The 70,821-nt window shown below is 43.8% G+C and overlaps 6 protein-coding genes and 1 pseudogene across 7 annotated transcripts; 2 read left to right on the forward strand and 5 right to left on the reverse strand.

Moving 5' to 3' along the window:
- Positions 1–4,730: 4,730 nt before the first annotated feature.
- Positions 4,731–19,746, reverse strand: ergic3 (ERGIC and golgi 3). 2 transcript variants are annotated; one of them, XM_076745287.1, is made up of 14 exons: positions 19,562–19,746; positions 18,071–18,141; positions 17,051–17,138; positions 16,846–16,965; positions 16,520–16,616; positions 16,193–16,358; positions 15,610–15,667; positions 12,794–12,808; positions 11,751–11,782; positions 11,339–11,435; positions 8,841–8,905; positions 8,583–8,719; positions 8,232–8,287; positions 4,731–8,101 (listed from the first exon to the last, which is right to left on the reverse strand). In XM_076745287.1, the coding sequence occupies exons 1-14, from the start codon at positions 19,647–19,649 to the stop codon at positions 8,022–8,024; spliced, it is 1,170 nt and encodes a 389-aa protein (XP_076601402.1). In that variant the 5' UTR covers positions 19,650–19,746; the 3' UTR covers positions 4,731–8,021. The 2 variants fall into 2 exon arrangements, with proteins under 2 accessions (XP_076601402.1, XP_076601410.1); XM_076745295.1 differs by lacking the exon at positions 12,794–12,808.
- Positions 9,174–10,601, forward strand: romo1 (reactive oxygen species modulator 1). The gene is made up of 3 exons (XM_076745308.1): positions 9,174–9,303; positions 9,953–10,083; positions 10,350–10,601. Exons 2-3 carry the CDS (start codon positions 9,953–9,955, stop codon positions 10,456–10,458), a joined length of 240 nt encoding a protein of 79 aa, XP_076601423.1. The 5' UTR covers positions 9,174–9,303; the 3' UTR covers positions 10,459–10,601.
- Positions 19,747–20,602: 856 nt separating the features above from the next.
- On the reverse strand, positions 20,603–22,344 carry hesx1 (HESX homeobox 1). Its single transcript, XM_076747930.1, has 4 exons — positions 22,224–22,344; positions 21,561–21,730; positions 21,292–21,393; positions 20,603–20,809 (listed from the first exon to the last, which is right to left on the reverse strand). The coding sequence occupies exons 1-4, from the start codon at positions 22,342–22,344 to the stop codon at positions 20,603–20,605; spliced, it is 600 nt and encodes a 199-aa protein (XP_076604045.1).
- Positions 22,345–25,035: 2,691 nt separating this feature from the next.
- Positions 25,036–26,339, forward strand: LOC143331236 (E3 ubiquitin-protein ligase TRIM35-like; annotated as a pseudogene).
- A 654-nt stretch (positions 26,340–26,993) lies between these two features.
- Positions 26,994–32,387, reverse strand: cyc1 (cytochrome c-1). The gene is made up of 7 exons (XM_076745341.1): positions 32,256–32,387; positions 30,326–30,516; positions 29,781–29,907; positions 29,303–29,460; positions 29,053–29,213; positions 28,148–28,248; positions 26,994–27,652 (listed from the first exon to the last, which is right to left on the reverse strand). The coding sequence occupies exons 1-7, from the start codon at positions 32,334–32,336 to the stop codon at positions 27,548–27,550; spliced, it is 924 nt and encodes a 307-aa protein (XP_076601456.1). The 5' UTR covers positions 32,337–32,387; the 3' UTR covers positions 26,994–27,547.
- A 14,057-nt stretch (positions 32,388–46,444) lies between these two features.
- LOC143331039 (nuclear factor 7, ovary-like) lies at positions 46,445–48,810 on the reverse strand. Its single transcript, XM_076747820.1, has 2 exons — positions 48,742–48,810; positions 46,445–48,627 (listed from the first exon to the last, which is right to left on the reverse strand). The coding sequence occupies exon 2, from the start codon at positions 48,618–48,620 to the stop codon at positions 47,217–47,219; it is 1,404 nt and encodes a 467-aa protein (XP_076603935.1). The 5' UTR covers positions 48,621–48,627; positions 48,742–48,810; the 3' UTR covers positions 46,445–47,216.
- Positions 48,811–50,452: 1,642 nt separating this feature from the next.
- On the reverse strand, positions 50,453–51,886 carry LOC143331383 (E3 ubiquitin-protein ligase TRIM35-like). The gene has a single exon (XM_076748190.1). It carries the CDS (start codon positions 51,878–51,880, stop codon positions 50,453–50,455), a length of 1,428 nt encoding a protein of 475 aa, XP_076604305.1. The 5' UTR covers positions 51,881–51,886.
- Positions 51,887–70,821: the final 18,935 nt, after the last annotated feature.

A 70,821-nucleotide genomic window follows, 5' to 3' on the forward strand; every position in this document is an offset into this window, starting at 1 on the left:
AATAGCCCAAAATGTCAAAACTAACTGAACAATGTTTTCATCTGTGGTGATGATTAAAACTTGGTGAGCAGATCTCGATCCAACGCGTCATCCAAATCCTTCTTTTTTATCTCCTTGTTCACACTCATAGAAACTAGATAAATGTCAGTGTGTTGCTTTAGAAGGAGCCTCAGTCGGTGGGTTAATCATGGTCACTCACTGCTTTTTTTACACTTGGACGGGACAGAAAAGCTCCCTGTAAGCACAGAGCTGCTCATTTTCACCTTAAAACTTCTTTTTTTCAGTGTCTGTGTTACATCAAACCGCTCATATAGTCATTTAAATCCATAGAAAGAACTATTATCTGCATCCTGGACGTCCAAAAAATGTTCACTTTCCAACCAAATGCAGCCCAGTTTTCACCTCGATGTCTGCGAATCACCAAACTGGTGCTTATTTTCGAGCAGCTCACCACCTCCTGAGCCAGCAGACACACCCAGAGTTCAGATAGGGAAGATGAGGAAGAGCTGATTACAGGCAGACCAGGAGCGAGATTACGTTCCAGTGAGTTCAGGCTTTATGTAAGTTCAGTTTGTGAGTAATGAATCCAGCGCTGCTCGCCGCTCTGCTCTCGGTTCTGATTCACAAACCAACACATCTGGTCAGCAGAACCACTGACTACGCCTTTTCCTTTTTCTAGCAGCAAGCCAGAGAAAGTGTGTGTGTGTGTGTGTGTGTGTGTGTGTGTGTGTGTGTGTGAGGGGTCCACTGTATGTGTAAATCCCAAAGCTAACATCCGTAGCTGGTAGATCCCAGCTGATAAAGCAGCGGCTCGCACTGATGGCATCATAATCCAGAGACAGGAAGTTGGTGGATGAGTATGTGAAAACAGTGCCAACACACACACACACACACACACACACACACACAGCTGACATAGAGGGAAAGTATGTAAACCCTTTAAAGCTCAGGAAAAGGTCTGTCTCTTTTTTTCTTTAGAGGGTGAATCAAACATTTTTTTTGTATGATAAAATATTAATTATGTCTCCATGAATCCTTTTTTTTTTTTTTTTTGAGAATTACAATGAAGCAGATATCTGGGGTAATGGGAAAGGCTTGATCCACCACTTTGGCTCAGACGTTCATGGTCCCCTGAGGATGAACCCCGGTGATTTTGTGATTTCAATGACATTTTGTCGACTTTAATGCCGACGCAGACGAGAACCTGAGGAGTGAAGACCACAGACGAACCTGTGAGTCGCTTCATGAAGACGGATGATCGAGGCTGAGGAAGCTGAAAGAAGGAAAATCTGAATTCAGCCTGCTGACACGTGGGAGTCGCTCCACAGTAACGCTGAACCTTATCTCGTTTGTTTATACACTGCTGCCAGTAAGTACATGAGCCTGCTGGAAGCCAGAGGGATGCTTCATTTCATAGGAAATGAAGACATGGCGTCACTAATTGGCAGCGAGGATGGGAATGGGAGGACACAGTGCACTCTGGGACATCAGCGTTCCTGCCGTGCACGTGTTTGAACATAATCTCAATATAAAGCTCCTCTTTCTAATATAGGAGGTCTATGGGGAATGACTCGCTTTTGCAGCCAGCCTCGAGTGGACATTCGAGGAACTGCAGTTTCTGCGTTGGCTTCCTTTTCCGTCCTCGGAGGTCTCTGCTTGTTCCTGCTGATATAAACGTAATCCACGATGGATCAGCGAGAATCGGACTCGGCTTCACTTTAACGAGCCAACAGGTTTCTTCATCACTGCCTCTGAATCGGCCGACAGAAACCTGGCAGAGGAGTTTGGTTTTAATTGTTTCCAGCCTCCTTCGTTTCGTTCTGACTGCAGCTGACTGCAACACACGACTGCCATTAACACAACCACAAAACACCCCCAACACACACACACACACACACACACACACACACACACACACACACACACACACACACTTTGTCTGACCCTCTGCTCATCACTCTGTGGTGTGGGTGTGTGTGTGTCTGGCAATGAGGTCCACATATTCTCGAGAATTTCATCAGATGAGATGGCGACGTCAGGGTCACAGCCAATCAGAGGCAGAGGTGGGGGCGGGCCTTCGTTGAATACAGGTGGGGAAAAAAAAACAATGCAGGGAATCTGAATAACGGGCCGTCAGTCCAGCGGCATGACGCTGTGTTTGTGAGGTCTCCTGTGTGTGAATGCTCAGCCATATAAGGGTGTGTGTTTCTGCTGCAGTGTGTGTGTGTTGTTGGATTAAAAGGGACTTTCTGTTGTGATAATTTGGTCTCAGTCATGACACCAAACAGACAGTGAATCAGGAGGGAGATGATTACTCTGTCCTGGTCTTCAGTGCAGGTCCTCAGAGGAGCTCAGAGGTTCGGGAAGCTGGGAGCGAAGGTGTGCTTGGTTTGGTTGTCTTGCTCGCCGCCTTTCTTCTTCAATTCTCCTCCCACATAGTTTGTAACTCAGATAAAGAGATCATTGATTTTGATTTGTTCGTCTTCTGTAAGATGAAAAAGAGCCTGGTGATATCGTTTCATCTTGGCTGAGGCTGGATCACCTCCATATGTGGTCTGGCTGATCCGAACACATTTACGGCTCCATTAACGTGATCCAGATACGACATCCTGACCCAGACCACGTGTGAGAATCAGGTGGAAATGAGGTCTGTTTGAACCTGAACCCGCACTCCCCACATTCCTCCACTGGTGACCACATGAAAACCTGAACGCCTCTTACTCGCCTCACATTATCCACCGCGGCCTCCGGGGCGGCCGTGACAGCTATCGGGACCACTCTGGGCTCTAAATGCAGCGATGAGTTGAAGCTGAACCACAGGAACACAAAGAGGTTAGAAAGTTCACCTCCAGGCGTTTCGTTTTAAATCGAACGAGGAGCAAACCTCACACATCTTCTTCAACCTCAAACCTCAAGTCAGAGTCTTCTCTTGACCATAACCACAACCCTCCAAATACACCAGGATCCTGAGCCTCAAATTAAATCTCAACCCTAACTCTAGACCCGACACATTTCAAACCGGCAACCCCAGAAATAAAGACGGAAACTCTGACCTCAAGTCTAACCCTAACTCCAGACCTTAACCCTGACCCAAACCCCATTACGCTCTTTGAATCTCCAAATTACAACCTAAACCGTAACGTAGCCCCTGAACTATACGGTTGGCTTTACATCCAGTCTTAAGCAAGGCACCGAACCCCCACCACAACACCAGGAAAGCTGCACTGGCTCGACCCCGATCTCTTTAAATAACAGCCCTAAAGGTCAGACTGAAGCTGATCTATGAACTCTAAAAGCAGCCTGATTGTATTATGATGTCCAGAACACGATCGTATATAAAACCTGATGAATGAGACTGCTCGGTGGGAACACATGCAGTGCTGGAAAGTAACTAAGCACATTTACTCAAGTACTGTGCTTTAGGACAACTTTGACGTACTTTACTTGAGTATTTCTATTTCAAACTACTTAAATTTCATTATGTTTCAGAGGAAAATACTCTACATTTACATCCCATCTGCATCTGTTTTGTTTATCTGACAGCTGATCAATAGTTTACATCTAAAGCAAATGATCAGCAGTGGGTTAAAACAGAATGAAAAAAATCAATAACGCTGATCCAGTTAGCCTAACACAACAATAAAAGATCATACAACTCTGACACACGACGAGTATTTCTACATATTTTCATCCCTTTGTACCTACAAATAAAGTGACGAATGCAGGATTTTTACTGGTAATGAAGCACACTGGTGTATCGCTGCTTTTACTGAATTAAAACATCTTATTTCCACAAACACATGAACGAGTGACGCAGTTATCAGCAGGTCAGTTAGAAAAATCTGTGACTGTCTGCGCCTGAGCTGACCCCTCATCAGGTCACGACCCAACAACTGAGAACCTCCATCCTGAACCCCATCATGTCTGTCTGCTCCTGTGAGGACTCAACATGACACACACACACACACACACACACACACACACACACACACACACACACACACACACACACACAGACATGCAGCACTACGCCCCAGACAGATAATTATATTTCCAGTATCAAACTATTCTCTGAGGACTATAATGCTCGACTGCTCAGCCTTATGTGACTCTGACACACACACACACACACACACACATTCACGCACACACCCACAGGAAGTTACTCAAGCCGGCTGTAATTTCATTCAGATGCTCTGTTCTCTTTGTGTGTGTGTGTGTGTGTGTGTGTGTGTGTGTGTGTGTGTGTGTGTGTGTGTGAGGACAATGGGAAACACTTTGGAGTACACGGTCGCCATCTGGTGGCTGGCAGAGGTAACTGCCGCTCGCTGAGGAAGAAAGCTGGAGTTTCTTGTGGAAGAGGTGAATTTATATGGAAGAGAAACTTTGATTTTCAGGAATTTCACAGTTACAAAACATAACAGTGAAGAAATACATGTTTTTAGGATGAATGAATGAACGATGGGCGAAGCAGCAGAAAGAGTCTGCAGCTCTGAGGCTAACGTGCTGCTAACACGGGGGCTAACCTCCATATTTCACATCATGTCGTGCTCCCTGACATGTGAGACTGATCCCGTTTCCTGGTTATGAAGAGCTGGACTGAAAGCATCAGGATGACTGACGGTGACGTAACTCTGGCTGACTGAATGTAATCAACCAATCTGGTTTAACGTGACGCCATCAGACACTTTCAGATTAAAAGCACAGTGAGGGCCAGGCGGACGCTTGAAGCTGGTGTATTTAACATTTATTTTCTGTCATTTTAAAAACTGTTTGAGGACAATCAAAATATAAATACATTTCTCTCTCACACTCATCCACACACGCGCTGCAAATGGCATCAGAACACACTCACATACATACATACACGCACACACACACAACCCCTGCCCCTGATTCAGATGTTAAAAGGTGCAACGATGGACCGTCGACGGACACATCAGGAGCCTTCATGATCAAACTGCATCATCCAGATGGACACAGACGGAGGAGAAACACTGGACAGCTGACGGTCATCAGCGTGTCTCTTTTCAGCTGTAATACTCTGAACTGCAGGGTCTGGCGTCCTCACGTGTCTTCAGTTTTTGACCTGTGACGTGTCTGAATAGAGGGACATCGTCACTGGGACAAAGTCTTCCAGCGGCAGGAAGCGAAGCGTCGTTCTAGCTCGTTCCGGACAGACAGAAACAGAAGAACAGGAGGCGCCTGTTTTTTTCTAAACACAGCTTTTAAAAACTCCTGTCATCTATTTGGATAGTTCAAGTTATCCTGTCATGTGGTAAAGCAGAGACGGCAGGATGACGCCCTGGTGTGGCCTTCAAGGACACCAAACATCTGATATTTGATGACAAACTATGCTGTTGTTAAAAATCCAACTCAAAGCCAACATGGACATCCTGTGGAGGAAAAGTGTCCATGAGGCGCTTCGACACGTTCAAGAAACCACAACTTTGACCAGAAATGATGTTTTGATTGACACTTGAAATGAGCACTGCTGCTTCGGTCTGACGTTACAGAGCAGCAAAGTCTGGAAACTGAATCCTTAAAGCTCAAAACTCAGAAACGTGACAGACGACGCCTCACAGAACACCAAAGACTCTCCATCTTCTCAGGAAGAACAAGCACAGACCGACCGTCTGCTGTCATACTGAAGCGACACCTGACACCTGTGACTGCTGCTGTCAAGACCTATTTTGATCAAATCTGAATATTTTGGGTTACTGACATGTTGACGGTGGACTTTGGGACCTTGTGAGGGGCTTTTTTTTTCAATATTAACTGACATTTCTGAGACCAAACGATCGAGCGATCAAAGAATAGATTAATGCATCATGAGAAGAACCTGCAGCTCCATTTGTTCCCCAGCAGACTGATTAAAAGCACCTGCAGCCTTCGACACTGATGCTGTGGCGTGCAGGTGAGAGGAGCTTCTGACGTCCAGTGAGACTCCTGCATTTTGCATTTCCAATCCTCCTTGAATGCACCAATAATTCCAGTTTTGCAATAAAATCTGTAACATCACATAAACTACGCTTGATCTGTAGCTAACAGGCCAAAACAGGTGAAACATGAGCGCAGTCAGAGTCAGAAAACGTCCTTTTAACCCACAGTCTCACCCCGGCTGAGTCTGTTTCTGTCTGTCTCACACTCTGGACGGTCGAAATCGGCTGAAAATCAACACAGAGGTGAAGATCAAACCGGCAGAAACATCTGGCTCTCATATGGTGACTCAACACGTGAGCGGAGCCGACAGTCAGCATCGAGCCGGCGTTTACGCGCAGTCTTCTGGCGGTCTGGAGCTTCCTGCTGCCTCCCTGTCGGCCCTGTCATTAACTCCCGGGCCACTGGAGGAGGATCAGCATCTGAAGAGACTGGCTGCATTATCCTGCTTTAACATTCCCGACTCCCACAGACCCAAAGAGGGAAAAAAAGCCCACATAAGCGTATCGTTTGACGGCGTCTAAAAGGGCAGATTGTGTTCTGTTCCCCCACAGAACTAAAGAAAGAAACAAGCAGAACAGAAGCAGCCCTTTCCCCTATATTTAAAAAAATCGACTTAATCTGACACCGCAGGGATTCACATGGTGTTTAGTCACTTCCCTCCTTCCTCTGAGGCAGTGGTGGATGTGTCTGTACAGTATTTACACTCCTGCATACGTAACAAAAAGAGGTAAAATCATAAAAAGTCAGAGGGTCATTTTGTCGGTTCGGGAGGCAACGGCGCCTGAATTCAGGCGGCAATCAACTGAAACATTAAGAGTCAGGAAACTGAGGATGGACGCAGAGGAGGAGGAGGAGGAGGAAGAAAGGCAGAGTGAAAACCGTGTCATGAAATCACAGGAAGCTGCAGCGGGAGCTTCATCTTCATATTCCAACAAATGAGCTTGTCGTCTTTGTGCCTCAGCTGCCTCTTGAAGTCTGGGTCTGGATTATCCGTGCACGCTGCAGGCCTTCCGTGATTCTCAACCTCTGATCTGCCGTTTAATCTCATTCCTTTAAAGCCACTATGTGTCAGATTTGAGCACATTTGTGTTGACCAGCTGGATAACGCTGAGAGCAACGCAGGCTGCACCAACCTCCACCTTTTTTCTCCTTTTTTTATGTTTATTTTTTGACAAACGTACAAAAATCCGACACATAGCGGCTTCAAATCGAGCCGGGACAGACGTCTGCCTGCGTAGTGTGCTTAGATCAGCCTGTTTCAAGTATCTTTAAGGGAACACGTCGCCCAAAATGTTTTTCAGTACCGGGTGGATCCTTCCTCTCATTCATGGAGGGCAGAGCTTCAGTGGAAGAACATCAGAAGTCCGTCAAAGACTCAAAACGTTGCTGCTCTTTGAGGTGAAAAGACCAAAACCAACAGCGTGCTGCTGCTCCGAGTCCACTGGGTCCTGCTGGAGACACTCAGGATGTTTTTCCAAAGACCCATAAACAAAACAATGATTTTGCTGAAATTACTCAATAACTTTCCTGTAATCTTGAGAAAACATCATCTGTGTCCCATCAGGCTTTCAGTGGTTCTGCTGAAAGAGATCATCCAGCATGGGGTGAGCACATGATAAGAAAACTACAGATTCTGGGCGACGTGTTCCTTTAAAAAGCCTCCCCGCCGTCTCATCCTCACCACAGGTGCTCTGACCAGCGTTCAGAAGTTCCCTTTCTCCTCGAAGAAGCTTCTAGAGGCCGGGTCTGAACCGGGGAGGCGTCCTCCTCTCTGCTCGAGTTCAATCTCAAAATCAAAAACCTGAATCTGACTCCTGTTGGCATCGAATTTAACGGCGGAGAGCGAAGTTCCTGTCCGGTTCCTCTCCACGTCAGAAAAAGAGAAAGAGGAATTAAAAATGTGGCTGATTTCAAACCTCTCTGTCTCGCTCAGTGCGACAGAAAGACTGAAGGAAAACAAACTGTTTGCTTCTGTTGCCAAACTTCTCCCCCCGTCTGTCTGTCTGTCCCTCTTCTCTCTGTCTCCGGGTCCGTGTCTTGGTCTGTGTTGCACCGTTGGAGGCCAGCGGGGGGCGCTGTTAGGACGCCTTGCCCAGCTCTATCTTCTTCTGGATGACCCGAGCCGAGTGGTAGATGAGCGAGTCGATCAGACCGGCCACTGCAGGAGTCCAACAGACAGGAAGCGAGAGAGGAAGAGTCAGATTTCATCCAAATCGTTCAGACTTCAGCTCATGTTCACATTTTATTCTGCTGTACATCATCAGGTAACACAAATGAGAGGGGCTCACCTGTGAATACACCTCCGATAATGGCACAAACTCCTGTTAAGAAGTGTGTGAACGATCTGAACAGAGAGAGACAGAGATGAATTCAGGAATACGAGGTCACACTTGGATTTTTCTGATCTAACTTAAATCACCCTTTGTAATACTACTTAGTGTCTGGTTGTTGTTTTCTGATCTGGTTGCTCCAAAATCTTTGCATATTGAACAGCTCATTTAAATATTGAAATCTCCTCGACTTTTAGCTTAGTTATATAAAATGCACTTTACAATTACAGTTAAACTAGTCACGAGAGGGCAGTGAAGTTCTGTAACTGGCAGCTTTCATGATGCGAGCTCCTCCTCCTCCTCTCCTACCTGTGTTTCTCTGTGAATTTAACCATCATTGGTGACAGCTCGTATAAAACAAACACCCCCGGCAGCCCCTGGTCCCCCACGAGCCCGTTGGCCACTTTCTCATGCCTGGTGACTGAGAACTGGTTTGTTTTTACCACCTGAAAGAACAAAATGGTGGAGAAACACTGTGAATGACCCGCTGATGTTTGCTTTACGGTACAAAACATGGTTTGAATTCATTCAACGTAATTTCATTTCAGGGAACAAATGTAAACTCACATCTCCATCCGTTTTCACATAGATGGTAGGAACAATTTTCACAAAATACTGGTACATCATTGATGCTGTGGGGATAGAAAGGAAATCCTTGTTGAGCTAAAACATGAATGCAGACACGCAGAAGACACTCGAGATCATCAAGACTGCTAATAATCTCTCATGTACAAAGAACAAACGGCAATTTAGAGCATTAGTTAGAATAAGACATTACAGATCAAATGCATTGAGAACGGGGTAAATAATGAAATAACGCCAGTACTGAAGTGAACCACTGGTGGCGCTGTTCACATCTCCTCCACGTCCTTTGCCCTCTTTAATCGCTTCCTCTGTCCGGTTCTCCTTCCTCTATCCGGTTATGGAGGTCTGCTAGTCAGACATTTAAACGCAGCTGGGCTCGAAAATACGACAAACCTCCTTTTAGGAACCAGGAAACCAAACTTATTTTACACACACACAGTTCAAGGTAAGCTCATTTTCAGGCGAATTTTCGAGAATGTGTGAATCAGAGACTCAATCTGTCGGTGAAAAGTGTTTATCTGTCAAGGCCACGGGTGACGTTAGCCTGTTAGCATGCTATGCTAGCACAACAGACGACCTGGTTGGATAAGAAGTGAATTTTACATTACTAATGTCATTGCTTGATATTGTATAGTTAACGTTAAAAGACTACAATTCAAACAATCTGCTGGTTATTTTGTCCGTAAACCTTAATACAGACGTGCTCGCTGATGTTAGCCTAGCTTACGAGCTCATGTGCTAGCACTAACGTTACAGGTTTAGCAACATAGCTTGATTCACGTTCGCCCGCATTTTAACTGTCAAACATCTTTAGTTAAAGCAGCGTCACTAGCTAGCTATGATTGTTAGCTGAGTAACCATTAAACAGACAGAATGAACTTATAAGATAACATAGTGAAATAACTGACTCGTAGCATGAAAGATTCAAAGGTCAAATGTTTTTTACGAAGCTAAAATTTCTCAAACGGTAACAGATCTTTCAAGCACAACACATTGAATACTACATGTTAGTTTATTTACTCTATTTCGAGTATCCAGGGAGTTCAGGAGGAAACGAATCTCTAATCTGTCTTCTGTCAATCTTCCCTCTCCAGATGCCAGTGGCTGTAGGTCCATATGGCCAGACCCAGCCCAGCTGTTTCGACCGGGTCAAGATGGGCTTCATGATGGGGTTTGCAGTAGGAATGGCTGCTGGCGCCATGTTTGGCACTTTCTCCTGTCTCAGGTAAACCTAACGTACATCCAAAATATTCTGCCTTTATAGAAACAGTAACTGTGATTAAACTGAATGTGGACTTCCATTAAGACCAGCTGTTACAGTGCAGGAGCCATTCCCCCAAAACTTGATCAGTGCATCCCTAATACTGATGGCCACTGCTGACTTTATAAATAACCAATTTGATTATATGAATAATAACAGAGAGGAAAAGGAGCCTGTAAACTGTCCGCTCACTTCAGCTGTTAAATAGAAACGGTCTCTGCTGTCTCTAGGATCGGCATGCGTGGCAGGGAGCTGATGGGGGGAGTAGGGAAGACCATGATGCAGAGCGGGGGGACGTTCGGCACCTTCATGGCCATCGGTATGGGAATCCGTTGCTGAGGACGAGGAACAACCTCCTCCACAACACAACTGTACAGCTATGGGACTCTTCCAGTAAATACAACCACAGCTCTCTGTCTGCTCGATGCTGTCGCGCCCCCAACTCGTCTAGTTTTGTCAATAAAAGTTCACATTTGTCCAAAGGTTTTCAGAGTGGGTGTGTTACACTTTCTGATGCTGCTAACGTCCTGCTCAGACTCAAAACAGCAAAGTTCATCTGGAAGGAAAATCCCACCTGCAGCTCACTTTTCCCTCTCTGTGCAGTCCTATGTCGGTCTCCTGTCCTGTACCCTCTCTCTGATTGGTGTACACTGGTGCAAAATGCAGCTATAGACACGAAGCTTCTTCTTCTGAGGGTTTGACAAGAAAAACCTAAAGTCTCGTCCAGATGTATAAGACTGGTTGGGTCAAACCTCTCTTTATTTGTCTTAAATTCAGCCCTTGAACCTGTAACTACTTCTCCCAATGTTCCACATCCAACTGCAAAACAACTGTGGTTGAACTCACCGCTTAGGTGTGAGTCAGTGCAGTTCAATGGCAGCATATCTGTGCTTTGATTAACACAGATACTGTTATATTACTGGTTATATATAACCAATAAAAGCCCTTCTTTGTTGCTCACATGTCGTTATCAAGGACAACACACGTGGTCGTATTTTTTGGGTGGTGCATGGACGTCCATATAGACATGATAAGACTGGCATCACATGAAATGAGTTTTAGCAGGAAGCACTGAACTAAGCTTGGACACGATGAAATGTTAAAATCTGGTGCCAAATCATCCAAAACCCTCAGTTTGAACACCAAACATGCGTGTTGCACTGCTGCTTATCGTGTCATTCCTAAGCAGCATCACACTGGAAACGATGAAATTACTGACCTTGCGGTGCTGTGACGTTTGTGTCGTCCAGGGGGTTAACGATGCCGGGGTAATCTTTACCGAACGACAGGTGCTTTATCAGATGGGTCATGTTTATCTGCAGGATGACAGACAGATTAGAAGTCGACCGACTTCAGCAACTAACAGTAATTAGCAACATGCACGTCCATTAAAACGTCTTCATTCCCAGTTTACTGTGTTTGTTAAAGATCAGGGTATCAGGAGTGTGATGTGAGGACTCAAAGCAATGGACAGACAAAAGTCTTTAAAATATCAACTGGGGACATGCGATGTGAACAGTTTATACAGTATTACTTTACAGTCCTGTGGTCTCGACTTTTCTAAAATTCTATGTATAAAAATATATAAAAGTTAATGAAACTCAGGAAAGATCATCAGATGAACTGCTTACGTTGTCTAAGCCGAAACTCTGCAGGTCGTGTACTGCAAACACAAACACAACATCACTTATTAATTACAAATGCCCCAAAAACACATTAGTAAAGCAGAATAAGTGCATCCTAACAGATCTGTCAGAAACCTGAGTTATTGATCAGTTCCACTGATTCAGCTGTTCAGTCTGGATAGTTAATAAATGAAAGGCAGCAAATAAAGCTGAAGCCCACAGTCACACAAGTTCATCTCCAGAGTGAGTCGTCGCAAGTCGCACCTGTTCTCAGGGCGCTGTGGCTCTGACCTTTGACCTCCCTCAAATGTTTGTACTAAGAAACATTCCCGAGGTATTTAGTTTGAGACATATTTTGTTTAATTTAATTAAACACTGATTCAGAATGACATCAGGATGCCGCCAGGAATTCAGATTAGACGTCAAAGGCTGAATATGGAGGTTTGACACTTTACAGCAGCTTCACTGCCGTTTGTTAACCTGTTGGAAAGAACCGCAAATACACACAAACAAAAAGTTTCTGAGAGCTGCCAAACATTCAGTTCTGCTGTCAGTGTTTTCAGAGTTATGATCATCAGCTTCAATCAAGTTCACACTGAATGACACCAGAAGTTCAGCAGACACTCTCCTCGACTTCAGTACTTTCAAATAAAGTCAATTTCACTTGCAGCAACACGTTTCACAGACTGAAAGATGTGGAACGCTCCAAAAACACCTGTTTGGATCATTCCTCAGGTAAACAGGCTGATTGGTAACAGGTGAGAGGATCATGATTGGGTATGAAAGGGGCGTCCTGGAAAGGCTCAGTCGTTCATAGAAGATGGAGCGAGGTTCACCACTTTGTGAACACATGATTGGTTAAAGGAGATTAACACATGGACTCAGGAACACTTCTTCTAAACTGGCTGCATTCTGTTTTATTTCCAAATTACAACTTGAGTTGTAAATGTATATTTGCGATACTTTCCCATATATCAATAAACAGGTTACTGCACTGGACTGAGGCTGTTCTTCAGTGAAGTTTATGAAATTATAAAAACTGCACTTACTTTCCACAGCGTGCACTGCAGAAAGAAGAGAGAAGAGTCACTGTAACGATGCAGGTAGACAACAAACCATGTGATGCTGATGTGTGGGAGGGTGCCTGCAGGGGCTGCACAACACTGACAAAACGCTCATCTGAGTTTATTAAGACATGAAGACGAGGACGCATGAAGACGCAGCTTTTAAACTCGCCTCAGGCTTTTGTGCTCATGATTTGGTTCATTTCATTAAAAAGCTCAACTCAAATATATAAAATGATCAGCAGGCCTGAGGTTTTACAGAAGAGCACAATATCTCACTGAGGAGTATTTCCTGTCTGTATGACTTCTGTCATAATCGTGCAGCCCCGACACAGAGGTCAACTCTTTAAGGTGAGTCCAGACTAAAGGGAATAAGGACGAGGCTGATTGGCTTCAGCCGCGGCCTCATTTACAGTCGAATCCTCAGCACAAGTGATTCTTGTCTCTTGTTTCTGCTGCTAAGCATTCAAATGTAACGCAGAACAAAATAAATGAAATGCATTCAGTCAGATGCATTTGTCTCTCATCACAAAGCTGGAGATCAGAGGACGCTGCTGTCCTCAGGGAAGGAAACTAACAGCAACAGAGGTCAGCGGAGCTCAGACTTCAGCCATGTTTTATCAACCAACCAGATCTGCATCACGGTGGTCTGAACTGATGCTTTGGTATCTGATGAGTAATTTAACTGTGGCTCTTTTCCTGCTGCTGGAGAAGATTGATTTGAGCTTTTGATGGCCGGCTGCTGTTAATTTCCTGCTCTGGTTTAATGTGCGGATGAAGGAAACGTTTAGCAGGCGGACAAAATAGGACATTTTAATCAAGATAACAGCAAAGACCAACACTGACGATGGCAGAGCAAAAGTCAGCGGCAGTCAGAGAGGAAAGGAAATGTGAGGACACGGAGCTTTTTAGAGTTAATGTACAATGACGTGTTTGCTGATGTATGAGGTGATAACGTGTCTGTCAGTCAGAGCAGAGACAGTGAAGGAGCCTGATCACAGCTTCAAAGATGGTTCACTCTTTGACAGGAAAACAAATCTCACATTAAAATGGTCAAATTTACAGAATAAAACATGAATCAGAAGCGGCTGTACACGCCTTACAGCAGGCACGACTGCACTGCACTGATTCTCAACTCGATTCTTTTCAAACCAAACTACACTCTGATGAAGAATTAAGAAAAACGAGCTGAGCTGAGATTATTTTGTAAGCTTCATGCAGAATACACGAAACCTTTTCAAAATAAAAGATCAAGGCTTTTGCAGCCAACCAATTCCAGCGCTGGTGTTGCAGATTTAAGCAACGTCAGTCCTGAGTTTGATAACTTGAATACTGATGACTAAGCTCACTGAGGTCTTTGCCTTTGACTCAAATCACTCAGACATCTGCTCCGAAAACGTTCTGAAATGTGCTTCAATTTGTACCAGATCGCCTGCTGATTGAATAATAAAATGTTCAACGTGTTGACAGGTTTGAAACTGTGTCTTAACAGAATGAAGTCAATCATCTTTGAGCTGCTGCCCGACCTTCACCCGTGTGAGTCCAACATGTTTACGATTCAACTACAACGAATGTTCTCATTAATACTGATTCATTTATCAGATTGATAAAAGTCCTTGTTCGTGCATAAACATGTTTGAACTAAACTCACACTGATATACAGTGAAAACCTCAACATGCAATCAGACAGACTGCGTGCAGCCCTGAGCTGAATGAATGAATGTCAATGGGTGTGGATACATGGATCTCTGATGAGGACGATGAATGAACAGAGACTGACAAACACTGAGCAGTCAAAACGTTCCTGAACACCCCTTACTGAGCGTCACAGGCTTAACGCCGCGCTCACTCTGAACGCCTTTAAAGCTGCAGTAGGTAAGATGGAGAAGAGAGCAGACTTCGCCTGAAAATTTGAACCAACACATGTTCCACGTCACTCCCCCTCCCTCTCTGCTGCACTCACGCCCTGCCTCCAAGCCCCTCCTCCCTGCGGCGTCTGCATGGCTGCTGTAACGTTAGCCTTAGCATCAGAAACAAGCTAACTCTGCCCAGCCGCTACATCACAGTCGCTAACATAGGGTACGCACTGCGTACCACATTAGCTTTCTGTTTATTTGTTGTCGTAGCCGTATGTGCTGTTGTTGGCAGTGGCGGTGTGGGCAGTTCCTTCTTTGCGGGTGTCTGTTGCTCCTCCATAGCTTTCACTAACCTCCTGATGCCGCTCACAGAGCTGTTTGACTGAGCGGCAGCCGGCAGCATGAGCAGAGGGAGGGGGCAGTTCGCAGGTTCGCAGCGTGTGTGAGTAGTGATTGACAGATGTCAGACACTCCCTCAGACGCTCCTCTGGCTCTGATTGGTTGTTTTGTCTCGGTCGCAGTGGATTCTTGCAAAATCGCAGTAGGAGCAGTAGGTGGGACCAGTGGAGCCGTAATCAGTAATCAGTCCCATAAAACAGAAGAGTGTTGAGGCACAACACTCATTTTCTCTCAGACTTTACGACACTGGAGCGTCGTGTGTGATCTGAGTGTTTCACCCTCATTCAAAGACACACAGCTGTGTATCACCCTCACTACAGGTCGTTGCCACGTTACTTCCTGATAGTTGTGTGTGTCCTCACCTACCAAACAAAGACTAAATGCTTTTATTTAGAGACTTACTGCGAAGCCTCAGATCCAAACAGGCCTCTAAATCAGTCTATTAAAGGTCGGAGAGTTTGTCGTAAACTACACGGGGTGTTCAAAAACCTTTGAATGCTTCTCTGTGTGTGTGTGTGTGCAGAGTGGATAGACAGCAGGTCTTACCGTGCACGTGAGACTGCTGGAAACTTTTTCCTGGAGCGAAGTGGAAATTTCCTGCCACCTGAGGCACAAAGAGGAGGAGAGGGTAAATAAGAATAATCAAATGAATACAGTATGAGATATTATGTAGATATATATGATATTAATATAGTATTAGTATTAGAGAGAAGTCACAAATGAAGTAACAGTATTTTGAGGAGCTTGTGTTTTAAGAACACGTTGTGTGTTACGAAGCCTTTCCTGAACACACATGAACAGTTTTTTCGTGACGTGACTTCAGACTGCAGTCAGCGTACAGTGACAGCGATGACAGTCTGAGGAAGAGTTCAAAAATGTGTTTGTTCATTTTTTTCTGCTTTGTTTCACTGTGCCACTGCACACGAGAAATGTTTGCAAACCTCAGTCTAAAATCTCAACATATAATCATACCAATGGCATTTTGCAGCTTGATCTAATTGCTGTTTGTCAGCTGATTCCTGCCGTTCAGTCACATATCACAGAATTTTTATATTTCCACGTCTCAAAGTTTCCTCCAGACAGAAACACGACGGCTGCTCTTTAATGATCCACAGATCAGATCTGGTACCTTGTTGACCTCCAGGAAGCCGTAAACCTGGCAGCCCTCGTTCTTCTGCTCCTGCATCTTCTGTGTGAAGCCCTCCCTCTTACACTGCTCGATGGTGTCGGCGCTCTTGAACGCCCAGCCTCGCCGCCGGTACGCCTCCCGCACGTCATCGCAGGTGTTACAGCATCTGCACACACACACACCGGGCAGAGGCGAGGCGAGTAAACACGAGTGCGTACAAAAAACACAAAGAGAGAAGAAGCAGAGCCTGTGTGTGTGTGTGTGTGTGTGTGTGTGCGTGTGCGTGTGCGTGTGTGTGTGTGTGTGTGTGTGTGTGGGGCGTCTCACTTTAGGTCTTCAGTCTCAGCTCCGTAGCAGCTCTCACATCTGTTTGGGTCCAGTGTACTGGGGTCAAACACTTCATCATCGTCAGCCACACCGAGTTCTACAGGCAACACAAATCATCATCATCATCATCATCATAGTCATCATCATCCACCAACATGATTTAATTCGACCTCTCAGTCTAAAAAGGCTCTGGTAAAACCTTTTGATGCCATGGATTCCCTTGCATGTTAATGAAGCACCAGTTTGGCCTGAATGTCTGCCAGCAGCTGAGGATCAGTGTCAGAGGTCAAATGACTGAACGCAGAGTTAAGCCAATGTTTGTTTACCGTGTTTCTCGGCCTCCAGGGTGACAGGTTTGAGGTCTTTGTCCAGACGCTGTTTGAACAGATTGTGTTCAACGTCCAGCTGCTGCTCGCCGGCCACGTCCATCGCATCTATACTGAGATCTGAGTTTAAAAACAAAAGAGGGAAGGTGAGATAATCAACACGTGTCACGAGCCTGAAGCTGCTGGTTACAGCAGGGCTACTTACAGGCGCAGGGCATGTGAGGGAAAATGACGTCGATGTTGATTTTCAGCTTGTCTCCTCGCGACGTGTCGACGTACAGCTCAGGGTGAACCTGCAGGGACGAATTTTAATTCACACATTCAGCCAAAACAAAAAGCTTTAACTGAAATTATCTGATGCATCTCGCCATTGTTTGCACCAGAGCTGCAGAAGATTAGGCCTGATGTTCCTCCTTTCAGTCTACTGTCTAAACTCCTGCTGGCCTTATGAGCCACAACTGACCACAGCTTTGTCAAGTTTTTTGTCCATGATTCATTTGGTCCCAACACGTTCAAACGTTTGGGAAACAGTCAGTAGTTGCGCTGAATTGAAAACATGTCAAACTGTTATGGCCACTTATCAAGACAAACAACTACGAGCTACACAGTGATGAAGACGAGTGTTGCTGCCTACAGCAGGTTTAATGTTTGAGTGACTGGACTCAACAAACCAGCCTGACAGGAAGTGTATCCTGAAGCTGGAAACTGGTTTACGTTAACACCTGGCAGCTCTTATTATCATCATTATGTTAATTTTGGAAAATGTACAAATCTGTAACTTAAAAAAAAACTGAATACAAGCATTCAATAAGTTAAATTTAAGGCTTTTAAGACCTTTTTAGGCCAACAATTATCCATCAAATATATTAATGTATTGACATGATAAATGCAGGCATTTACATTTATATCACAATTGACAATATGGATAATTCCTCCTAAAATAATTAACTTGACCTGAACCCAGAAAAGTCGCACAAAATTGAAAATTGATGGAATAACCAATTAAAAATCCAGTTAAGAAGTTAATTATTAATTATATTTTGGCTAAAACTGACCCTTGTCCATTATGAGCTGATGAGCCTCTTAGCTGCTATCACTGACAGGACAAACAGCGTTTGCTGCACGTCTGACGGTGCCGACCATTAAAAAAAGGACTCACCGGCCTCCTGCGTCATTTCGGCCCACTAGAGGAGGATATCAAATCAGGCGATGTGGACATACTCACCTCTTTTGTGAGATAGTACTGCAGCTCAGAGACGAACAGGATTAGCATGATGACACCGCTGATGATTGTCACTGCAGACACAGAGGAAGTGTCAGAAATCAGACCAGCTCTTTTAAATCCGGGTTCAAAGTGTGAGAGTTTAAAAGGAAAAAGCCCTCAGATCCTCTTCTAATGGTTTGCAAAAACGTGTTCCTGCACGGTTGCAATTACAGATTAGGCAACATTAACATTATTAGTATTACAGCCTTTGTAGGATTAGCTTCCAGAAGCGGCTGCGCTGGGTTGTTTCCAACTCAGGTGATACTGTTTCCAGCTGTTTTAATCTAACTAAATATTCTACTTCAGTGCATTTTTGTTGGCGTTTAGCCGTTCAAAAACAACCTTTTCACTGCAGTAAGTGAACTTCTTGCTCCCATGCTTGCCGCACGGCACGGCTCGCTTACTGAAATCACCCAGCATGAGATTATTTTATAAACCCAAGGCTGCGCTGACTATTTCATCATTACTTTATGCCTTCTATAGAGAAGGCATTGATGAAACTGATCATTTAAATTAGAAGAAAACCGATTTAATTAACCAAAGTGAGGATTTTGTTTAAGAATTGTTTTGATTGTGATGATCTGAAGAAACTATGATGACAGGCATTCAAAGCTTTCCCTAAAAAACCTGGAGTGGCTTTGAATGTACACAAAAGCCATTTGGTACGGCCTTATCATCACTAATTTATTCCAGACCTGATACAGATACTTATTATATCTACATATATATACACATAGCATATATAGTTCACACATCATGACAGTTGCTCTACTTCACTTCATCTGCACAAATATTTGCACAATAGTCACTACAGTCTCAGGTATTATTATGTCGATTATTTATAAAGCTCTTATAATGTCACCTGTCTAATTTCTTACTTTATTTTCAATCCATTTCATTCAAACAGTTTATAGTTTACAGATTATTTAAGCACTTCACGTGTTTCCTTCCCCTGGCCTGTCTCTGTCCTGCTGTGGCATGTTAATGTCCCCCCGGTGATCAATAAAGTTTTATCTCATTTAAATCTAACGTTAACGCACAGCCGCAGTTTGTAAAACCAGCAGCACTAATGTTCAGCTGCAAAAGGGCTAAACACGCAAATCCACCGGAGCTGTCCTCAGCAGAAAACAGGCGATAAAAACGCCCCAAAGTTAGATGATTTGAAAGAAGTTTCTTTGAAAACTGGTCTGTTAATGTAGAAATCTGGATTTTTATAGCTAGCCTCGTTATGCTGCTCTATTATTGAACTGTAAATGTTAAACGTGTTTATTCTGCTCCCGTTCAGCCTCACTCAGCCTTATGAGGACAATGTCAAGCCTGTAACTTGAGGTATTTTTACATATTTTACAATTTAAAGGAGAAATTGCTCAGTTAGCCTTGTTGTTAGCCGCAGCAGCTAACAAGCTGTGTGTCTGAATGGCTGCTGCTCTCTGATAAATTAAAGCCTCTCACCGGTCGCTCCTCCCCACGTCTTCACCCGGAAATCCTCCAGAGTTTTGGGATAAGCGTCAAACTGTTTCAGTTTATTTAACGTGTCCATTTTCTAAACGAGAAAACCGCCGCTAAACACAAATGTTACCGACAGATTCCTGCACTCCAGACACACATCAGTCCTCCGCTTCCACTTCCGGGACACACGCGGGCCACGTTTGAACCAATCAGCGCCGGCCGCGTAATTTTGGTGCTTTTATTTTTTTCGAAATGCAAAGTAAGTAAGCACGCAACTAAAAAATAAAAGCAGAAATAAAAGCACTTAAAAATCAAAATATGCAATCTAAATGCACAAAGCAGCATGAAGGAGAGGTGAATTTCACTTACATGTATTTATTTATAGTTAATTTATAATTTATAGTATAACTATGTTGGTGTATGCTGGGATTTGTTTGAGTTGTTGCTATTTGCTTCAATTGCCTTTCTTAACTCCATATTTTATTAATGAAATTATTTCATCACAAGTTAACAACACAAACAATATATTATTAAAAGCTTGCTTGAATCTTTGCTTTTTTTTCCCTCTCTGATATCAAAAACTGTCACAGATCTTAACAGTAAAACACTAAAACACTGTGTACATAACAGTCATCGAACATACATCTTAATGGCTGTGTAAGGTGAAGCCATGCAAGTGACAGATCCAAGATTCAAACCCGTTAATTAGTTTTAATTAGACTTTGTACAGTTCAGAAAACAGAAACCTATTCACATATTAAAAACTTAATATTGCAGAGCATTAAACAGACTGATCCAGAGCAGATCTCATAACAAAGTCTGACCTCTACACGGCAGCATAAGGCCTGCTTCCTCATTTTATTTGATAGAGGAACATGTGTTTGTGATACCTGATTCTTTTCTTTAAAAATCCAGATAATCACAGATTCCAAAAAGTGTAAAATGACCGTTTGGGTGTTTTTTCATGACATGTGGAAGGAGGAAAGGAAGAAGGACAAAGGCTGGTAAATTTACATGTCAACAGCCAAAACAAGTTCATCAGTGTCACTCCTCCTCTTCCTCCACATCAAGCTGGAGGCGAGAGGCGAGCCGCTGGGCGAGCTCCAGGTGACCTCGCACATCCTGCTCGGCTTCCTGTTCACCTATGACCTCGCGCCTGACCCCGAGGTCTGCCACAGCTGTCTGAACCAGCTGCAGACGAGTTTCTCTGAGGGAACGCCTCAGCTTGGCCCGCCGGTTCTGAAACCAGATCTGTGAGAGAAGAGGTTAACGATGAGGAAAACATTTGAATTATCATCTATTTATGAGTATTTCTTATTCTAAGTGTGAAGGTGAGAACGTGTGGTAAATATAAGATGGCACATTTCATTTTCCTTTTTGACAGTTTGAGAAGTGTCTATATCTGCAGGCTCGCACCCATTTTAATAAACAACACCCTCTGAGGTCTTTCCCAAACCTAACCAGGTGGTTTGGGGGTCTAAACCCGACTGTTCTGTGGGTGCCTCGTGAAGTAGTCGTGTCCTGTGAGTCCACACATAGGCTGCACAGTTTAGCCGATGATGCCATTTTGCTTTTGAATGCTCCTTCTTACTGCGTCATCAGCGTTTGCTAAACTGGACCAGTGGAGCTGGCAACAGTGTTTTACAAGAAGTAATCTTCATCAGTGATCTTCTTCAGCTCTCTTCATGTCAGAATACATTTTGAGTTAAATTGTCAGCGTGTGCGGTCTGAACCTGTATTCGGTCCTCATCCAGGTCGAGCCTCCCTGCCAGCTGCTCCCTCAGCTGGATGCCTGGATAACAGTTCACCTGAAACACTCTCTCCAGTACATTCACCTGCACGCGCACGCACACACACACACACACACACACACACACACACACACACACACACACACGAAGACAAAGCTCGTTGGACGTCCTCAGCTTGATGACATGAGTGAACTCAGACACTCCTTTCTTAGGGTCTATTTGTCTGACTGACTGACTGACTGACTGATTACCTGGCTGTTGGTGAAGGCAGTGCGCGGTCTGCGCCCGATGTACCAGTTTGATGTCGGCCGGGGAGACTTCTGCCTCTGAGGATGATGATGATGATGATGATGCTGTTGATAACAGTGTTGTTGTTTTGAACGCACACTGTTTCCTGTGCTCTCCTTCTCTGCTCCGATCTCTGGATTCACAGGAAACACAACAGAAGAAGACAAATAATCAGTTTATTCTCACAACATTTCCAGTCCAATTAAATTAGGCTATTACATCCTAGACCCAACAGATTTTACACCTATTGATATATATTAAAAACCTAAATATGGTTTACTGACGGTATACTCAAAAGTGATACTTTTAATATTTATATATCTAAAAGAAAAAAGTTTGCTGCATCACTCATATGCATGAAACACTGACGTTTAGTTTTAGTTTAGTACATAAAAATACTGAACTGAGGAGCCATGTAGTCAAAAGTAGATTTTCACACCACCAATTTTACCTTTACATACAGTGACAGCACTGCACAGGATGGTGGAGCCATGTCTCATTTACATTTATATCAAACTAAAAGGTGTACGTGTGCGTAATTATAATTTTGCTTCATCTGAACTGGAAAACTCCCAGACTCAGACAGCTGGTGATGCATCAATAAGAAACAGACTGTAGCTCCTCACCTGCCCAGGGTCGGTGGAGTTTCAGGCAGTTTCCAGGTCTCTCCAGCTCCAAACCAAGAATCCGCTCGATGGAAAACGCCGGCCTGCTTTCTTGTGTCACAGGAGCCACGATGGACGCCATAATGATTGATCACTAATTGATCAGTTAACAGCCCTGAAAGCAGACAACAAAAACAAAAAATAATTCCATAAATTGGTTTTCTTTTAGTAAAAATCTTGTCGACAGTGAAGGTCCTACGCTGTGGAGCCGTGGTCTAAAATCAACTGAGGGGGTGAAGTTAAGGTACGTGTGAAGCAGCAGGAACACAAACTGCTACCTGCTGGTTTAAATGGGAGTGGAGGATTTACACTGGCCACCAATTAGAATTAAGAAGTGTTTTTCCATGTGAATGAGATCCCCTGAGGTTCCATACAGCAGCTAATCTGCTGTGTGTGTGTGTGTGTGTGTGTGTGTGTGTGTGTGTCACTGAGGGACAACATATTTAAATTTTCAGTTTACTTAGTGCCACAATCAAATGTCCCAACCCTGAAAAAAGAGAGTATTTGCAAACTTTGCAGCTTTTGTGAGCATGTGAGTGTGTGTGTGTGTGTGTGTGTGTGTGTGTGTGTGTGTGTGTGTGTGTGTGTGTGTGTGAGTTTTCCCTTGTGCGACACACTGTATGAGTGTATGTGTGAGATTAGGATGAGGATCCTTTCTAAAAACCGTCACCAGTGTCACACAAACACAAAGCATAACTGCGCCCTTTTCTTCTGAATTACCAAAGTAGAAAATCAGTTTAGTTTCCACACTTGAAAAACGTCCGTCCTCCTGCTGCAAGCCTGCGACGGAGTTTAATCTAATAATAATAACGATGATAACGATGGCAATAATAATGATCCTGTGAGATCCGCTAATGCTATTAGCCTAATCTGTGTGTGTTGTGATGCAGATGAAGCTCATAGCGTCTGAATGCAGGTTGGAGCAGCAGGGAGGAAAACCTTTTCAGAGCCAGATTAGCTCCTAATGAAGGCCTGAAGGAGCTTTAAACTAACAGCACACTTGTTTATTTAAGTGTCAGTGAAAGGCAGCATGGATGTACGGATGTGATGACGACAGGCAGACAGGAAGGCCACTGAAACGCTGCTTCAGTGTGACTGGAGGCATGAAGCTGAAGGACTGTTTGAGCATTGAGAAACAGATGAGAGGATGGCTGTCAATCTCACGTCTGTCTGTTAAATACAAAGGTGGAGGAAGGAGGCCGTTATTTTGACTTAAAGGGTGGAAACGGGGGCACAGCTCGCTCGGCTTTGTCTAGACTTCAAAAACACACCAACCACACCTTTAAAGCCCACTAATTAACACGTTGTGTCTAGTTTTAACCTGCACATTAACACAACTGTAAAAACAACAATTTGTGGTTTTAGGGGGAGTTGAAGACGAGTTCTTGACAGTTCATCCGTCCACCCAGTACGTCTCTGCAGCATCTCCGGCTGGAGCGCAGCATGTAACATGGTAACAAACCTGGCAACCTCACAGTGATGTGAAGAGAGCTTACACAGGTAAGAGGTCCCATGAACACTGACAGCATTGTTTCACGTAAGTGTTACAACAAGTAGCATCACAGTGATGTAAGTTCAGCTTAAATGAAAACTAATCTGCCTCTTAATGTTCCCAACCGCCGGTAAAAGCAGGACATACACAAATCTACAGATTCACAGATTTAAAAGTCGCAGCACTCCGACTCCACTAAGCCGAACACTCCCTCTCTATGAAGAGGGTCCACCTACATCTCAACAGAATCCAGATGGTCTGCTGTCCTGTCCCCACCGTGGTGGAATGACCTCCCTGTTGGCATCGGGACAGCAGAGACTCACTTTTCCCTTCACGGACTGAAAGCTCATCTGTTCAGACTGCACCTTGGCCCATGGAAAGAGGAGAGAAAACTGTTTCTCTTGCACTTGAAGCAGTTCATCTCTTTCAAAGAAGCTGATGCACTTGCATGATTCTTGCAATTTTTGTGTTGAATCACTTATTCTAAGTCGATAAAGCTAAAAAATGGAATGTAATGGAAGCAGAGAAGCTTTGGGCATCCAAGCAGGATGCCTCTGGATGCTTAAATTGCAGGTTTTCCAGGCACATCCAATGAAGGGAAGACTTTGAATATGCTGCAGACATTAGATCTTCCTTCTGATGGTTTGGTAACTCCTCAGGATCCTGACATGGCTGAGGGGGAGGACTTCTGGGCAACCTTGAGAGCCCCTCAATGCCCAATGTTGGAATTAGGTCACCTGCATCTGACCATTTGAGTAATTTTCCAAAAACTGGCGATCCTTTGCGACCACGCTGGCAAGGTGTGAAAGTAACATGGGTTTCAACTCTCTCAAGGTCTTTCTTCACAAAACTGCTGCTCTCACTTTTTGATTGGACAAATTGTGCAAGAAAGGACTTGTGGTTGGAACCATGTTGCTCTGGCATTACCTCATCATGGGAATTTGTAAATGTATTGTAATGAGGGAAGAGAATACTTAGAATACCTCATTAAAGCTCCACCCCTTACCTGACACACCTGAGACATGCCAGGAAGAGTTTGTCATTCTTCCTCATTAACGCATTGACAAAATTAACAGCAGACAAGATTCACCTTCAGCTCAAACTAACAGCAACCCCTGAGAGAGGACATCTAGAAGAGGGACTGCCAAAATACTTCATCTACAACCTGATCCAACACCTCACACTGAATTTGACTTTTACAAAAAAAAAAACACACCTCAAAGTGAAAGTAAGTGTCGTGCGGAGCCACAAGTGACTGTTTTCAGCTTCACTGGAGAGAAAATGTTGTCCAGATCAGAGGAGGACCTCATCTGCTCTGTCTGCCATGACATCTGTGAAGACCCTGTTGTCCTGACATGCAGCCACAGCTTCTGTAAGGACTGTCTGAAGAGATGGTGGGCACAGAAACAAATACAGGAGTGTCCAGTATGTAAGAGAAGATCGTCAAAGAGTGAACCACCTTGCAACTTGGTGTTGAAGAACCTGTGTGAAACGTACTTGCTGAAGAGAGATCAGAGATGTTCAGAAGGGTCTGAGGCTCTCTGCAGTCTGCACTCTGAGAAACTCAAACTCTTCTGTCTGGACCATCAGCAGCCAGCGTGTGTGGTCTGTCTATACTCAGAAATACACACTGGGCACAGATTCAGACCCATCGATGAAGCTGCACAGGATCACAAAGAGGAGCTCAAGAACTCCCTGAAGCCCTTACAGGAGAAGCTGAAGCTCCTTGAACAAGTTAAAGGAAACTGTGATCAAACAGCAGAACACATTAAGGTCCAGGCCCGACACACAGAGAGGCAGATTAAAGAGCAGTTTAAGAAGCTTCACCAGTTTCTACAAGAGGAAGAGGAGGCCAGGATCACTGCTCTGAGGCAGGAAGAGGAGCAGAAGAGTCAGATGATGAAGCAGCACATTGAGACTCTGAGCAGAGACATATCAGCTCTTTCAGACACAGTCAGAGCCACAGAGGAGGAGCTGAGAGCTGAAGACGTCTCATTCCAGCAGAGCTACAAGGCTGCAGTAGAAAGAGTCCAGCAGCGCCCCCTGCTGGATGATCCACAGCTGGTCTCAGGAGCTCTGATAGACGTGGCCAAACACCTGGGCAACCTGACCTTCAACATCTGGAAGGAGGAGATGGTCTCCTACACTCCTGTGATTCTGGACCCAAACTCTGCTCATCCAGAACTCATCCTGTCTGAAGATCTGACAAGTGTGAGACGAGGGGAGAGACAGAAACTTCCTGACAATCCAGAGAGGTTTGGTTCCTTCATCTCTGTCCTGGGCTCTCAGTGCTTTGACTCAGGGACTCACAGCTGGGACGTGGAGTCTGGAGACAATACAGAGTGGTTTGTGGGTGTGGCAGCAGAGTCTGTCCAGAAGAAGGGAAAGCGTCCATCTCGTCTATGGGGAATAGGATACTATAATGGTACACACAGCGCTTGGAACTGGTCAAGTCCCTACACAGTTCTCTCAGTGAAGAAGCTCCAGAGGATCAGAGTTCATCTGGACTGGAACAGAGGACATCTGTCGTTCGCTGATCTAGACACCAACACACACATACACACCTTCACACACACTTTCACTGAGAGGCTGTTTCCATTCTTTAACACCATAAATACACACCCACTGAAGGGAATACCAGCGATGGTTTCTGTACAGCCTAATGCAGACAGACATTAGCTCCCTCTGCTGGCAGAGGGGTGCAGATACAGAATAAAAACAGATCTTCTCAGTGAAGCCAGTTTACTGTCACAGTTTCAAAATTATTTTGTTTACACTTTATTTAGTTACAAATAATCTGTAAGAACTAGTTTGTGCTGCAGTTTGTTTAATTTAATGATTCATAAGTCTGCACTTAGTTATAACCAGGATGAGCTTGAAAGCAGCTTGCATCTTTGAAATTGGTTGAATTTGTTGATGTCGTGTTACAAGGATGAAGGCTGTGTGTGTCAAATGTCATGGATGTACAAAACAATAAAAACAAGTTGTTTTGTGACTTAAATACAGTATTTAAGGATTAGTGATGTTCCAACCTGAAGGTCAACAAATTATGACTTCATTCAAAGTTCGTTCATTCACCAGTTTATTAAATATTTACACGACAGAGTGTAGATTCTACATGTCAGACACAAACGATCAGAAAGAGGCAGGCAGCATTTTAAGTGTGTGTGTGTGTGTGTGTGTGTGTGTGTGTGTGTGTAATATCTCCTGCTGCTTGAACAAAACAAACAAACACACGATTCCTTTAAGATAATTTATTTTGTACAGTAAAACTGAGGTTCAGAGGCTGCATTTGATCCACTGAGTGGCTTTGTGGAGAGCACAGGGGACGGTGGATTTACACACACCCAGAATGTTACAAACTTCGAGGGCAACCATTTCTCAGCGCTCGTGTGGTTATCGAGTATCTTACAAAGATGGATGATCAATCGATCGTCTGATGTCAAGATGTGATCTGCAACCAGTGACGATTTGATGCAGATAAAACAGAAACTTTGCTGAGGGTGCGTTCAAGAACGCCACAACTCTCTGACACAAACTTGCACCACAAGATTCCAGATGGAGGAAAACCTGTCAAACAATTGGTTCTACCAGGCCAATAACGACAAAAGGCATTTTTCTGTAGCGATAAACACAATATATACTCTTATTTCTCCAACCCTCTTGGAAAGGCATGTGTGTCTGTCAGTTGCTCTGTGTCCATGTGATCATTGTGATGTAAGCGTTGTGGAGTCATTGAACGCAACCCTCTGCTGTGGGTTTCAAGCCCAGGCAGGGGTGCGTTTGTTTCCGTTTACTTGGGAGGCCTGTAGGCGATCTTCCTGCTCTTCAGCACGGACCACCTGTGTCTCTTCATGTAGTAGATCAGAGGGATGAGGATGGCCGAGCCCAACAGCATCTGCAAAGAAAACCAGAACGTTAAGATTAATCCCACAAAAAGCTCCGTGTTTACAGCCTGTTTCCACTTGTTCCTTCACGTCTGTGTGCTCAGACTACTTTAAAACCACTCCAATACAGAAACCCGAGAGGCGTCGGCTGGTATAACCAGTCCTGCCCATGTTTCCTCTCTGTATCTCTGCTGTTCATATCTAAGAACGCTACAATAAAAACCTTAGTTAGATGTGCAATATTGAGTTACATCAAAGCTCTGGAACCTGCACATTCAATCACAGCTTTGCTGTTGGTCACGCTGTCGTGGAGGAGCGCCTCCACAAAATGAAACTATCAGGCTGCTCGTGTTGTTGATGCAGGTGGAGGTTGTTAAGAGTGAAAACAACAATAACATTTGAAATGTGTGTATCTTCCCAGATTTTCCAATATGAGCTCCATATTTCAAAGGACACCCAGCCCTGATGCAGTCTGCAGCATCCATGCGTGTGTGTGCGTGTTGTACCTTCAGTCCCATGCGTTTGCGTTGGTCGTGCTCTGGCTCGGCAGCCCACCTCAAGAAAGTACACACGTCTTTGGCAACCTGGCTCATGGTTGCAGGGGTTCCTATGGCAGCAGACACATAACAGCCATCAGACAAATGATTTTCACGACAGAGGAGTGTTCTGCACCGTCCCAGACACAGAGGGTGTGGTCAGTGAGGCCACATCGATCACAGCAAAAACCAAAGCCATAAAGTCATTAAGTAAACGTGTATCTATATACACGACTGAGAAGTCTGTTTTTGGTGAATCTAATGTATTAAATAACTGCAAAGTTAAGGTATTCTAGTGAACCTTGAAGCATCCTACTCGACACACTATTGACAATTTAAAGCTAAAGTACTGCAGCAAAGTGAATCAGAGCTTCGCTTGAATATGATTAAAATCTGGAGTTGAAACACACCTAAAAGTAAAACAGTCACACAAACAAAAACAAAAAGAATTTTTCAAAAACAGCAACAATAGTGACACTCATCACTTCCTGCTTCAGAGACTGAACGAGGATGTTTTTTCTGTCTGATGTTCCTCCATGAGGAACAGTTCTCATCATGCCATTTGTTTGTGGACTTACAACCAGCTGACCAGTATCCACTGAACACGTCACACAGCCATGACAAAAACCAGCTTATCCCATTGAAGGTGTGACAACAGAGGACCTGATTTCAGTTGAGCCTCCACAGGTAGCCAAGACCGTCTCTGGTGCATCTCACACATATCAGTGTGGAACGAACAGGAAGGAACTGATCTGGCAGCTCTGTTCTGAGTAGTCTGAAGGCGTTTTCACTTTCTGCTCTGCTCACTGTTCGTTAGTGCGACCCGTCCATCAAACAGCCCGACGGCAGATTAAACACACTGCGTTTTTACTTACCGTCGTCAAACTCCAGCACCTCATTGTAGATGGGTGGGGCCATGCCGATGGCCTGGCCAGCGAAGTACGGGTTGTAGTACAGCCCCTCTCTCACGGTCACTCCTGCTGGAGGCTCGCAGTATCCTGTCAGCAGGCTGAACACGTAGTCCTCTCCGCCATGTCTGAGGGGGGCGGGGATGCAAGAAGTGAACACCACAGACAAGCAGACTGAAGACATAAGTGTGGCGGTTTTCTGTTATTCAGGAAGTACCTGGCATTGACAATGTAGCTGAGGTCTGGAGGCAGGGCTCCGTTGTTGGCGGCCCGGGCCGCCTCAGGGTTGGGGTAGGGCTTTGGGAAGTAGTCTGACAGCTTTCCTGGCCGGGTGAACATCTCTCCATTCTCATCAGGGCCGTCCACTATCTCAGCCTGAGCACAACACACAAGACACCTTTAAAATGTGGCCCGAAAACCAGCAAATATAACAGCAGATCAGCCGGGTGACCCCCGACTGGCACAACTTAGTGTTTCAATATTAAAATAACCAAAAACCAAAAACAATGACAGTGTTTTTAAAACGTGTACTACAGTGTGACAGTGTTATGTGACCCATCTGAAACTGCTCCATGGACTCGACTCCTATTTCATTATCATTATCTATTTACTTAGATCCCTATTCTCATGCTCTGTTTCACACACACACACACACACACACACACACACACACACACACACACAGAGCAGCTCACCTCCTCAGCGATGGCCTTGGCCTCAGCCTCTGTGTGCGACACTCCCACCAGGTTTCTGAAGGCCAGGTACTCCATACTGTGGCAGGCTGCACACACCTGCTTGTACACCTGGTAACCACGACGAACGCTGTGTGGGGGGGGGGGGGAGTGAGACTTTAAATCAAGTTCAAATAAAACAGTATAAAAAAGAATAGAGCAGAATGACACCAGAACACGTTGTGTGGATCCCTGAGCACAAACAAACACGTTGAATACATTTTCTTCCTCATAAAATTCTTGCAAAGCTGCCGTTTCACCCATCTTAAATCAACATTGTTTACATCCATGTTTGACTGCCTTTGCTGCCGTATTGTAGCGGCGTGTTACAGCCACATGTAGATGAACGGATAGAGTGATAGAGAGTGTAGGGAGCGTTAGAAACTACTTAAAAGTCCTCTGAGGTGGCAGAATTTTCAGCACTAGTTTGACTTTCAGTGATTGTTTGACAACTGCAGACTGTAAAGAGTGTGTGTGTGTGTGTGTGTGTGTGTGTGCATCCATCACACCTGGCGTGGTCCAGAGATGACAGGGGTCCAGCGTGGCTCCAGGGGTAGTTGGGGGGGTGGAGCTCCAGGTCAGAGGCTTTAACGGACTGGTGCAGCATCAGAGCGAGGCCCGCCCCACCGGCTGTGACCACGCCCAGTGTCGTCAGGGCAACCTTCTTGTTCCGCGGCAGGCTGGCGAAAGACATGTTGGCCTACGGAGGAATCAGAGCACAACAAGATACCATTTAGTTCCTGACTTAAAATCATCCCAGTGTAGATTATTGAAGCAGGGCTGCACCAAATGTAAATCAGTGTGAACCAACATGGACAGACTTTTAGGTGCGTGCCTCCTCCTGTGTGCGGCAAGCAGGAGTGAAAACGTTGTTTATGAAAGGCTGAACACCAACAAAAATGGATTGAAGCTGAATATTTCGTTACATAAAAACATGCTATGAATCTTGGAAATGATTTTCTCAATTACACATTTTTAGTCAATAAAATATTTAAAAAATATACAACATCTAAAGGCCAAAGACTTTCTGATTACTACCACACAAGACAACAAATGAAACTGTTCCATCATCTCACATTTGAGACCAGAGCATGACTCTCAGGTGGTGCTGAAATGACACCGTCAAACCAGAAGTCCACCTAAAGACACAGCTTTCTGTATGGATGCCATTTCCAAAGTGCATTTCATCAAAACGCCCCTGTGTAAAGCGTGCACACTGACCGTCCTTATGAAACCGCCCTTCAACTGCTTCTATAACCAGGCAGCAGGCGTCACATGATGCATCCCTGCATCACTGTACCTACATAAACACACACACAATCCTCCATCTCCAGCCTGAAAGCATGCTACACTCAGGAGGGGCATCTATTTACATACTTGGGACTTGACGGGTGTGAAGTGATATGTGGCAGCAGATAAATGACATACCATTAAAAAGTCACCTATGCTGGGGTACGTGGAGGCCTGGCAGTTAAGACACGTCATAGACCGTGATCACGATCAATTAATCTGCAGGTCAAACTATAGTATAACTAAATGCTAGTTGAAAAACTAAAAAAAATAATTTAAAAAAATGGACATGTCGTTTTTGGTATAATTTAAACAACCTCACAGCTTTGACAAACAGGAATCATTGCACTCATGCTACCACGTTTCTATTAATATCTGAACTTTTAACCAGGTCACAACTGACGTTCCTTTACATATGACATGAGGACATTTAGCTTCAAAAGATTTCTCAACCTATTTAGCGTCAATAATCTCATACCTGGGAAATACAGACAGTGCTAACCAGTCCCTGAACACACCCATAGATGACAATTAGCTAACAGATGAAGGGTACAGCACTGAACGGCTAAGGATGGCTTTCTTCACCGGAAGTCCTTACAGTCCTTGAAATGCTAACTGGTTAGCAAGCTAATTATCCCTGCTACTTTGGCCATTTGAGATTTATAAAAACTATGAACGAAATGTGACTCATATCAAGACTGAAATTGCAAACACCACGATCACATACACTGACATGCAGATCAGTGTCTCAGCACCGTTAACTTGGGAAGAAATGGATTTGAGTGAACCTTTTTCATGCCGAGTGGTTGACACGGCATCATGAGTTACCTTGGCTAACCGGTTAGCTTGCTACATGTACTGATAGCTACTAAGCTTTAGACATCTATGGCGGGTTTTCTAGCAGTTAATGATCCCACTGTAATCTCTACATTTTAGGAATGACAATATACCCGAGGAGTTCATAGCACAGCCTTTGCCGACATCATATACATGTGGGAACACGAGTGACCTTGTCTCAACCCACTGACAGCATCTAGGCTAACGTTAGCTCGGTGCCCGGACACCCCACAGCACAGCTTTCCCACCAAAATGTTGATATAAGCACAATCTGTCGTGGGTGATAATTACAATACTCATCTATCGACCTACCATTGGAGTCTTGATAGTTTTCGGCGTGCTGAGGAGAGCTCTACCGCTCCCCGATAGCACCACAACTCGTAGCGCCGCCATCTTCTCTGCAATTCTCTCTGAGCTGAAAGCCGCTGCCTGGACCACACAGAACCTTTCCGGTCGGAACCTTCAAAATAAAACAGCCCGTGTAAAGCGGCATGTATTTACACGGCACCTCCGGACCCATCTCCCACTTTCACATCGTAGAGTACACAATGAACATATAAGTGAGCTCATTCCAGCACTATAAAACACACATAGAATATTTACAACAACAGAGCCCCTGAGTATCTGAAAGGCTACAGGGGGTTGGGGACCTGTACTCATCTCACTATAACTGTAGTTACTTGTGCTTGTCTGGATTTAGTCATAACACAGGTCTTTGTTCCTTTAGGTTTAGTGGTGCTGGTAATTCCAATAGGTTGCCTTTGTAACTTAAACCATCACAGTTATAAAATTAAGGTAAAATTATGGTTTGGATTTTTACTCCATTACTCTGTTGAGATAAATGTATAATATAGAGTTTAGATACTAAGTTTTTCGTTGCTCTATGATCCCATTGCCTACTGAATTTCGTCTTCTACTCTTATTTTGAAAATGGCTTTCACCTAACGACCGGAACTACATAGCCGGGCTGATTCTGGCTAACTTGATGTAAACCTTACACAACTTGGATTTACACAACCTTTTTTTTCGCATTGTTTTGTAACGTGTTACAAAATAAAATAAAATAAAATAAAATATTAACAGAGTCAAAGCCATTCCCTATTTCTGATCAGTTTGTTTGTAATGACTCATACATGAAGGTGATTTTGCACTGAGGTATCTGTGGACTCTTCAGAACATTTGACCTACATTGTAAAGGTGCTGTCAGACTGAGGCTCAGCAGTATTAAACCTTTTTTTAATGCTATCCCACAAATTAAAGCCTCTGTTTGCTTCATGTTGTTTAACACAGATCTGCACACAGGGGCAGATCATTCTGCACATCCAGCCCTTGACCCCAAAAGGCGTTAGAAAGAGAAAACTTTGGTAAACCACTGAAAACATGACAACATGCATGCGTTCTCTCATTTGTTTTGATTACATTGGGCATTTTGGATATTTAAAGTGAACATTTCAATAAATTACTTGTTTGAAGTTGAGGGTGGACAAAAAAAAAAAAAGCACAAACCTCGTGTGCCAGAAAACTGTGAAACATTTCCCATCAAAATTTCCAGAACTGAACTTGACAAACGGACCATCTAAAACCTCAACGGTGTGATGTTACTGTCCATCTCTGATTGTCTTTCGTCATCGGCTTTGAGCCGTTGTTGTGTTTCATTTTCCAGAAGTGAAATATCTAACTGTAACACTCCTCCTGCTGTGTCCTGCTTCCAAAGCTGCAGTGTTTCTTGGACAAAAGTCTCTTTGTGTTCCTGGAAAGAGTTTCAGTGTTGAAGGGCTCGCAAGACAAAGAAGGAACTTCATACTAACAAGGCTACAACCTTGGAGGACGCTCATTTGTTCATTTTTGTGATCCAAATTGCAAAGCCTAGTGTTAACCTCAGATAAACTTTGGAAGATATTTTTGAATTTTGTCACCTTTCACTTAGATTGGAGCCTCGTCAGGACGGGATCTTTAAGTTGCCAGAACGAGCAGGAAGCAATGATGCCAACAAGCAAAAACTGTTCAAATCTACACGCGGGCACCTGACTATTGTTTTAATACACACATGAAATACCAACCTTTCCCTTAACAGCTTTTTCCTGCATCACAAACCCAAATTGGATGAAACAGATCAAAACCAAAGTTGAAGCAGCTGTATTTGTATCTTCCACAAGATGGAAGCACAGCATCAAAAACTCAAAGCAAAGCATCACTCCTTCAGTCTGCGTAGACCTCACTCCGTTACTAACTCAAGAAATAATGATATTCATGAATATTCCTCTCAACCCTCCTGTTATGTTCTATTTGTTAACATGTTTAATCTTTGGGGTCAATCGGACGCTGGTTGTTTAAAACTCCAGCAAATGATTGTTAACTTGTTACCCAAGTTTATGTGTCAGGTCATTTATGTCTCTTTGTTGTCTGTCTAAATACTCCTTTAAAAAAAAATACCTCACCTCCTCTTATCCATCCTGAATATCCATTATGTGAATATGAAAAAATATACAAATCAACCTTAACATCTGACTGATTAATCTAAAACTGGAAAGAAAGACCTTTTTGGTGTTTCAACTGTTTGCTGTTGTTTCTCAGGACAGATTTTGGTTGTTTATAGCATTTGTAAAGATAAAGTGTTTGTGTAATCAAGGATAGTAACATGTACTAACGGAACATCCTCATCAGAAGGTCGGCAAAGACGACATACCTGTTCTTCATTCTTCATTACCGGAAGCTAACACGCCTTGAGACACTATCGGAGGGTCACTCACAACGATCTGTGGGAGGACGCCTCATCGTCAGCGTCCTCCTCAACATCATCTTCAGTCTTAGACGCACTGCCCTCTGTGCCACTTTCACTGCCGAAGAGCTGTGACAAAACCTCCTCAGCGGAAAACCTTTGCTTAGAGGTCATCTTCAACTGCCAGAGAGGAAGAGAGAGCACACAGAGTTCCAAGAGAAATGGATTAGATGGCTGCTGTGCAAGGTTTTATGTGATTCCCCGCCACCACAGCATGGGAAATGTCACCGTTCTGCATTATAAATATAAATAACTGACATATAGCATATACTCCAGGTATGGTTTCATTACTCAATATCAGCCAAAACAACCAGAAACAGCTGAAACAGCCTGTTGCCGAATTGACCCCACAGAACACCAACGTGTACAACATTGCACAAGACGCTGAATAATAATAATAATAATGATGATAAAATGTTTATTTGTAGAGCACCGTTCATGCAGAAAGTGCAGCTCAAAGTGCTTTACAACAAATAAATCACAAAAAATAAGATGGAGAATAAAACCCACTCGATAATGATAAAGATTAGATAAAACTGAGAATGAAAACAGAAGCGTCAAAGGTCTTCAAACTCTCTTACTCCTTTCGTACAATCAGTGATTGATACTTAATGGGCAAGACCTCAAAATGTATGTCGCCATGTGTGCACACTCTACCAATCAGCAGCTCTGAAGCAAACAAGCATAACAGAGCCTCCCAAATTCCCAAAGGACACAGATTCACCACCAGTCTTCATTAAGGGAAGTAAGTCTGAATTGCAAACATAGCATTGTGTTAATTTTATGTTTACCCAGTTGTCCCCAATAAATTAGGGCACTTCATTACTTATGAAGACATTTATTTAGAAATGTTCAACGTTGAATGGAGTCAAATGGACCCAAAGACAATAGACAGGTTAGTGTTTTTTATCCAGTGTGGGCCAGATGACACTCATAAACTGTAAAAATCATGGATGTAGAGTCTATAGATTCTAAAAGGAATCTTTTGAAGCGTGACATTATGGGTGGAGTGGATTGGGAGCCGACATGTGGTCCATCCATACTTGAAGTGCATCTCAAAGACAGTTCAAATATAAACAAAAGGTGATATCACCCTCAAATGACTGACAGGTCCTAAACGAGGGATGTGGTTTGTATTCATGTAGGTAACTTAGGCTACAACAGCGGGAATTAATCATCTGAATCACGTATTTAAAAATGCAAATGGGACAAAAATGCTTCATAAAGTATTTCAAAACAAGTCAAAACTTTTCTGATAAATGCAGATCTGAGTTAACATCCATCAGAGACACGAGATGGAAGATACAGTGTAAATAATGAAAGAACAGACATCTAGCCTGAAATATTAAGATACATTAAAACACCCAGCTTGTTTGAATGACCTGAAGTTGGTTGTGAGCGTACCTGCAGATGGATGTTTGCTGTTTGACAGCAGGTAGGTAATAAACTATTCATCAGACCCGGCAGTGACTGTCATCGCCTGTCATGTTTGCTTGACAGGAGGCCTTCTCTGTGGTGCTGCCACCGGGTACGTGCTGCGCATACAGCTGGATGGCAGCCGCCACGGCTTCATATCAGACAGAAAAAGTAAAACCGGAGTTCGTCAGAAAATGCGTCTGAAGTCTGATGGGTTGAGAAGCATGAGCGGATGATTAGACGGGATGGAGACAAAGAAAAGAAGGCCAACGGTAAAATGCTGTCAGTTAAAAACATCCATCACAGTTTACAGACTCACGTCCTGCTTAACTAACTTCAGCGCACAGTTTTCCTGCACAATGAGGGATTATTACACTCGCTTTCAGTTTGACCTCCAAATAAAAGCAAAGAGAATCTGGATAAACTGTTGGCTTGTTTCCAACCCGTCAGATCGTCTGACTGCTCGAGTTTCTTCTCCCGCCAGACTTCCAGATTTCAGCTCCTGACTTGATGACTTTTGTTTAACTTAAACCGCAGGACCTGTTTTATATGTGAAGGACTCAGTCGCTGTAATTACGAACATATCCGATAAAGATGGCCTTCATCGTTCTGTGTGTTTACTGATGACTGGGCTCTCTGGAGGGATACTGCACACAGCAGCACTTTCGCACATCAAGGCCCCGTTGCATCACGGAGGCTGATCGATGGGAATGTTGTTGTTGTTGAACTCTGCTATCAGATGAGAAGATCCATCACACGTTCATACTTTTATTGTGGTTGCACAAGTTCAGCAGGACGAGAAGGAGAGAAAGGAGGAAGTCGCTCCGACCTGCGGCGGATTATAAACAGTCGAACGGAGGACAACATGTTACCTTTAGAACAACAAGGAAGTGCAAAGGTCAAGGACTTAGAACCCTGAATGTGAGTAAGAGAACTCTCTAAAAAAAGAGAAGGAACAAGGTGGTTTGCAGAAAGAAGAACAGAGAAAGAAGAAAAGAAGAGGATGACACAAAGAATGCAAACCACAAAATAAAGATGAAGAACAGAAGTCTGTTTTAAGGTGGTTCTAAAACATGCAGTGATTTGGGTTCTTGCAGACTTTGCCTGCAGCTGCTGCCTCCCTCAGCCTTCAGGTGATGTTCAGTGACTATATCGGTCATGAAATTTATACTTGAAACAATTTCTGCTGTCAGGAAATCTCACTTTTTTGACCTCTTGATCATCTTATTAGCATGTTAAGAACACAGTTAAGAAGTACTCTTGTGTGGTTAGCGGTGCCTCTGGATTGACTGTGTAGTTCACATGTGTATGTGGGAAGCCAGTGAGGGATCAGTTCCTACTTAAAGGGGCTCTGTGCACTGGTGTGTGACTGCCACCGGTAGGTCGGTGGAATAATGCCAAACCGCTGTTTGCGCCGTATATCGTATCACCCCAGAGGGAGGAACCCTCCTCTCATATTTTTTGTCTCTTAAATGGGAATGCTGTGAAATGCATATAGAATGAACATAAACATACAATTTTAGCAGTGATGCATTTCTTCAAATGTTTTGATGTAACAACTGCAGCCTTTTAATAAATATGAAGGGCACAATTGAATGTTTAGAGGGTAGTGAGGGGCTGCAAACGCTTAGTAAATATCCTTCTTGTGTCGTCGAGGCAGACCCTGTCTGTCAGCAGCCCTCCACAGGACTTCAGCAGCGTTAGCAGGAAAATGGCTGCAGCACAGAGGGAACTGTGCCTTCCAAATTGGGAGAAAATAGGGAACAAAGTAAAAAATAAAAATGATTTAGAATGATGATTTGTTTGCAATCCACCAGTGATCTGTGGTGCGTTTGATCTGTAGCAAAAAAAAATATTAAGTATTTGCTTCTGGGAAAGAGTTTGATGAGCAGAGCTGTTTAAAATGGAAGAGCTGACATCAACGCTCATTTACATTTTTTGTTTTTATGGCATGACAGACATGAATTTGTCCTATAAATTCCGCAGAATTAATTATATTTGCTATTGTTGCATCCTACGTATAATTATGCGACTTTGCTCAAGTGTCAAGAGACTTACAGTAAATGTGTTTTCTTCATGTAGGATGCACAATTCCATTTCCCTCTTATTTATACATCCTCTGTGGATTTGTTGCTCTCCAGTGTGGAAAAATGGCAGTTTGTTAAAAACGGAGCCCAAATCAACATTATGGTGGCATGTTTGAGCCCAGGGACGAGCTGCACTCATGTATTCGGTGCAGCTGCAGTCTGGAGAGACTTTGGTTGAGCTTTTCAATCAGCATTAAAATTATTGTTTTTGTGCAGATCTGCAACGAGATGAGATGTGGGTAATTAAAATGAGACAAGATTAGCATTTGCACACTGGCAGCTGAAGTGCATACGCACACATTTTAGGGTTTTATGTTACGCGTCCAGGGAAAAAATTTTGCCTTTTCAGTCAGGGTTAAATTCTCGTTCTTTTAACGCACCAACAAACAGCATTCTCCAACGGCTTTGCGTGTATTTGAGGGGTGTAACTGACATTTATCATGAGTCATAAAGAGAATAGATTTGGAATTAAAAAAGAAATGTGACGGATCAACATTCACACACTGACGAGCAGAGCTGACAGCTGAAGTAATTGTCTCAGATCTTTTAATGGCTGCCGTGGACACACGCTGTGTAATTACAGACATGTTAGCTGTCATGAAGATTACAGGCTGCACATCAGTCTCTGTGCTGCTGAGGCTCGTGTGTTTTGAAGTGCACGAGGCTGCGGCAGTGAGTGTGAACGGAGGCTCGTCCGGTTTGCTCCTGCACAGATCCACGTATGCGTGTGTGTGTGCGTACTTGTGTGTATCTGTGTGGAATCAGACATTCAAATCGCAGCGAGAGGCAATTTGACAGCCAAATGTATCTGCGCTCCAATTCCATGACATCTGATGCATTAATTATACTGATGTGTGCAGATAAACAGGCTGCAGGAATGAAAAGAGCAGGTGGATGATTTATCTGCTGTGCGAGCCTCCCTTCACAAACAGCGACAATTACTCTTTTTTGCCATCAGGGGGCAGAGTTTAAAACACTATGGAGGCATCCGTGCCAACAGTAAATTACCAAGAGGCTTTCCAAGATAAGACTCTCCTCCCTGGGGACGGCCGTGGGTGCTGTACTGCCTCGCTGAGAACAAATTGGTCACGCAGTAACAGTTGCTAATGCTAATATATTTGCAACACTGAATGTGTTTGAAAACAGTTATTGTTGTTGTTAGCTGTCCGCTGTCAATCCCATGATGCCTTGGGTTGAGTCTGTAGACCAATCATGTGGTCACAGGGGCTGTAGACCCAAAGGAGGGCAGTTAGCTGGTTGCTAAATGCTGTTTATTAAAAGTAAAAACATACTCACAGCAGTTGTCTGAGTTTTTGAAAGAACTCAACATGACATGGAGTCTGTAGTTATGAGGAGTTTTATTGACACCAGGGGCGGCATGGAGGAATCAGTTGATTTCAGCCGGCTAGCATCGACTGAACGAGCGTGAACACATAACAGAAGCATGGTGGCTTTGAGCACTAGCAATTAAAATCCAGCTGTTTCTGCTTCTGTCTTTTGCGGCTCTGTATTATATATTCAAATGAATGAATCTGTAGCTATCACAAGTATGAAGATAACTAAACAATGATGATTGTGTTTATTATACACACACTGTATGCTCCCCTGTAACTTTCAGCAGCAAAAAAAAAAAAAAGAAAAAAAAGATGATGGTAATGAGCTCAACTCCAGAGTGGGCGTCACATGACCGTGTGTTATCATCACAGCTCTTTCTGTGCCTAATGGTTTTTGTTTGCTTCCGTGGAGTCTGATGAATTTTGTAAGCAGCTTTTCATCCGGACTGAAATGTCTCCCTCTGGCTCCTGGTGTACAAGCATAAAAGGAACTTCAAAATGACTTTCATAAATACATGTAATGCACATTACGGGCTACGAGCACCAAATGTACTACTGTGTTCCTTTGAGGCCAGATAAGTCAGCGCCATCGAAACCTCAGTGGTGTCCTTTGTTTGAAGCTGCACTGTGGTGTTTTTGTACACAGTCCCTGTGATCTGGATCAAAGACCAAGATTAGCGAGCAGCATCAGCTCATCATTGCACTGATGCATTTCAGCTTATGTATAATTTTCTTCTCTCGTCTTTGTATATTCACTCAAAGGCTCTTTTCAAGTCCGGTGCCGGCTCGGATTTTATGTATGTTTGCTGCAAAATGAGCACTGATATGTACTGTTCAGTGTGGTCACAGAGGTCACTGTACAAACTCTGCGTGCCTCACACTGTTTCTACGGATGGACAGCTCACTTGTTTTGTTTACTGCATGGAGGCCTAATATAATACAGCTTCAACCGCTGTGTGCATTGACTGAATACATGCTTCTACTGGAATACAGGAAACTGGAATCATAGTCAAACTGAATATTTTTGCAGTACCTTCATACTATAGTTCTGACCGCACCCTGTTGAAGGAATCAAAGCTAAATGTTAAAGTTTGACGTTTTGCTAAATACAATAATGCAATAAAAGCAAAACACACATGACATTGTGGGTGTATTTTGACCTGTGGACAGAGCCAGGCTAGCTGTTTCCACCTGCTTCCAGTCTTTGTGCTAAGCTAACAGCCTCCTGGTGCCAGCTCCATACATGAAAGCGCTATCGATCGGGGTGAATGGGAGTGTCGAAGGGAGAGATTTTTAAAGGGAAATCAGACTTGTTTGTGTTTGTGTGCTTGAAGAACTCAAAAAAATCATCACAAGTTAACAGAATGAGAGGAACGTGTGTGCGAGATAATACAGCAGACCGCATGCACGACTACACATTCCTAAACACACAAGCTTCCTCATCAGCAACCTTGCATGACTGTCTGCATACTGATAAGACCTTCAAAGTCCTGCAGCTCGCCAGATCAATACATTTATTAATGAGCGCTGATGACTGCGGTCCGGTCGCCACACGGCATCCTTGGGACTCATCAGCAGGTCATTGTGTATCTGTGACCTCGATGGATTCTTAATTCAGACGAGCAGAGCGAGCATCAAACGTCTCGTCCTCTCACACAACGTCGCTGCATAATTAAACCGAGTTGAACATCGGGTGGAGCAACAGGAGCAGGCGGAGGAAGCTGGTGGAGAAGGGTTAGGAGGCTCTGAGCAGAGGTGAGGCGAGGAGGGAGGTGCTGTTTTGGAGGGTTTTTTCTTTTCAGTTTCTAAGGTGGATTAATTTATGTTGTTTGTTTGTCTGGTTTCAACACAGAACATGTTTTATTCAGAATATATGAAAGAGTATGAGACCTTAATGTGGGACTCAAACCCAGAAAAGTGAACTCCAGGCGCTTCATGGCGTTCTATGCTTTACATTAATTCCAACACATTTTCTAAATATACCATGAGATTTCAGTTTATGCATTAGTTATTTGTTATACTATTTAAATAAACTCGCAGAGCTTTGAAACTTACTTTCTGAAGACGGGTAATTAACCGTCGGTCCAAGAACTGCAAATCCATGGAAGGACATATCCGCCAAGAAAAGACAAAAAGAAGTGAAGCAAATGAAAACACAAACTATGAATAGAAGTCAAGATTTTGACCTCATAACTATAGTATCTCACAGTTTAATAATTGAACAAAAGCCTGTTTCTCAGCACAACACCAGACCTGTTTGAACCAGTGAAATCTGAGACGTGAGGAGCGATTCAGGCGTCTGCCCAGGATCTGTTTGCCTCTTTGCCTTTGACGACGTGCAGCTGTGCGACGTCACTGTCAGTCTGATCACACCTTCACACTCACAGACAGACGAACACTTTCACACACACATTCATCTTTTCCCCATCACTGCTTGAAGGCTCTAACGCCGTTTGAACTGTCTACAAAAGTGGCGCAACATGTCAGTGGTCTGCCCGGTCCGTGATGGATGAGGTACATCAATGATGGACACTGCAGACTAACGAGGGTCAGGATTCAACCAGGAGTTGTTGTTTTTTTTTCTTCTTCTGTTTGGCTTTGGTTTTAGGTTTAATTGACTGAGCAGCATGTTTTATTCAGGTGAGAAGGGTAGGAACGATAGGATGGACCCCGGCTGTGGAGGCTCTGTGCTGATGGGACCTTAAATCAGATGAACACAGCGTATCGCAGAGATCAGGGACTCCGCCGCTGAACCGCAGGCATGTTGGAGACAAAGTGGTGGATTTTGTCTCTTGCACAATGAATGTGGAGTTTGTGTGGAGTGTGGATTGGGTTAAGGTGAAATGGAGGTTGAAATAAAATAAAATCCACTGCTAATTCGACTTCTCCTGTTGTTGGGGATAGTTGGCCTCAGTATGAATGGCTTTGCAAGCTGCAGTCAAACCTTAACCAAAGCCTCAGCTGAGGGACTGACTGGTCTTGATCAGCCTTGACTGAGCCGTTAAGTTCTGAAAGTGTCTCCATGACTAAAGTGAAAGTTGGTTAAAAGTCTCATGTGGACAAATATGGTGACCGACAGTTGGAAGGCTTCCAGGATTTGGATGGACATGAAACTCACCTGTATAAAAACTGTGGAGCTTCGATTAAAGACGAATCAAAGGTACAAGCCTGTGGGCATAAAGACTGAAGAAGTAAACTACGAATCCCAAAGTGCATTTCAAGCCAAATATTGGATCTCATCGCTCTGACTCTGTTTCATGCTAAAGTTTCATCTTTTTAGAAAACTGTTAACGCAGTCTGCAGCTTAAATGAATTCACTTTCAGGTTCAAGGTCAGTTCAGCAGCTCTGATTCTCGCACCTGCACGCAAGCAGCAGCTGCCGAGGCTCATGGGTATTGTAGTATTTAGAGCCATTTTTTTCCATCAATTTCTGGCATTTTTCGGCCTTATGGACAACAACTTTTGGCACTCAATAAAAGCTCCTTGTGGTATCACGGTTTGATGGATTTGGGGAACCACAAACGATGCATGACATCGGCATTTGAGTGTCAAAGTGCTTACTCTGCAGAAAATCAACCAGCCCTCCATCTGCAGTTCACAACAAAAGAGTGACATCATGTGCAAACAACCTATTGGACTTGTGTAAAAGATATTTTTAAAATGCTCCCTCAGTTGCTGCTGTTTTCCCTGAAGCCACGCGAAGCACTCCAGACCTGCACACACGTCCACAGGTGGGTTTTCAAAGCAGCGTTCGGAGAGCAAACTGAAGCTGAGTGCAGACTGAATGAAAGGTTCACCGTTTCCACTTCATCACTGTGTCGTTCTGGTTGTTCCCATTACAGAGAGTGTTACCGCTGTCAGGGTCTGTTTACCTCACCTGGCGCTCTCTCGCTCTCTCTCTCTCTCTCTCTCTCACACACACACACACACACACACACACACACACACTGCCCCTTGCTCTAGCACTTAACAGATAGAAAGAAACAGGCTTACAATGCGAGTAGCAGACAGCAGAGTGGGAGGACACACACATACAGCAGCACTGCAGCTCTTACAACCTCACAAAGACATGAACCGATGATGTGTGCATCAGTGTTTAACGTCGGACTACAGATCAATGCAAGCAGCCTCATACTATAATTCTACACATGGCCATATGGAGGCATTGCTGCTTTGGTTCCACTGTCTCTCCCTGCTTTGGGGGGAACTTGACTGAATCTGAATTCACGGCTCAGGAGCTGACACTCAATCCAAGCTCCAGGTACTGTCGAGGGGGGATGGACAGTTTGTTCACAACACAGCAAACATGCCGAGTGATAAACCAGGACTAGTGTGTAGCTTAAGTATTCAACAACACGTGTTGTTCACATCTAGTTTAACTAAATTTCCCAGTAACATTCAGGTGGTGCAGGTATTTTCAGAATCTTGTACTATTTCCAAAAGTGAGCTATTATTCCACTCAGTAACAGGACAGCTTGACCAAAGGCTGGCATCTGCCTCTTACATGCAGCCACTTCCTTGCCATCTGCTCACCTGCACAGACAGTACTTTTCCACTCTCACCCTCCTTGTCAGCCTGCCCACTCACCTGACCCTCACCTGTTTCTCATTACCAATCAGCCCAGCATTTAAGCAGCTCCTCCACACTTACTCTCTGCCAGATTGTTCTTTGCTCTAATGCAAGACTCTGCTCACCTGTTACCTGCTAAAAAAACCCTCAGCCCTCCGCCTTTGAGCAAGAGTTTTAGAAAATGACATTAAATGTGAGAGAATGTGATGGAAAATCAATATCACTATCCACCATCCATTATATTCATGTACTTCTTCAATCTAAACTTTGCAGTAGATAAAACACATCAAGGCTGAACTGAGAAGCAAACCCTCATAGATTCTCAAAGGTTGAGCTTCCATAGAAAAGAGCTTCAAGATTCTACCAACAACAACAGGAACATCTACGATGTTCAATCACTTTGTTGTGTCTGTGTTCAGTAAAGTCCTCTGACCTTTGGGGAGTCTCAGGGATTTCTGCCTGGTCCAAGGTCAAAAACCGGAGAGAAGCCAAGTCATTACAGATCTTTAAAAAACATCTCATTGTAAAACCCACTTTTTGTTTTTATTTTGCTGAATTTCTGGCTTCATATTTTGCGGTTTATACTTTGTCTACTTATTCTTGAATATGTTTTCATTCTTTCTCTTGTGTTTTTCTGGAAAATGCTTTGGAAAGAAGTTCAGCTCATTTCAGAGTAATGAGAATTTCAAAGTACACAGTTCGGTATGAATCTTATGATCACTACTGACCAAGTTCTGTCGTCACAGAGATATGTGATCATTTTTGAAGAGCGTGAGGCGTTGTTGTTGTTTCATATTTAACACATAGCCTCACTTTTCTCGGCGTGTTGCTGAGCTCTTGGCTTCAGAGCAGCGATTTCACTGCTTCCTCTTCCTCACTCATTCATTTTTTATCATGAAGTTTAAATCCATCCCAGTGTTGCTGCTTGTTTCTGCCCGTTTTCTTGAAAAACTCAGCTGCAGGCAGCTTGTGTGTGCACGTATCTGATACTTGTTGCTTTGCTGTGGTGTGTTCATGTGCTGTGGGAATCTCCACATCTGAGACATGACTGTTGGCTGATGAAGTTCAGATCACATTCAGATTTAATTTTGAACATGTTTGCTTCGTGTTTCTTATTTTGGGATTGGTTTTCTTTCCAACGCTGCCTGGCAGGCACACTTTTGGATATCTGGAGACGCTAACATTCACACAGATGTTACAGTCTTCGTCTTTTACTCCTTTAAGGCCGTCATATTTCAGTCTTTTTTCTATATATATTATTCTTATTGTCAACAAATGTCAGAAAAAGCCCAAAACTAAACTGGTGAATCTCTCAACACTTTCTGACGTGTCTGTCTGTGGCTCTCAAGCTCACTGAAGGCATAAATCTTTAAAGACGGCTCAAAATATACAGTTTGGCTTTTTAAGGAAATTACTGAAACAGGAGTAAATAATGCATTTACTCGGGACTATTTTCAGTTCACTTGAGTCCACATTAGTCCAGAAAGTCTGCCACTGTGACACCCCCAAGACTGAGGCGACTGCATCTGCGTGTCGGCTCGCGGTATCTTCATGTTATCCTAATGTTTTGTTTTAGCTGCTGGTGTTTTAAAAAGCTTCATTTTGCTACTTGTAGTGACTCAATGACCCCCGAGAGCTTCGTTATGAAATGCTGTGTGCATGCTGTGTTCTCTACACGACAGGAGCCACCATTCGAGACAGAATTTGAAGAAGCAGACATGATATTGCATTTGTACAGGAGAAATGATTCTTTAATGCCCCTGGGGAGAGCTAGCACTGTGATTGGTGGGAAGTGTCCCATTCACACACTCAGGCACACAGCAGGAAGGAGGAAGCTGCTGCTGATGTCGAGAGTGATTACAGCAGCGGGTTAAATCTCCTGAGCCGCCGACAGACTGAACCTGAAGCTCTCTGCAGGCCATCGTCACCTTTAACGGACGACCCGCTACCCATAATACAACCTGACAGGGACGGGCAGCCGAGGAGAGGAGGACACAGCTTCACGACACACCTACCTTTGTTTGGTCGCTACCGCTTACTGTTCTCTGCTGATAACAGAACAAGAAGTGAAAGGCTCCATGTTCAAACAGTCAGCCTAAATTTATTTGAGTTTTGCATCAGATATTTTATTATACATCAAAAACTCATCAGGCATGCATGCACATGGCCGTGCCCTATGCATAATCATCCATACTGTACTAGACAAGACACAGACACACAAGACACTGCTGGTTGATAAAGAGCTTTCAGTGGTACCACCTGACCTTCATCTACAGATGTTTTCCAGTTGCTATGGAGTTGAAGATGCTGGAATTTCTATTTTTTCTAGTTTTTGTTTTTGTGATTGATAGGCCATTAGCAACCACAACATCCTTTTGGTATACGGTTGCTACGCTACAGCTACCACAACAGAGGGTAACAGAGGACATATGAGACTTTGTGGTTTAATTTTCTTTGTGTCAGTGGAGCAGAGACGTCTTTCTTCAGACAGCAGATTGATTGTACAAATATTGGCATGTTTGAATGGCACACAAAGCTTAAAATATAGAGTAATATTTACAGTCAGGAGTGTATATTTACCCTGAGCTTTACTAAACATTTGGAAGACACAGGGAAATGTGAGACTTATTATCCAATCTGTCCTGTGTAGATGTTCATTAGATCTTATAGGGATACAATAGAATATGAATGCACATGTGGGGTTGGTAGGGCTGAACTTCTAAATGCAATGTCACCCATAACTGATAAAAACGACAACAAACAAAACAAGACAAAACTTTATGTGCGCACCTTCTCCCCAGTTTAGGTGACAAACGACTGCACTGTAACGTCCTACTGGCTGATTAAGTTTAGATGTTCGGGTAAAGCACAAGGTTTGCTGACTGGTTCCACAGGAGCAGCTGCATTTTTAGATTAAGATCGAAGCAGCTGCATCAAATGTGAGTAAGACAGTAAACCGAGGCCATGAAACTGCGAGTCTGAAGTGCCCAAACAACAGAATAGACAACATTTTTCTTAGTTCAGTTTTAAAGTGGTTCAGCAACAGAACAAGAAACAACAGGAGACACGAACACGGCCGCTCACACAGTTAACTGTGCTGTTTTACTCTCACAGAGAAAGGAATGTGTGATATCTTCAGTGGGTGTGCGTTTACAGCGTTCATGTATGGAAACAGCCTCTCAGTGAAGGTGTGTGTATACGTGTGTATGTGTGTGTCAGTATCAGCGTCAGAGAACGACAGCTTTCCTCTGTTCCAGTCCAGTTTGACTCTGATCCTCTGGAACCTCTTCTTTACTGCGAGAACGGTGGGGTGATTTGGACCAGAGTCCGCTGTGTACTCATCATCGCAGAACACAATTCTGAATAATCCAGACAGTTTGTCTTCTTTACTCAGGACGGACTCGGCTAACACTCCCACTGCCCAGACCGGACTGCGTCCTACCTCCACGTCCCAGCTGTGAGTCCCTGAGTCAAAGCCCTGAGAGCCCAGGACAGAGATGAAGGAATCAAACCTCTCTGGGTTTTCAGGAAGTTTCTGTCTCTGTCCTCGTCTCACACTGGTCAGATCTTCAGACAGGATGAGTTCTGGATGAGCAGTGTTTGGGTCCAGAATCACAGGAGTGTAGGAGACCATCTCCTTCATCTTGTTCCAGATGTTGAAGGTCAGGTTGCCCAGGTGTTTGGCCACGTCTATCAGAGCTCCTGAGGGCAGCTGTGGATCATCCAGCAGGGGGCGCTGCTGGACTCTTTCCACTGCAGCCTTGTAGTTCTGCAGGAATGAGACGTCTTCAGCTCTCAGCTCCTCCTCTGTGGCCCTGATTGTGTCTGAAAGAGCTGATATGTCTCTGCTCAGAGTCTCAGACTTCTTCTTCATCACTTTACTTTTTTGCTCCTCTTCCTCCCTCAGAGCAGTGATCCTGGCCTCCTCTTCCTCTTGTAGAAACTGGTGAAGCTTCTTAAACTGCTCTTTAATCTGCCTCTCTGTGTGTCGGGCCTGGACCTTAATGTGTTCTGCTGTTTGATCACAGTTTCCTTTAACTTGTTCAAGGAGCTTCAGCTTCTCCTGTAAGGGCTTCAGGGAGTTCTTGAGCTCCTCTTTGTGATCCCGTGCAGCTTCATCGATGGGTCTGAATCTGTGGTTGTTGTGTGTTTCTGAATCTCTGCAGACGACACACACTGGCTGCTGATGGTCCAGACAGAAGAGCCTGAGGTTCTCAGAGTGCAGACTGCAGAGAGCCTCTGATCCTGCTGAAGATCTCTGATCTCTCCTCAGTGAGAAGGCCTCGCACAGGTTCCTCAGCGCCAAGTTGCGAGGTGGATCACTCAGTAAGGGCATTCTTTTACAAACTGGACACTCCTTTATGTGTTTTCCTGTCCACCATCTCGTCAGACAGTCCTTACAGAAGCTGTGGCAGCATGACAGAATGACAGGATCTTGATAGATGTCCTGACACACAGGACAGAGGAGATCTTCTTCTAATAGGGAAGCCATCGTCTATCTAACGAAGATGGAAACAATGGGTACACAGATAAAACTTCACACTCTCCACTGAGAACTATCTGAAAGTACTTTTGCTGTTAAACTTCTTTCTTTCCAGTATCCTTGTACTCACTGTATGTCCAGACTTCCGTCTGTAGCTCGTTTCCCCCAGCAGACGTCGTGGCTTTACTCTGAATCTGTCTCTGTGTCTCTTCACAGCTGAAGAACAACACTCTGCATTTCTTGGTTTGTCTCAGGTAAGGTGAGCCAGGTAAGGGGTGGAGCTCTCAGAAGTTTTACCAGAATTCACTTTCATTTTCATTTGTTCTGTATGTTATGAAAGTAATCTGGCACACTTTTGAAACCTGCTCCAGTTTTCTTTTCCATTACAGTGAACCTACAGAAATTTGTCCATATTTTTATTTTATCAAAACCAAGATGAATTTATTCGGTACTTCTCTAGGATTAAAATATAGTTCCATTAAATTGCAGGCCTTGTGTCAGCCAACTGCAAAAGAGGAGGGCTCTGTCATCATGAAGAATAAACAGGATTCAAAGCCTTGCAAAAGATAACAGAGACACCAAAAGCACCACGTGACAGAGGATCAACCAGTCGGACCAGTTCACCTGTGAAATCCTCACTGAGAGCCGTGCTGCAAGTAGAAGCCTCATACATTCAACACAGAATCTGTGTGTGGTTCACTGAGAGGTTCACGGAGGTTTGTCCTCCAGGAGGCATTACGGGGTCAATAAAATCAGTGTGGTTCATCCTGTCAGACGCATGAATATAGAGTCATTGCAGTGGACATTTTGGCCTGAGAATGGTGCAAGAAAACAGACGATTGAGGGTCCAAAATGGCGCAGGGTCGTCCTCTGAGGAGCATGAGTGTGCTCCATCAACCCCGTGGCTATTTGTTGGCTGTTTTTATTTGTTTCAGGCTCATTGGTAACAGGTGAGAGGATCATGATTGGGTATGAAAGGGGCATCCTGGAAAGGCTCAGTCGATCACAGGCGAGGATGGAGCGAGGTTCACCACTTTGTGAACACATGATTAGATGAAGGAGATTAACGCATGGGCTCAGGGACACTTCTTCAAACTGCTGTTGGTAAACACAGTTCATTTTCAGGTGATTTTATTCTGTTTTTATTTCATTTTACACAGTGTTCGATTGTTTTGGAATCCGGATTGTACGTACTGACTTTTCTGTCCATTTATAATCCACACACCTGAGAACAACGCTGCTCTGTACCTGAACTGTAACTGGTTATAGACAATGAGCTCAGAAAAAGTGTGTCAGTTTAACGCCTCCTTGGGTTTGGTAACTGGTTACTCAGGACCAACTGCCAGCTCAGCATTTTTTAGATTCAGATCACATTTAATGCATCTAATGCGATATAATAGAAAGTGAAACCATGTCCACACAAGCTAAGCAGACAAAGAGTACTCTCTCTCTCTCTCTCTCTCTCTCTCTCTCTCTCTCTCTCTCTCTCTCTTTTTCAATACTGCAGTAATGTAAATGTGTGTATTAGCTTTTATTATTGAGAGTTCTTAATTTATAAACTATTCCAAAGACTATATAACATGCAGATTTTTCTTTATTCAAATTAGCACTTCACATCACAAACACAGTAAAACCTATTAAACATATACTTGTTATTACTGTACAAACTTGTGAAATACACAAATCCCAAAATATGAAGCGTCTTCTGAGCCCAAATCACTTCCATTGTAAAAATAACTTTACACAGTACATATTTCATTTGTGACGCTCAGATTTTCATCAAAATTAAGAGGAAAACTGAATACTGAAAGCTGTATTCTGAAATCGGCTTGAAACACACTTTAACTGAAAGGCCACCAACGCCTGCTGGACACTTTGCCTTCTGTCGAAAAAGGCTCTGGTAATATCTTCAGTGGCAAATCTTTGTTCAAGTTGAAGTATGGAAACAACTTGTCAGTGAAAGTGTGTGTGAAGGTGTGTATATGTGTGTTTTTATCCGGATCGAAGAACGATAACTTCCCCCGTTTCCACTCCAAACAAACTCTGATCCTCTGGAGCTTCTTCACTGAGAGAACCATGTTTGGTCCTGGTGGTGTGCACGCTGTGTATTTGTCATTATGAAACAGTATTATCCATAATCCAGACTGAATGGCGATGTCTTCCTTTCTGTGGACTGACTCTGCTGCCACACCCAGAACCCAGCCTGTACTGTCTCCAACCTCCACGTCCCAGCTGTGAGTCCCTGAGTCAAAGCCCTGAGAGCCCAGGACAGACATGAAGGAATCAAACCTCTCTGGGTTTTCAGGAAGTTTCTGTCTCTGTCCTCGTCTCACACTGGTCAGATCTTCAGACAGGACGAGTTCTGGATGAGCAGAGTTTGGATCCAGAATCACAGGAGTGTAGGAGACCATCTCCTTCCTCTTGTTCCAGATGTTGAAGGTCAGGTTGCCCAGGTGTTTGGCCACGTCTATCAGAGCTCCTGAGACCAGCTGTGGATCATCCAGCAGGGGGCGCTGCTGGACTCTTTCCACTGCAGCCTTGTAGTTCTGCAGGAATGAGACGTCTTCAGCTCTCAGCTCCTCCTCTGTGGCTCTGACTGTGGCTGAAAGAGCTGATATCTCTCTGCTCAGATCCTCCATCTTCTGCTTCATCATCTGACTCTTCTGCTCCTCTTCCTCCCTCAGAGCAGTGATCCTGGCCTCCTCTTCCTCTTGTAGAAACTGGTGAAGCTTCTTAAACTGCTCTTTAATCTGCCTCTCTGTGTGTCGGGCCTGGACCTTAATGTGTTCTGCTGTTTGATCACAGTTTCCTTTAACTTGTTCAAAGAGCTTCAGCTTCTCCTGTAAGGGCTTCAGGGAGTTCTTGAGCTCCTCTTTGTGATCCCGTGCTGCTTCATCCATGGGTCTGAATCTGTGGTTGTTGTGTTTTTCTGAATCTCTGCAGACGACACACACTGGCTCATGATGGTCCAGACAGAAGAGCTTGAGTCTCTCAGAGTGCAGACTGCAGAGAGCCTCTGATCCTGCTGAAGATCTCTGATCTCTCCTCAGTGAGAAGGCCTCGCACAGGTTCCTCAGCGCCAAGTTGCGAGGTGGATCACTCAGTAAGGCCGTTCCTTTACAAACTGGACACTCCTTTGTGTGTTTTCCTGTCCACCATCTCTTCAGACAGTCCTTACAGAAGCTGTGGCAGCATGACAGAATGACAGGATCTTTAAAGATGTCGTAGCAGACAGGACAGAGGAGATCTTCCTCTATTCGTGAAGCCATTTTCTCTTTCAGTGGAAAACACAGCAGGCACTCAGCAAAATCTGAAAGAGAGCCCGTCAGGTGTCAGTACACTCTCTCCACTTTAGAGGACTCTCTCCTTCATCCACTACTGGAGCATGTCCTCTGGTTGTTGTTCTCCATCAGTGTTGTGATTTAAGTCTGATGAGTCTTATTGTCTCTCAGTGTCTGTGCCACGTCTCAGTGAACGATAACCTGTATTTCTTGGTTTTCTTTAGGTGAGCCTGGTAAGGGGTGGAGCTCTGTCATGCCCTTTAGTTGGGTGTTCACTTCGCACGTTGTGCTAGATTTAATCTGTGAAGATGATGTTAAAAAACGTAGGCTTCACACACTTTATTTTTTGATGTTGCGTTGTTGATATTTGTCATTTGTGGCAGGATTTTAGCATTTCATGAGCATATGTAAATAAAGTTGGATTAACAAGTGTAACATGAAAGTCTCAGTGTGCACTGCCGTCTGCTGATCCAGGGGTAATACCCGAGCAAGGTGACGTTATCAGCAGCACAACCTATTGATCTGTCGGCGTTATCGTTTGTCAGGACGGCTGCTGGCATTGATAAGGCTTCAGGATCGGCTGCCGTAGCTGCTGGCTATTGATCTGCTCTTCTTTCTAGCTGAATATACACAGTCCTGGGTATCGATAACAAAGAGCTATAATTTAATAGCACAGTGGCTGGTATTGATTGGTCCATCTAATGATGTTATCAAACACCAAGGAGTATTGATAAATGTGATAGGAGTGGTCTATAAGTTCAACGAGGCGAGGTCAGCTGAGGGGGGGGCGGCAGTTGCGACCGTGTGTGTCTTGCAGCGTTGTCCTTATTGCTGTTGGGTCCTGTGTTTCATGCCCCTGTGCTGTATAATAAGAAACAACCAACAAATACAGGCCAGTCACTAATAAAGGCCTCGTACAACTCATTTAGGGGGATGGATCACCTACAGGTACTCTAGTGGCTCACACGGTAAATTCTGTATCATGTCATTTCTACAGCACTAACTGCTTCAGTGCAACAAGCCTGTTGACAGTGCTGAGACAGAGGGCTGCTGTAGTTTACTGTTTCTTTAAAATAATCCGTTAGGTTAAATCTCTTTGGAGTATATTGTGCTCCACAAAAGAGGAATATTTTGCAGTTAGGAGACAGAAGTCAGTGTTATACATATTGTGAAACATTGTCCCTTTAGCGACTGAGATACAAATCTAGGTAAGTGACTCCTGACAAACCAGCTAGCTTGGAGCTTTTTTTTGCCCTCCTCAGTTTGTCTTTATTGAATTAAATGACGTACAATCCTCACTGTACACAGAAAATAGAACCAATCTGGACGATTCGACTGATGAGCACTAGCATGTTCCTGGCTTGGTAGCGTGTTAGCTCTTAGCTCGTCAGCAACAGTAGCTCACCAACCAGCCAAGCAAATATTCCTCACATCACCAAGCACTGTATGAATGAAATTTGCTGTCAATGAAACACTTCCTGTTAGTTTTTTTCACATTAAAAGCACAGGTCTACCAGGAAATGTAGCATATATGTCCCTTGAGCCTCTGGAATATGAAACATTTGAGCAGGAAGTGTAGAGTTTAATTGACACTTAAAACAATAGCTGTAAAACTCACGCGCATGAGCGCACGCACGCACGCACCCACACACACACACACACACACACACACACACAGTCAGACTCTCATTGCAATCATCTTCTAATTTCTGTCCCACACAGTGAATTCTGAGGATTAAGCAGGAAGTCGTAATTTCTCCCATGCGTCATGATATCAGATGGGAGCTGTATGAACAAAATGTGTCTGGTGAAAGAAAGATGGAGACAGGAAGAGCGAGCATGAGGATGTAAAGAGGTGAGAGAGATGAGACAAGATATTAACTAATTACTCTGAGGTAAATGCTGAGAGAAGCATTTCCTCCAAGTACTCCCGAACCATGTGTGCAGTATCATTCATCATCGCAGTATGGAGGTTATTACAGTCTTTACATTTTATCTGTGCAGCAGCTGATGACCTGCTGATTCAAACGGCTTCAAAGCAGAGGTCTAAACCAGGGGTGGGCAAAGTCAGGCCTCTGGGCCATATGTGGCCCATGAGACTGTTAATAAATACAAAAAATAATGTGAATGGCATAATCCTACTTTTGAACAGCAAATCATCAAGACTGCAGTGAAGTCTTTATATATTATAAATCACTGTGGAGTATTGGCATATGATAAGCCTTCAAACTGATGAATTAATTAGTCAAACTGGTGCTGGAGCAGATTTCATCATCTCACTGCTGGTACAACATGTCCACACCAACAGTGCTGCTTGCTTTGTTTTAATGCAGTGCCATTCTCGAACTGAGAGCCTGCTCAGCCTTATTGAAGCATTCATCTGAGAACTGAAGGCCTTGATCAGTCATTACAGACACAACATACAGACAGTTGGAAATTTGTGTTATTTGCCGGCCTGCCAGTGGGAATTACAGTTCGTTAAGCCCGCAACAGAAAAAAAAAAAAAACCAGTGTGCATGTTGTTCATCACACATGCATCTCTCAGAGTCTGTGTGGTGATATATGCATGTGGCAGAACTGGATGACTGTTCAATATGTTCTGCTATGCTGAGCTCTTGTGGGGACTGATGAGAGACATAGAGTAAGTACCAAGTGTATATTCTGTCTTCACATTACAGCCATAAGTTTGAAAACACTGAAACAGAAGAGTTTTCTTTTCCCGCCTGATTTCTTTTTTGCAAATAGATGTTTGCAGATGACTATAATTTGGACTTTATTAACTGGAAAACACAATGGGACCACAGCATGAAGCCTTTCCTTAGGCCAAGTTAAACAAAAACTGATGATAATACCACAGAAACTGAACATTTTCATGTTTTCTCTAATGATATATCTTGGTGTTCCCCCAAAAAGCTATTTATTATAGTTGTGTAGAGAAATATCTATATTCATATTCATGAACTGTAAATTTTGGCAAAATATATTCATTTTACTATATTTATCACTTCAAACTGTTCTTTGATATGAGGTGTTTCTGAATAACCACTGAAGGCTTATCAGCATGTTCATTGGCTATTTGAAGTGTCAGTCATCTGCAAATCAGTTGCAATTGGCTCGATCTTCACATGGAAGAAGAGAACGACGCCCTTCTGTTCAGCGCAGCCTTTTATTGGCTTCTCTGGTTGCTAGCTTCATATGGAGGGTCGTGATTGGTCGAGCGAGCTGTCACTTGAAGCCCGGAAGTTGTAAAGACGAGCATATTGCCCGCTAATTTGAATGGAGAAAACATCTTTCTGTGGATTATTTTCATGTTTTGGACTAAATATTTTTACTGCAGTGGATCGTCTGGACCTTTGTCCGTGTTACCAGACAATTTTTGTCTGAGTGTTGTTGATCTGTGGATCACCGAGACATGTTTGTCTGGTCTGTATCAGCGACTCAGTGGTTACCTCTATTTTATTATAATTAAGTATATTTATTATTACAGTATTTAGAATCTCTGCTATAATGCTTTTATTTTGGTCTGGAGCAACAAGGACTGAGGAGGCTTCCCAGAGGAGCCTTGAGAGCAGATGGATACAAAAGAGAGACGCTCAGTTATTGGAAATCTATTATTGATTGGCCACTGCAGCCGATCGGGCTGCTTTAAAACCCCATCAGCACAAGACATCCTGTTTTATACCAGGACGAAAACCAGAACCAACCTGAGCAGAACGTTATTCTCAATGTTTCGATTTTATTTGTTGCTGATTTGCCATCAAAGTTCTATCATTTCCCTCTCTATCAGTAATAAGATCATAGTGGAAATCTCATCATGACCTGGATTATTAAACCATTCATTTACAAACAGCTTATCAATAAACAATGCAGAAGCAAATATTAGTAGATGAACAACATGTTGCTTTGAGCATGCTAACTCCAAGGCATCAAAAGACTGCAGAGCTGCTGACAGGCGATCTAACCGTTCAGTCAGACGATCGTTTGTGAGAAAGAAATTTCGGTAAAACATGTTTCCTCAGTCGTCGTCGTCCGTCTTTCATCATCTTTTCATCTTCTGTCTCAGTCCTGGAGATGTAAGGAAAAGATGAAAGTGAGGGAAAAGTCAATGCAATGAAGTGAAGCATTTAGGGACGCACCCAGCCTTTTTTCATGTCGGTGTTGTCTCGATGCGATAGATTGTATGGAAGGTCTTTCCTCGCGGTGATTCACGGTGTTGCACGCTCTTTTTCAAAAGTGTGTGGAGGAACAAAAGGAAGAACTACCGTCACGCCTCCGAACTGCTGGTCAATCTCTACATGAAGTTTGAGCGCTGGTCTGAGCATGCGGATGAATTACAGCTCATCCAACGTGAATATAGTGGAGCGAGAGAAATTCTTTGAGTTAAGCATCAAGACTTTCTGTACTTCACAGAAACTTAGACTCAAACTTACAACACCATGCCGAGCGAGCCGGTAGATAAAACAGCCCCTGAACCAACCTTCACCTCCCATTTCCCATGAAAGAACAGCACATCAATTGATTCATTTACCATACCCCCCCCCCAAAAAAAAAAAAAAAAAATCAATGCCACCAGCTGCTTTCATCTCTCTGAAACTTCAACCAAGACGAGAAGCGCTGATATATTTTCGAACACACTGACTGTGGACGGTACTCACATCTCTATTTGCAGTCTACTGGAGGATCAAATCAATGTCGAGCCCCGATGGCGCTGATATTCCCCCAGAAGCTTGAATACCCTGAGCAGATATCACGGCAATCCGCCTGCTAGATTATGAATATTTCGCTTGCTCAGATAATGTTGCATGTGATTGGCTTGTGACTGCAAACAGTCAGTTTCAAATGAACATGCTCACAAGGTTAATGAAGACTTGAAAGAGTCAGCTGATAGTCACGGTACACGTTGTTAGTATCAGGAAGTTCGAGTGTTACCTTGGTACACCCTGGTCCTGACATGCCAGTACATCAGACTTGTAAGTTTTCAGGTACCTGCACACCTGTCAGGCCAGAGGAGTGCAGCGCATACTCACAGGACGGACAGACATCAAGTGGAAGTGACGCAGTTTTACTTTATTATCCTTCCAAAATGTTAAGTTGCTGACTGTATAAAGATTATAACTTATGAAACCAGACGTGTGTTTCTTAACTTTGATGATTTACGGGCTAACAAGCGCTAGCAGCTACTGTCTGACTTTCCTGAATGATTCAAACTCGGCCACGTAACCCAAAAGAGAGCACTTATGGGCTCAAGTGCAACAAAGTGCTTCTTGGATTGTCTGACGTTAAGGAAGTCAGTAATGATTGGAACTTGTGATTCAGTGCAATTCCATGAATCAGTTGGACACTGCAGTTTTAAGCGAATGTTAGTCAGGAATGAAATTGCTGGGGACTATTTTCAGCAGTGCATTAATCAACATTTGCTGCTCCTGTGAGTACGTCACCACAGTGGCTCATTGAGGTGTTTTGTTGTTGGACAACAGTGAAGCTTTATGGCTCGGAGGAATAAGATACATCAGGCATTGGATGCACAGACAATACTTGTCACTAGTGACAATTCAGCATTGACTTTCGGCTTTTCGTGGGATTTATTGACAAAAAAAAAAGAATATCGAATATCACGAGACTCAGCCAAACTCTGCTCGTGCATCATTGTGCACAGTGAGGGTCAGACATCCAACTCATGGAACAATAAGAAAACCACATCTTTGAGTGGAGGGGACTTTAAATGAGTTTGATTTTCCGGTACGTTTTGACTCGAGACTTAAGGCTTTGCTCCTCCTTTTCTTCCTCTCATGTGATCTCCCCCTCTCGTCTCCTGCCTCTCTCTGTCTTGTTTCTTTGCATACCGTCTCGTCTATAGCAGAGCCTCTACGCAGATAAATGCATTCATTTCCATCCCTGACTGCTCAGCCGAATAATTCCCTCCTCTCTGTTCCTTATGTGGAGCGGGGACTGTTACTGTGAGAATAAATGACATCTCAGACCCCGCCGCCATCTCTCAGGATGAGGAAACGAGCAGCAGCCGGCTCTGAATGAAGCGAGATGGATGGATCAGTCAACCGATTCATCCATTGATCTGTTGGTTTCTGTGAACTGCAGCTGTCATGGAAGAGATGATGCGTAACGTTATTCCTTAAAATATGTTGAGAAGAAACATAAATGATGCATTGATGTTGCAGCAAATAGTAAATAGTAGTGCGGAGTGTGTGTGTGTGTGTGTGTGTGTTTGTATGTGCTGTTGTGTGCGTGAGCCACATGCCAAAACATGTAATGCAGCCGCCGGTCCACCGTGTCTGTGTCACATTTTGTGTCGTCTAGGCGTGAAAACAGCACCATCCCATTCCGTGGTCAAAATATCGATAACAAATATGCTTCAGTTCTTTCAAATAAAGCAAACATTTCAGGTAACAGTTGCATTTTGGGTATGCAAGAATCCGTCCCTGGTCTCCAGAGTGAAAGCCTCTATTCCACCGGTCTGCCCCGGCCTCCACCCCAAAGCAGACTTTGCTACTCCTTATACAACATTTGTTGTCCTTCACTACCATCATCATCGCCCCCTGCTGGTAAAGCACCTTCATGCATGCATACATGTGTGTACTTTCCACACAAAGGTGAGGCAAACCCTCACACAGAAACTCGTGAATATGAATGTAACTCTACGTACAGTTCCTGTGATGGAAACACGACTGAGTGTGTGAATGCGTCACAAACTGCCTCGAAGCCCTTATAGACAGAGGTGAAATAGAGGGCAGACTGCTGGAACAACCAAAGAAAAGATGAGAAAAAATTTGACGGACAGACAAAGAGAGATGGAGAGAGAGAGAGAGAGAGAGAGAGAGAGCATAACGAGGGAGAGAGAGGGAGGGCTGAAAGACAAGGTGTGGTGACAAGGTGAAGAGAGGAGAGCAGACAAGCTGCCACCGACATTCACATCCAAGACAACTGCTTGGCCTTTCCGCACACACACACGCACACACACAGCGTCAAGATGACAAATGAAGGTCGGACAACGTGTCGCCCACCTCAAGAAATCCAGGTGGAGCTCCGTTCCAAACCTTTGAAGATATAGCGAGAGACACTGGTTGTCAGACGACGGCCAGATGTTGCACACATCGTTTTAAGGGCCAACATGAAAATGTCTCAACTCAGAATAAAAAAGATGTCACGTTTAGTCTAAATCTGAAGTCTACTGCAGACTTCTCGACACAAGTTCTTCATGAATGAAGCTTTATTACCATTAACTACACACACAGCGACTAATACGTGCCACACGTGTGAGTGACAACCATCAGATGAAGAATAATCTCTCAGTGAGATGCATCAGTTAGTGGAAACACACAAGAACAAGTGGATGAAATTGAAGTGAGGTGTTTCACCTCTGCTTCTCGCGGGCAGTCTCAGGCCGGTCTGTTGAGGTCAACAGACTTCAAAGCTCACTAATGAACCTGTTTCCCAAATGATCAACAATATCATTGAAAATAGGTTTGTATCAACTATAAGAAAATGGTGATGCATGCTTTATAGAAATATTTCTCCACACAAATAAAGTTTCTGTTAGTTCAGGGTTTGTTGTCCCTGCGTCCAAAGTCGGTACGTTGAAAACTTTCCTTTCATACGATCAATCAAACACGATGTATCAGTTGGTGCACATTTAGCTCTGCATTGCACCGTCACTTCTGCTACCCTGCCCTCCACGTGTAAGTCCTTCATGAAGTCCAGGTCCTGGAACAGTGCCTCTAAAAGGGTCAGCTGCAGGTCGGTGTCAGGGCCGATCTGTGAAAGCAGGTCAGAAATCGATAAACTGGCTTAGATTCTCGCTCCCACTGGCGCTCCGCACGTCTTCATCCTCCATCAGAGCTGTTGGTTGACCCAGAGGCCACATGGACGACAACTTCAGGGTCACTTCATTCATCAGTTAAAGATACCAAATGTTCATCAGCATCGCTGCTGATTCCTGCGACAGGGATTATTTAAACTGTACGTGAATAAAAAGAAATCACGTGAGGTGAAATTCAGATCTGGGACAGTTTCACCGTCAGTCAGAGCGTAACAGGAACATGTCACACCTGATGTAATGTGCAAACTACCACAGTGTGGAGGACAGAAGAGGAAGTGGCAAAGTGGATTAGACCAGAGAGAAAGAAAGTGGAGAGGAGGGAGATAAACAGAGCGACGCGTCACAGACACTCAAACTCTCCAGCTTATTTTTTTAGCTCAGAGAATTTAAACACATCGTTGTTTTTCCTCCTGCTCTTTGTTTACATCATAATCAGATGATGAGCTGATCAGACCTCAGCCGTCCTCCCTCCTTTGTCTTTTCAGCTCCTTCCTGCCAAGATGGAAAAACCCCCTGACGTGTGGTTTTACTTTATAATCATTGACTTCTTCTCATGGGTCCATTTTAACAGACCTGAACAAAGGACATAAATTCAGATTAAACCGCAAATAGAAAAGGACTTGGAGCAAGTACAACAAACTGCTGGAAATCAGGTCACCATGTGTGTGTGTGTGTGTGTGTGTGTGTGTGTGTGTGTGTGTGTGTGTGTGAGCAGACATCAGTTCTACAGTAATGATTTATATTGGGACCTCTGTTTAGCTTATTCTCACTCCAGATGTTGGCATTCAGTGCAGTGAAGTTCAGACATGTTTGCGCTGTTTTATTTATATTTTATGTAAATGCAGTTTGTGTATAAATGCAACAACATTCAAAAAATGTTTTTCATGCAAATATTTTGAAATGCATCTTTTTGCTTCTTTTATTTAAAACTTGCATGCGCATCAGAAATTCATTCATGAATTTGTTTTACATTTAAATACATCAATGTTTGGAACCGTCCACAGGTAAACAGGTGACTGGAGACAGGTGAGAGTTTCATGATCGGGCATGAACGGGGCATCCTGGGAAGGCTCAGTCACCGCTTTGTGAACACATGCTGTGATCAGGGACACTTCAGAGAACCTTTAAACACGGTTTGTTTGCAGATGATTGTGTTTGTTTTGCACAGCGTTCAACTTCTTTGGGATCAAGGTTTTATGCCTGAATCACAGCACTAACTTGTTTTTATCCACGTGAAAATCTTGACTTTTTAAACTGGATGAGTAAAAACACAAGATGTTCATGCAGAGCTCATGAAGTCCTGCAGCACTGTAACGTCTCACTCTGGCGTCAAGGTCAGAAAGGTTTGGAAAGATATCGGCGCTGTAGAGTTTCCTCTCTCAGTCTGAAAGTTTTATTCACTGTTTCGTAGAACTGTCCTCAAACCATAATGATCAGAGACGAACGTGCCGACCGCTCTCATAATTTGACTGACATCTGTATTTATGAACTTAAACGTCTCCCAGCATTCACGTGTATTTAAAGCCTGTATGATTGACGAACGAGTGGACAATTTTGCAGTCAGCTTCGTCAGCTCTGGCTGATTCACACGGCTAAAATAGCGACACTCTCACTTTGAAAGGGACTTGTCCTTCAACGAGTATTGATTATTTATATCCTCGTTCGTCTGTGTGGTGAAGGAGCAGCACAGTGGGAGGGACGCTGCGCAGCGGCTGTGACACACAGATACCTTCATACAGAGTGACCACAGCTTTAAATTTTCACATTTTAGCCACATTAGCTCCAGCTTTCATGTTCACGACTCTGACCAATGTTATTTCCTGTCCGAGCTTCCTTTTGCACCTGCAGGCTGATGAAAGTGGAGAATGGAAACGTGTTCCTAAATGGCCACAGAGGAAAAACTCAGATTTTTCTGGTGTGTCACGAACATTAAAGCCTCATTTGGCGGCTATGGTGCTGCTAGTTTGATCAAACACTGAAACATGAAATAAAACCTAAACATAAAATAAAGAACTTATCAATTAACTGACAGGATCGAAAAGCTCAGAATGAAAACAGGTTGTGTCAGAGGATGTGACACACAGCCAATGAAAACATCATATTAATATTTAAAATGTGTGATATAAATCATCTCATTTTCTAAATTCAGATAATTGTTGATGGACTATAGATGCCTTCATGAATAAGTTAGTGTATTTTCATGATTATAATATGATGCAGTAGAATTCCCAATGTGCATCATGTGGGTCAAATGTAAATGTAAAGACAAAGCTACGAGCCCACCGAAGCTTTTCTGCTCTATTTGGTACATTTGTCCAGGGTCTAACACGCCATTTTGAATATCTGTTAAAAGGCTGGTCAGTAAAAATCAATAGAATTTACAGTTTAGTAGAAGAATATTTCAGCTGCTGCTGTGAGACTGGCGGATTCGTGAAACATCTGTAATGTGGTTACAACTTAGGATGCCTTCAAGCACAACTGTGGGGGTTTGAAATCAGAAATCTCAGCTTGAATTATTTCTAATGTGGGTCAAAAAAGTAAGCAGCTGCCTCCAGAACAGAAAGTTTGTGTGTTTGTGGACAAACTGTAAGCATATATTTGCAGTTTTGGATAGCCTGTAGGCACATCTCAATCTATAACTATTCATTTTTAAAGGTTAGGGATCATTAAAGTCATGATTTTTTGCTTTTTGTCAGCTCCATTCTGCTTCAGACTCCTACAGTTTTCTTTGAGTTTGCAGTTCAACCAGCAGAACAGCTGCAGATTAAACTCATTACTTCAGAAAATGTGCACAGAGTTCAAGAATCAAGCGAAGAGGATTATGAGGAGTCCTGGAACATCCAGCCGGAGGTGATCACAGGTGCTGGTGTGTCTGTCCTCTGTGGAAGGTCACAGGCTGCATTATTCCCCAGAGAGCAACAGTTCACACCATCAACCAAACAATGATGACGGATGGCCTGTCCTGACTCTGTGTGTGTGTGTGTGTGCGTGTGTGTGTGGTGCCCTTGTGAGGACATATTTCAGAGTGAAGTCATCAATTAAAATCAAGTAAATATTGCTTTTTTTAAAACCTAATTCACTTCAGTTAGAACAGAACTATGATGAGATCTCCGTGAATGATCGTGTGATTCGGTGGTTGGGAGTGTCGGTGCAGGTGTTTTGGGGGACCCCTCACAGCTGAAAAACTGCTTTAGCAGTTATGAAAGAGCTGACGCTTCCTCCAAGCTGAGCCACAAGCAGCTCTGATCATTCAAGCCACGCCGGCGGAGCTCAAATGGTTTTTCACAGCACGGCGTGGCGAGGCGAAAGGTGTTGTTTACTTCGACGACGTGCTGGAGGTGCGGCGCTTCGTCGTCGTCTGCAGCTCTTCATTTAACAGCTCGCTGTTTCTGCTTGTTCCATTCTTACCTGCTACAACTGATCCACGGAGCGAGGAGCATCCGACATGATGTGCTGTGGTGTGAAAAATGTTTGTGCACAGTGACGAGTTGGCGAATTCATCGTATCTCCTGTCGATGCTTCACAACAAAACGTGTCGTGACGGTTTGCTGGTGGAGAGTTTTCATGTGAAGCAGCAGCAGCAGCAGCAGCAGGAAATGCTTGTTTAGCTTCAGAGGTAACTTAATGGAGCTCAGATACGTCAGTAAAGAGTGAAACGAGGGCTCGTGACAAGAGAGCAGCCTGGGAATTTGTTGGTACGCTGCCTCAGATTCACGCTCCTGGATCAGCCAATCAGTGATAAAAACCCACAATCTGTGAATTTGTAGTGTTTGTGTTAACTAAAATGTAAAGTGATGCTTACCTGCTCACTTCTCTTCCATGTTTCTGCCTCTTCGCCACTGTCCTCATCATCACCTGCAGACTGCTTAAATAAATTTACCTCGGCACACTTTGAGGCTTCAGGCAGCATTTTTTTTTCTTTCCATCAGCAAGTGCTAGATATTCTTAACAAGCACTGCATACTAACTGCCTGAGTGCTCAATACTTCCAGTTTCAGTTGTGATGGCAGCTGCTACCTGCACCCACACACACACCCACACACCCACACACACACACACACACACACACACACAGTCGTGTTTCTATCACATTACATAGACTTACATTCATTTCCTGCAGACTTACCTTAACCTTAACCTCAGTCTTCACCCTAAAATTTAATGATAAACATTATGTGGACCTGCATTTGTCCCCACAAGTAAGGCAAGTCCCCACAATGTGACTGTGTAAACAGATTTATGTTCCCACAACCTGAAGAATGCATGGCCACACACACACACACACACACACACACGTGTGTATGTGTGTCCATGCAGTATGTGTGTGTGTGCGTGTGTGTGAGCAGGTGATTGATGTTGAGCTGACAGTGCAGTCGGACCAGAGGAGCTAAACACAATTACACACCATTTATTTTCTTCTAGAGGTCTCTGAGGAAAACACACACACACACACACGCACACACACACACACACACACACACGCACACACACACACACACACACACACACACACACACACACACACGCACACACACACACACACACGCACACACACACACACACACACACACACGCACACACACACACACACACACACACACACACACACACAGTTGTATTTCCATCACTTCAGAGGACATTACATTGGCTTGAGTTCATGTGCTGGAAACGTAGGCTAACTATAATCACTACTTGCTAACATTAACCCCAAACTCAACCCAAGTCTGCACCCTAACGTTTAAAGGACCAGTGTGTGGGAATTAGTGACCTCTAGTGGTGAGGTTGCAGATTTCAACCAGCTGAAAACTCCTTCGTTTCACCCTATGGTGGCCGCCAAAAATGTGACAAATGCACGAAGCGTGAAAGCATCTCTCTGGATCAGTGTTTGGTTTGTCTGCTCCGGGCTTCTGTACAAACATGACGGTGTAACATGAACGGCATCCTCCGGCCAACATCCTCTTCCTCCGAGTCTTTTATTTCTACTCTTAATTTCTGCTAAATTATTTATCTGAGATCGATTTCAGTTCCTTCACGGTCCCCAAAAAGTGAACCAGGAACAGCTCAACATCTTCACCTTATTACACTGCAGGTGTGTGTTCGTGCATTTCCACCGTGCATGTCCATCGTTTATGTTCAGTGTATGGTTTTGGTTGGTATCACATGTCAGCTGTCAAGTCAGAGCAGAAAAAGGTTTCATTTGAAAGATTTAATACTCGGCTCAGTTCAATATTCACATTTGATCGGCTGATGAAGTAATTTGTGGTCTTTCATCTGTGAATAACACTGATGTTTGACATAATGACCCACTATTCACTGAGCACAAAACTGTTGATTGCTGGTTTGAGGCTTTTTTTCTTTTGACATGGAACGCTGATTTAAATGATTACAGGCTTACAAAGAAAAATACAGGTCCTCATCACAACGATAATCAGGATGTCCATTAAAACGTCCTGAATCCTGCAGAACCGCTAAAGAAAACAAGAATGTGTCTGCTAACGTTAAAGGCAGGGTTCACATGTAAATGCTGGAGGCAGAGGCACCACAAACAGATAGCTGGACCTCTAAACCTGGTGAGAGATGGGAGCTCTGTGTCAGGGTCAGCGTGTCAAACATGTGCACAGGAGTGTTGCTGCTGCAGCCCCGCAAAGACCCTAAAACACAAGCTTGCAAAAGAAGACGCACTTCTGATGAATCAGGTAAAGAAATAAGCAGGAATTTGACGATGACACGATTGTTTCTAGGTGTTAAAATAATGTTCATCTGAGAAAACCAAGAAAAACTAAGGCACCAGTCATTTCTGCAAATCCTCACACATCCAAGTGATGAAGCCCTCTGGTGACAGCAGGAATTACGACTCTTTCCATCAAAAGCAAAGGAGGAACCACAGGGGGAGGAGGCCGGGTGGATGGATGGATAAATAGTACATCAGTCTTTAACACGGGAGACTTTCCTATTCCAGGAAGCACAGGCGGATGATCTTGTCCCGCTGATATGCGATGTGAATGTACTTATGTGCTATAATCCAGCACAGGCACTGAACCATGACACATTTTATGTCAACATTTTGTTTCCAGGAGCCTCTGCACTGCTAACCTGCTTTGCTGGCTAGTCAGAATCACAGTAATGCATGTGCAGATGAGATGAATTCCCCCCTCAGGAATCATTAAGCCCAAACACTTTGCAAAGCAATAATTGACGTGTCTGCTTTGATGCTCTTAATTTAAAGCTCTGATCGACGCTGCAGGCAGCAGACTGAAGCGTCAGCAGCTCGGGCATTTTACCACCGCCGCGGTTATTAGATCACATGTTCTCTTCTGCGGAAAATGTGTTAAATCATATTTTACGTTCCCGATCACATCACTACACCGCTCTCGTCTGATCCTGCTGCATTTGGAAAAGAGCCAGTGCACCACCAAGGCCATGTCCAGATTTTGTGCTGATTTCCAGATATTGTCCTGCAAACTGAAACCTCCCCCACTTACATGAAGACGCTTGGTCTCTCACCTGCTGCCTTGTCTTCTCACCTGTTCACCTGTGCTCAGTACTTTTCCACTCTCACTCCCCTACCTGCCACGCCCACCTGCCCACTCACCTGAGCCTCATTTCCAATCAGTCCAGTATTTAAGCTGCTCTCTCTCCACTCTCACTTGGGTCCTAAACCAACCTGTTACAGAAACATTCCCAACTCAACGTCCACTTACTGGCTTTTTCTTAGCCTCTCAGTTGCATCACATTGTCTTCATCGTTGCTCTGTTGTCATGCAGATTGATTTGTGGACATGAAAGCTGTTGTGACGTCATCCATAGCACTTTTATCATCTGTACTGGCTTAAGAGTTAAGCGTGTCTAACAGGGTTGAAAGCTCTGGAAAAAAGCTGATTAATGGATCTTGAGCTGAGACTGTTTTGTCAAACTTCTTTCACCAAGGCCAAGAATGAACTTTCATGCTTAACGTATGAGGATGAAAGACTCAGCAGCTCCATCTGCTCGTTAGGGAACCTTGAGTTGGGATTGTTTTCAAGCTAGTTAAAGGTGGCGCAGACTGCCAGAGATTCTAGATACGAAACACAGGAGACAGTGTGTATTGACAGTGAGCTGCAGGCTGCTTCATGTTTTGGATTTGACTGACATGTTTGCTCAGTGAGCATCTCGTCTTCCAGGTCAAAAATCTTTACGTGTTTTGCCGTCTGAATAAATCTCACCGGCATGAATGTTAACAGCCTCGTCGGGATCAGAGCGCTCGTTTGCCTATTGCTCTTCATTGATTGGTTTCGGTCATGTTGAGATGCGCTCCACGGTTTCCCCTCAGTGATGTGCGACCTGGAGGCTGGACTCTTTCCATAGTAACAGCTGCAGACGCTCGTGGGCGCTGTGGTATTTGTACTGGTTTTGACACCAGCCAGTCAAACCGCTGGGTGTAACAAACTAGTATAGTTTATTGAAGCCTCTCTGTGACTGGGAACATTTAAGTTTCCTTCAAAGGAAACTTTTTAAATGTGACCTTTTTTGGAGAACCAGCTGTTCTGCTTCTTCTATGAGGATCTCACATTGACTTTCCTCTGTCACCTCAGTCTAATTAGGTCTGATAGAGAGGACTGGATAAATATCCTTACTGGACCATTTTACTCTCTCTCACACATGCACACACGCACACACACGCACACGCACACACACACGCACGCACGCACGCACGCACGCACGCACGCACGCACGCACGCACGCACGCACACACACAGACATGCACACGCACAATGCTTTCATCAGTCCTTCAAGTCTCTTGCTGACACACAGTCTAGTAAGTGTGTCTCTGTCACACACACTAACACACAAACATTATTCACCTGCTTCCTTCATTAATCCTACCATCGGGACACACACACACACACACACACACACACAGTCGGTGTGAGTGGTGTGTGTTGGCTGTATTGAAGTCTGAGGTCCTGAGGGACCACTCCATTACACTGTCTGCTAGCAATTAGCAGCAGTGCTAACGACAGGACACTGACTGATGGGGCACACACAGGAACACACACACACACACACACACACACACACACACACACACACACACACACACACACACTGTGGATGCACATGGTTACACAAATACACGCACAAGAAGGGATGCAGGAATGTACACACACACACACACACACACACATCAGAAGTACTTCATTATTCTGTGTGCTGGCAAGTAGCATCAGTGCTAACGACAGCAAAATGAACATACACTCACACACACAGACACACACGCACACACGCAAACTACTTCATTATTCTCTCTGCTAGCAATTAGCATCGGCAGTAATGACAGTAAACACACACACACACACACACACAGCTCAGAGCTTTAAGGCTGAACACACAGCACTCACTAAAACTTGAATCAATGGGCAGAATGAGGCTGTAAACACTGAGTGAATAACAGGTTCAGGTCCCTCTGGGCTTCCACGCTGAAGGACAACCCACAGCAGCAGCCTTTTCTTTAAGCCTTTGAGGTAATCACTTATCTGACACAAAACAGATGCACTTTAATTTCCATACACTGCATTTTAATCACACTTACATAAAGGAAAAGGAAAAGTTCAACAGTTTGGGAAGCACCTGTTCGCCTTATTTAGAGTTCGATGAGAAGATGTCTGTGTTTTGCTGTTGACATGCTCTGACATGTTAGCATGAAGTACATGTTGACTGCTCAGTGCGATGGCTACAGAATAATGACATCGCCTGTGTTCAGACTGGTTTCCCGTAAGCGTCACTTTCCTTATGCAAATTTGCATTTCCAGGTACGACCTGCTGGGAAAATGAGGGCTTGATTCACGGCACAGAGGAAGTGCGTCAAACGCAGTTAGCAGACCCACAACCCCGGGACACTGTGTTCAATGGAAATAAACAGAATGTGGTAATTTGACATAATGTTTGACCTCATCAACTTCATTGATTTTTGTAAATATATTCTTATTCTGAATTTGAATTTATTCAGAATCGATGACTGGAAATATGTGATCGTCGTCTCTGCTGCAGTTTTCTTCATTTTGTAAAAACAGAAAATAAATCACGATTCAAGTGCTGAAAAATTTAATCTGCTTTAACGTCTCTATTATTGACCGAATGAATGAACTTCTTCTCCCTCCTCCACCCCGACACCAACCACTGCTGTAGTTCCTTGTTTGCGTGAAGCAAAACTCAAACTGTGTTATTTCTCCATATAAAATTCTGACATTTCACACCACATCTCTCGTGGATGTTTCTTCTCTCTCATTTGCGAAGTGGTGTTTATCATTTCTGCATGCAAATGTGGAAATGACTGCAGTGTGTCCTGTGTTGGTAGTAACTAAAGAAGGGACTTAACATGACACACCCCCTGAGATCATTTCCTGACTGTATTGAGGGTGCATCATGTGTGAGGTGTGTCCTGTCTGCAGACCCACTTGAGTTGCTGAGCTCTGAGGAAAATAAGAATAAATAATAATACAAATATTTTGGTTTTGAAGCCGTGTGTCCTTGCATCCAAAGTAATAACAAAGTCCAACTCAGACTGGAACTAAAATCAGTCTTAATAAGTCAGTTTCTACAGTTGTATGCAGCATCATTTACCACCATCAGGTTTAAAGTTTCCGGCCTTTATTCAGAAATACGGTTTGGTCAGGAGTGATATCATATAACTAAGCAGCTGCAGGTTTTACATTAATGAGGTTAATGTATCTTCGACTGCATCCGACTGTCTGCTGGGGCGCTGATTAGGGGGTTGGGAACAGGTGGACAGGTGGGTGTGAGGGTCAAGAATCAGTGGGTGGCAAACAACAGGCGAGATCATACAACAGACATCAGTACTGGTTGTTGCCGTGCCATCTTTGCCTTAACCTGTTTTGTTGTGTGCTTACAGTGACTGATGATTAAAAAGTGTCCACCACAGTCCTTTTGAATGTCAAGAACTGATCCAGTGAAGAACTGAAAGCTCGCTTTCGCTTGTTTGGCCTTCACTGTGTGGGATGATGGTCACTAGAAGGCCACGTTCACATTCATCTGCTGAAAGAGGAAAGTTTCTCTGATGGTCCAGGGTCACAGAGCAGCATAGTCGCCCCGTCGTAATCATGTTTGTGTCCACTTGCATGTGAGTTTATTATCCCCATTAGAGCCTGAACACACAGATATCAAAGCAGATATTTTTCTGTCCTTCGTCACTCGACCTTCGCCTAGCAAAGAATCTCTAATCGCTCTGCATCAACAACACCTCAAATACCAGAGGAGAACATCGTGAACATGCTTCATGAGCTTATTTTGCTTTGCTGGCAATAACTTAAAGACTCAAACAATAGAAGCTAATTAGAACCATTCAGCAGTATCAGTGATTCAGTTTCTATGCAGCCACTGAATCACTGATATTAGAAAAATACACTGACTTTCTCTGCAGCCCCAACTCAGTAAACAATCTGGGCATTATTTGAAAGAATGCTGGATTGACTGTACAACACAGACACACACACACACACACACACACACACGTGCACACACACTCACACAGACGCACACACACGTGACTATATAAATGTCATGCATGCACACACACAGGCAGATCAATACTTGTTGATTGAGAAGGGACTATGGAGAGTTCTTCTCAGCAAAGCAAATGGGGTTAACTAACTCACTGACAAATAGACTGATCACTGTGTGTGTGTGTGTGTGTGTGTGTGTGTGTGCGCGCACACTCCATCACCTTGACTCTAATTGCAGGCAGACAGTGTAATAGAGTTCTTGTATGTGTATGTGTAAGATGTATTGCCACCACTCTCCCTTTCATCAATGTTTCTGTGTGTGTGTGTGTGTGTGTGTGTGTGTGTGTGTGTGTGTGTGATTCCTCTTAGCATTTCAATTACTGCAGGGCTGAATCACTGCATGTAAACACATCGAGGGACAATTGTTAAAGTGATCCTCCACATCAAATCTATCTTGTTATGAAACACTGTGGACTGCTGAGAGTCGCAGCTGCTGAGTGTTTCAGTGGAAGCTAATGGCGACCCTGCAGAGGTGGGTTCAATGAATACAAGTATTCGTCACTTTAAATCTAAAGGGGCCGTGTATTGTATTACGATA

This window comes from Chaetodon auriga, chromosome 2, assembly GCF_051107435.1.
Source record: "Chaetodon auriga isolate fChaAug3 chromosome 2, fChaAug3.hap1, whole genome shotgun sequence".
Lineage (NCBI taxonomy): Eukaryota > Metazoa > Chordata > Actinopteri > Chaetodontiformes > Chaetodontidae > Chaetodon > Chaetodon auriga.

Coding starts and splice junctions, on each gene's coding strand:
- romo1 (XM_076745308.1), top strand. CDS start 9,953: ATGCCAGTGGCTGTAGGTCCATATGGCCAGACCCAGCCCAGCTGTTTC. Junction 10,084..10,349: donor GGCACTTTCTCCTGTCTCAG/GTAAACCTAACG, acceptor TGCTGTCTCTAG/GATCGGCATGCGTGGCAGGG.
- ergic3 (XM_076745287.1), bottom strand. CDS start 19,649: ATGGACACGTTAAATAAACTGAAACAGTTTGACGCTTATCCCAAAACT. Junction 17,139..18,070: donor AGTACTATCTCACAAAAGAG/GTGAGTATGTCC, acceptor TCGTCCCTGCAG/GTTCACCCTGAGCTGTACGT. Junction 16,359..16,519: donor GCTGAGACTGAAGACCTAAA/GTGAGACGCCCC, acceptor GTGTGTGTGCAG/ATGCTGTAACACCTGCGATG.
- hesx1 (XM_076747930.1), bottom strand. CDS start 22,344: ATGGCGTCCATCGTGGCTCCTGTGACACAAGAAAGCAGGCCGGCGTTT. Junction 21,731..22,223: donor ACTCCACCGACCCTGGGCAG/GTGAGGAGCTAC, acceptor CTGTGAATCCAG/AGATCGGAGCAGAGAAGGAG. Junction 21,394..21,560: donor CTGCCTTCACCAACAGCCAG/GTAATCAGTCAG, acceptor GTGCGCGTGCAG/GTGAATGTACTGGAGAGAGT.
- cyc1 (XM_076745341.1), bottom strand. CDS start 32,336: ATGGCGGCGCTACGAGTTGTGGTGCTATCGGGGAGCGGTAGAGCTCTC. Junction 29,214..29,302: donor AGCTACATTGTCAATGCCAG/GTACTTCCTGAA, acceptor CGCCCCCCTCAG/ACATGGCGGAGAGGACTACG. Junction 27,653..28,147: donor GCAAACGCATGGGACTGAAG/GTACAACACGCA, acceptor TTTTCTTTGCAG/ATGCTGTTGGGCTCGGCCAT.
- LOC143331039 (XM_076747820.1), bottom strand. CDS start 48,620: ATGGCTTCCCTATTAGAAGAAGATCTCCTCTGTCCTGTGTGTCAGGAC.
- LOC143331383 (XM_076748190.1), bottom strand. CDS start 51,880: ATGGCTTCACGAATAGAGGAAGATCTCCTCTGTCCTGTCTGCTACGAC.